The sequence below is a fragment of the Trachemys scripta genome, chromosome 4, assembly GCF_013100865.1.
Source record: "Trachemys scripta elegans isolate TJP31775 chromosome 4, CAS_Tse_1.0, whole genome shotgun sequence".
In the NCBI taxonomy this organism is placed as follows: Eukaryota; Metazoa; Chordata; order Testudines; family Emydidae; genus Trachemys; species Trachemys scripta.
Window position 1 is genome coordinate 28,464,711 of NC_048301.1, and position 71,589 is coordinate 28,536,299.

The following is a 71,589-nucleotide window of genomic DNA, read 5'->3' on the forward strand; positions in this document are numbered from 1 at the left end:
GGATCTAGACTGTTCTCAGTGGTACCAGACAACAGAACAAGGAGTAATGGTCTCAAGTTGCAGTGGGGGAGGTTTAGGTTGGATATTAGGAAAAACTTTTTCACTAGGAGGATGCTGAAGGGTTACCTAGGGAGGTGGTGGAATGTCCTTCCTTCGAGGTTTTTAAGGTCAGGCTTGACAAAGCCCTGGCTGGGATGATTTAGTTGGGGATTGAGCCTCCTTTGAGCAGGGGGTTGGACTAGATGACCTCCTGAGGTCCCTTCCAACCCTGATATTCTATGATTCTAAGAAGCAACAATCTGCTCTGGAACTTTAACAGATACGGGGGTTTTAGTTAAACAGCAAAACAACTGCAAAAACTTGGTTACTTTACTTTCTTTAAAGATACAGATTTAAAGAAAACGTCAGTATCCATTTATTTATTTGCTGCCAGGGTCAAGACCTTCTAGGAACAGCTGGTGGCCTGCTCCCAGACCAGCTTCAATGTTAGGCACCTAATGAGCCCAGCTGCACTGCCTTAGAACAGATGGAGTAACAACAGCCCCTGACTGGCTGCTGGTTTAGCAGACCTGCTTATAAGCTTGGTCCCCAGAGTCAAGCAGGAGCTTCTTAATATGTATCATGCCTCTTGCAGCCTTGCTCCAGTCTGCTTCCAGCCCCTGCTCTTGCTGTGTTCTAGCTGCTGCTCCTCTCCAGCCTCAGATATCTGGCTTCAATCCCCAGCTTTGCCTCTGGCTTATGACTCTGGTTCTTGCTCTGGCATTTGGCTTCTGTCCCTCCGGTACTGACCCTGGGCTTGTTCCTGGACTCTGCCCATCCTGGACTCAGCTCTAACCAGTAGGCTCAACTCTTATTTCAAACACTAGGGCTGATCGCCCATGTCCAGGTCAGCTACAGATTGAGAAGCCCTACACAAAGATGAGGGGCCCCACTGTTACATTCTGGAGTGCAACCCAGACTGGTGAAGAGTTGTCACCTTTTACCCTACTGCCTTTAAGGGCCTTAAAGCTTTGCTTCTGTAGCCTCTTCCTGTGACACCCAGAATCACCAACAAGCATGCTCTTTGTGTCTATGTATGGGCAGCCTTGGTCCAATGCTTTGGATCCAGGAGCCTACCTGCAATAGCACAGACTTCCACTAGTCTCCACCAGTCTTGGATAACAACTGGTACAATGACTCCACACTCTCCCCAATCCTGAATTTCCTCCAACATAGGTGTTCTGAAATGTCGAGCCTGTCTTGGAACAATCGGAGGATCGTTAACATTCCTTGTTCTTTTAAAGCCTGGTAAAGAAGTTTCCTGCTGGGGTTGTCTGCTAAGATGCAAATTATATCGTTCCTGGCCCCTCTGGTGTAATTGTATGCATCTTAAACATGGGATTGTCAATCTCCTTCCCCATGCTGATAGTGTGAAGTATGCTTCCACCTCTTATTATCTTGGTTGGGTTATTATTATTCCTACTTGGCTGGAAAACACATTTTAAGAATAACTTCAGTTTATGTCCATAACTTTGCATCAGTTGCTTGCTCCCACATTACACAATTATATTAATTACCTGTGAGTCAAGAGCTTTTCACTGACACCTTGCATCACACTTATAAGATACATTTGATGCCATTAAAGAATTGGGCCACACTTGAATTGGTTTAGCCAGCTGAAGTTCATTACCAGTTCTCTGGTTTGCTCTTGCCCTCAGACTATTCTTAATGTCACAACCACCTCCATCGCATGGACTCCACTCAGGCCAATTTTTCCTTTGTGATCCTGGTTGGGGCCATACAGAACTTGCAGGCACAGGTGTCCACACAACAGGCATGGAATGAGTCCCTACAAACCCTCACTGGAAATCCTGGCTCTGGCCTCCCAGAAGCCAAAGGCTCCCACAGCAAGGTTAGTGGTGATCGTGGTCTGTTCCAAGGTTTCCTAAACCAGTGCAAAAAGAACAGGAGTACTCGTGGCACCTTAGAGACTAACAAATTTATTAGAGCATAAGCTTTCGTGGACTACAGCCCCCTTCTTCGGATGCATATAGAGTGGAATAAATATTGAGGAGATATATATACACACATACAGAGAGCATAAACAGGTGGGAGTTGTCTTACCAACTCTGAGAGGCCAATTAAGTAAGAGAAAAAAACTTTTGAAGTGATAATCAAGATAGCCCAGTACAGACAGTTTGATAAGAAGTGTGAGAATACTTACAAGGAGAGATAGATTCAATGTCTGTAATGGCTCAGCCATTCCCAGTCCTTATTCAATCCTGAGTTGATTGTATCTAGTTTGCATATCAATTCCAGCTCAGCAGTCTCTCGTTGGAGTCTGTTTTTGAAGTTTTTCTGTTGTAATATAGCCACCCGCAGGTCTGTCATTGAATGACCAGACAGGTTAAAGTGTTCTCCCACTGGTTTTTGAGTATTATGATTTCTGATGTCAGATTTGTGTCCATTAATTCTTTTGCGTAGAGACTGTCCGGTTTGGCCAATGTACATGGCAGAGGGGCATTGCTGGCACATGATGGCATATATCACATTGGTAGATGTGCAGGTGAACAAGCCCCTGATGGTATGGCTGATGTGATTAGGTCCTATGATGATGTCACTTGAATAGATATGTGGACAGAGTTGGCATCGGGCTTTGTTACAAGGATAGGTTCCTGGGTCAGTGGTTTTGTTCAGTGATGTGTGGTTGCTGGTGAGTATTTGCTTTAGGTTGGGGGGGTTGTCTGTAAGCGAGGACAGGTCTGTCTCCCAAGATCTGTGAGAGTAAAGGATCATCTTTCAGGATAGGTTGTAGATCTCTGATGATGCGCTGGAGAGGTTTTAGTTGGGGGCTGAAGGTGACAGCTAGTGGTGTTCTGTTATTTTCTTTGTTGGGCCTGTCTTGTAGGAGGTGACTTCTGGGTACTCGTCTGGCTCTGTCAATCTGTTTTTTCACTTCAGCAGGTGGGTATTGTAGTTTTAAGAATGCTTGATAAAGATCTTTTAGGTGCTTGTCTCTATCTGAGGGATTGGAGCAAATGTGGTTATAACCGAAGAAGTGGGCTGTAGTCCACGAAAGCTTATGCTCTAATAAATTTGTTAGTCTCTAAGGTGCCACGAGTACTCCTGTTCTTTTTGCGGATATAGACTAACACGGCTGCTACTCTTAAACCAGTGCAGGCTCTTCTTCTTGCTATACCCCCCAATTGTTCCCCACAGATCGGGCCCAGATAGGGTTCATCATTAGTCTGCTCACTGGAGAGGCCTTAGCCTGGGCTTCCCCCATTTTGCAACAGTCCAGCCCCCTCCTGGGCCAGCTGGAGCAGTGCATTCAGGCCAAGTCAGTTATTTTCAATGACCCTCACCGCACCCAACTTGCTGAAGCTACACATATAAACTTAACAGGCTTTAACATCAGAAGGGGCCATCGCGATAATCTAGCCTGAGCTTCTGCACATTTCAGGCCACAGAACCTCACCCACCCACTCCTGTAATAGACCCCTAACCTCTGGCTGAGTTACTGAAGTGCTCGACTTATGGTTTAAAGACCTCAAGTTACAGAGAATCCATTTACACTAGTTTAAACCTGCAAGTGACCCAGGCCCCATGCTGCAGAGGAAGGTGAAAAATTCCTAGCATCTCTCTTTTGACTACACTGCAAACATTACAGCCAGGACATCAGTGAGCTGGTACGGTGCTGAATTCCATTGTCTCTCTGCTGACACCGAGTGGAATGAGGCCATGAAGTGTCCTCAGTTTTGGAGTGGGTTGAGTGATGATATAAAAGATGAACTGGCACGGGTCAAGCTACTGTCTTGTCTCAACAATCTGACTGACCTATGTATCAGAATTGACAACTGCCTTACCAAATGGCACCATGAGTGGCACAGCCCCTTGAGCCCTGATGATGCCCTGGCTTCTGACCCTCATCTGTGCACCTTCAACACAGAACCCATGCATGTGGACCAGGCCCGCCCATGCCTCTCAGAGGCTGAGAAGCACAGAGGCCAAACTTCTGGCCTGCGTCAATATTGTAGGGGCAGCAGACACTTCACCTGTAGATACACTGCAAAGGTCAGACCAGGTCCAGGGTCAGGAAATGCAAAGGGCTATTAAGAGTTAAACGACATTTCAGTGCATCGGAGAGGCTCTGTGCTATTCAAATGGTCTGGCGAGCGTGTCACAGTTCAAACATATCATTGCTCAAATGAGCTTGTAGATGCCCTAATCCTCAAAAATGAACTTGCCACATTTAAATTAGTCTGACACACATTAGTAATTTCTCTTTCCCAGTATATTCAACAACATTCTCTTTGTATTTGTGATAAGCTCATTGGGAAAATCCTTTCAGTAATTTGAATACCCAGGAAGATGACTTTTTTGTGGATGCCAAAACATCTGTTAAAGTTAATATGATGAACAGTGAAAAATATTATCCCACTCACCGTGATGAGGAGCTGTCTTGCTGGGTGGTTGAAATCCCATACGAAGGAAATGCTGCTGCATTATTTATTTTGCCTGATGAAGGAAAAATGAAGCAGGTGGAGGAGGCTCTGTTGAAAGAGACTGTGTCTAAATGGACAAAATCACTTCAACAAAGGTAACCTTGTAACTGCTGCTATATGCATATATGTCTTACTGTAGAATAGGGTAGGATCCCTCATCAAGACAAAGGATCACATTAAAGGTTGGATTGTCCAGCCCTGAGAAAGGGGCAGTGCATAGCCCACTATCTTAAGAGGGAAATCGAAATGCCTGTTGCCTCAGACACGCCCCCCTGCAGCACAATTCCTCCCAGAGAACCTATCTTGCACATGGAAGTAACTTGCTACACCACCTATTTTGTCTGGAACCTATTGTGGCCGTGGCAGAGCACTGTCCTTTCACCACCACTTCCAGTCCAACTGCTTCAGGGAACCAGGGAAAGCATCTCCAATGTAGCCACTGCAGCCCCTGGGAGCTCTGATGGGGGTACCCTAGGTTGACCATATTTCCCTATGCTGAATATGGGACACCTGGTAAAATTACTTGTATTCAAGTAAGTTCAACGGCAATCAGTCAAAACTATGCAGTACAAACATTCAAATTAACAAGTTGTCTGAGCCCCTGTCAAAAAGAAATACTCCATAGTTGCCGTCGTTTTTTATTTACCTTCTTATCTTTAAGGTTTTAGGGTTCACACAGGGAGGGGTAACACACACACCCCTACCCACACACACACACGGGGAGAGGTGACACACACACTCCGGTACAACTCTTTCACATGGGGGGCGGGGGGGTGTTGATCGACTGAACCAACTCTCCCTGCCCGGAGCTCTCCGCCCTCCATGCCTGGCTGGGCCGCTGGGACAGACCCGCCTCTCCTGGTACCTGGCACCTTATCTTCCCAGGGCAACATGTGGGGGGGGGGCACCCAGAGTTCCATGTCCCCCCTTCCAAATTTCTGCCAGGGTTCTCACCAAATGTGGCCAGCAGCAACCTTCTGGCACTGCAGGAAGGAAAGGACTGGGAGCTGCTTCCAGCCCCAGGGGAGGAGGAGATGGGGAAGGGATGACCTGGCATGTGTCTTTGCAGACTTCATCTCTTCTGCCCCTCCTCCCCTGTAGCTGGAAGCAGCTTCCATCCCTTCCTGCCTGCATAGTATTGAAAGGCAGCTAACACCTACAGGCTGCTGCTGGCCACCAACATAACCCAGCCGCCTCCGGCTATCGTGCAGACAGGAAGGGGTTAAGCTCTAAGGATGGATTGTGCACCAGGGCCCCAGGAACCTGACTGCAGGGGCTTCAGTGAACCTGGCCAGAGAGGTGGCTCAACAGGGGAGGATGCCTAGGGGATGGAGCAGCTCCACGCTCCCTGGGGACAGGACCTGGGACAGGGGGGCAGGTGAAGAGGGTGCTGTGAAGCCTGCAGGGTCAGGGCATGAACAGGCTGGATATCGCTTCCCCCTGCCACTCCAGAGCTTAGCTGAAGGTGGAGAGGCTGCCCCATGCCAGCGCTGTGTGGGACTTTGGCACATGCAGGGCTTGGCTCCTCCTGGCCAGTGCCTCAGGCTGGAGGGTCTTGGGCTTTCCCGGGGCACCAGCAGAGAGGCAGTGGGGGAAGAAAGGAGCCTGCTGGCCAGGCTGTTAGTGAGCTGAGTTCTCCGACCAGGGACTGGTTCTCCACACAGCGCTGGGAGCAAGACGTACTCCTCCGGGGTGGATATGGAGGAGCAGTGAGGCAAAGCAGGGAGAGGACAGCAAGACAGGGAGCATGTAAAGGGGCAATGGGTGGGCAGCAGAGGCAACACATAACCAGCCACCGCCTGGCACTTGCCCGCATGCACCAGCTACTGCAGCTCGCAGCATGCAGCCAGTGCTGGCTGGAAACAGGATGGGAGCGAGGCCCTGCTGGCTGGGGGCTGCGCCGACGGACCAGCAGGGGGAGCAGCTGGCCCCGCATGCTTCAGCTTTGCCCCACCACTAGTCCTGCACACCCACCCCCAGCCTTGCACCCCCAGCCCATTGTCGGCCACTGGACCCCCTCACCTCCTCACTGCTGGTTGGTGGGCGGCTGGCAAGCAGGGAACCAGTCAGCAGCAAGACCCACCAGTACTGATGGGAGGGAGACAGAAAATATGGGACAATTTGCTTGTTTTTAAGAAAAAGTCGGGACACCTGCAGGAGGGCTTAAATACGGAACTGTCCCGTTAAAAACAGGATGTCTGGTCCCTTTAGAGTACCCCTAATATGCCGTACAAGATACGGGAACCCTTGCTTCTCCTGGATTCCTCCGAGCAGCCATGTTAGAGGTAGGGACGATCCAACCTAAATAAAATAACACGGTTTAGTTTTCTCTATATATAGTCACCCTGTTGTTTTCTAAAACTTGCAGAGAGCCCATATGTAGCTAAACAAAAATAAAACTTTTTGACAACATTTTACCAGAGTTTTGTGTTTCTTTTTGAACAGAGAAATCGACCTGTATATTCCAGCATTCTCTGTATCTGGTACCTATGATGTGAAAGAGCTGTTTCAGAAAATGGGTGTGATCGATGTGTTCACTGACGAAGCTGATCTGTCTGGAATCACGGAGAAAGCTAAACTGAAGGTGTCAAAAGTAAGTTTGTAAAATAGAGATGGTGCTAAACTGCTTTGTCTACTCCTATGACTTATATTTTATCTTTGTAAATGACCAAATCCTGCTTCCAAAGACGTAATTGCAAAGAGACTCACTGCCAGCAACACAGAGAGGACAGGGCCACAAATTAGTGTATTTTCTAGAATTAAGCATTAATTTGCCTATTACAGTTAATACAGAGGTACTCTGAGCACACTTCATCTTCTAGGACATTGATGTAGAAGTAAATACCATCCAGGAGGTGTACAGAGAAAAGCATGCCACACACACAAGTACAATGTCAACTATTGCTAACATCAAATAATTCATGAGTAAAGACCTAAGACAGTGGTTTTCAAACAGGGACTACAAACAGGACTGCATTAAGGTGAACTAGGAATCTTTTAGCTCCTATCTGTAGCCTCCACACGGGGGAGGTACAGCACAGTACTTTGGTGCACACTGCTATTCACACCACAGTAGTTTGACCTGTGGGACAGTGTAGAGAAGCCCCAAGTGAGTTGCCCAAGGTCACAGAGGAGGTTTGTGGCACCATCCTGCCTCAGCACCCTTCCTGATACCTTTCCTCCCGTTGAGTAATACTTTGTTCCATGAGTAGCCACATGCACCCTGGATTGTGGTGCCACTCAGAGTAAGTAAGAGAAGCAAAATCTCACGCTGAGTCAGTATAAGGAAAAATTCCTTTGTGTTTCATTAAGGACAAGGAAGAAAGAATTCTTAGTGTATTTCAAAAGTCTCAAGTAAAAGGAACAAATTAACATTTGGACTATGAAATACCCATTCATACCACCCAATACAAAAAATATATTAGGCAAAACCACACAAATACCTGGCTCCTTTCCCTCCTATATCATTTGTCACCATTCTTCTTGTACTGTCTTCAGGTTTCTTCTGAAAACTAATTCTCTGCTGCATAATACTATTGATTATTTGTGAGTAGGGCTAGATAAACATTTTCAACAGAAACTTTTATCAAAAATATAGATTTGGAAACACTGAAACATTTTGCAAATTTGTATTAATTTTGCCAAACTATTCATTTTTGGGAAGGGAACGCTCATTTTGTTGACTTTTTTTTCTAAACCAAACCCTTTGGTTTGGGTTTTTGTTTGTAACAAGTTTTTGTTTCAAAATTTCCTTTATTTTTAAAGGAAAATATTCGGAATCATTTTTAAAGTGGCCAAAATCAGAAAAGAAACATTTTGATTTTCCTAAACAAAATGTTTTGTTCAACAAAAAATTATTATTTTCAACATTTTGATTTTGCTGAAAAATTTGAATATTTCTTTTTAGTCTAATCCAAAATTAAACTCTTTCAACATTTTGAATTTGCCAAAAAAACAAAATGTAAGAACATAATCACAGCCATACTAGATCAGACCAATGGTCCATTTAGGCCAGTATCCTGTCTTCCAACAGTGGCCAGTGCCAGGTACTTCAGAGGGAATGAACAGAAAGGCAGTCATCAAGTAATCCATCCCCCGTCATCCACTCCTAGCTTCTGGCAGTCAGAGGCTAGGGATGCCCAGAGCATAGGATTGCATCCCTGACCATTTTGTCTAGCAATCAGTGATGGACCTATTCTCCATGAACTTGTTTATTCTTCACCCAGCTCTGTTTGTGATGATGAGATAACTTTTCTGTTGTGTTCCAGAGACTAAGGGGACCCTCCCTTTGTGAGGTCAGAAAACAAGAGATGAGATTCATTCAGCTTCATCTGTAAAAAATAATTGGACCTAACCCTTCCAAATATACATAGACAAAACACCCATTGAAATCAGTCTTGTAGTTATTCTGATTTTGTTTCAATAGTTTATTTTCTTGAGATTTGGTTTAAAAGTTCATTCCCAGATGTTGCTCCATGTTCTATACTCATTGTGATCTTTGCTTCATTTTCTTGTAGGTTGTTCACAAGGCCCTGGTGGATGTTCATGAGAATGGTACCGAGGCTGCAGCAGTCACTGTGATGGAGATTACACTACTATCTGCTGTATTTCCTCCTCCTCCTACTATTAAATTCAACAGGCCCTTCCTGATGATGATTCTTGATAAACCCACCCGAAGCATCCTCTTTATGGGGAAAATCATAAACCCTACTGAAAAATAACTGTCCCGCCACTCTGCATGCCCCAGTGATTTGAATGAGTGATGTGCAAATTCTCATGAGCATGTGCATGTACAACAGACAACTTGGTGCTAGTGACCGTAACTGAATTGTAATTGACATAAATTCCATACAAATAAAACAGGACTGTGGTGTCTTCATGTCTACAGACAGCCTGGTATTGTGTACTGGACTTGTATTACTCTCCGAGCTCTGGTCAAGTGTAGGTAGTCTCTTGGTCTATCCAAGGCTGTGATCAAGTGTCTTGATGTTTTTGGTCTTTTGGCCTCAAGATGAAAACCTTGTCTTTGTTTCTGGGACCTTGAAGTGAAAAAATTCTCTAAGTGGGGGGAAATGGGACAGTGCGGTAAGAGCAGGGGAGATCACAGGAAAGTTGTTTGAAAGGGGTAAGAAAGGTTGGTGGAGACGTCAGAGGAAAAAGTGCTGCTTGGTCCCTTCTTCCACCCCATCCCCCTTTACAGAATAAAGCAGAACTGGGGCACTTCGCGGGATCGGAGAAGATTGAATTTATCCTTCTGTGGCCCCTACATGGTTCTCTCCTAGTCCCAAACTCTCCACCTCCAATCCAGATTTCCTCCCATCAGCTCCCACTACATCATGCCATCCTCCCACCAAAACAATTCAACAATTCATTCCATCCTCCCTTAGACACCACCTTGCCAGCCTAGGCCATCCCACTCCTGTGATCTCCACAGCTCCCTCTAGCCCAGCCCCCAGCTCAGGAACATCCACCGTACAGACCTGTCCCTTTCAGGCTGAGAACACCTCTTCTCCCTACCAAACCCCTCCCAAGATCACAGCAATGCCTCTCAGCTATGAAACCCTCTCCCACCACACGCTCCAGGGCTCAGAACACAAATATATGCAAATCCTGGGATAACTTTTCCCGGGGGTTGTAACTCTTCCCTTTCCAACCTGACAGCCACCACCAGGCTTAGAATGTCCTTTCCCCCACAGCTCATACATTCCCACATCAAATTCCCCTTCTTGGTGGACCTAGGGAAGCGGGAGCAGAGACTTCAAGGTGTCCTGTACTTTGAATAAGCCTCCCAGCAGCCTGGAATCCCTGATCTGTTCTCCTTCCTCACTACAAGCAGCTCATGTGCTGCAGGAAATCCACAGGCTGGAGATCGTTGGGAGCACAGCAGAGTCCCATAGACACTAATGTAAAATAGACCTAAAACAGACTGCATTGCTTGACCTTTGCCAGCTCTATTTCCCACTTGCTGACAGGGCCAGGAGACTCTAGGGGCAGGCAGCTAAGTGAACTGAAGCCTCACAGATTTGGGGCAGTTTCAGCCCCACCAGGAGTCCCTGTGACTGCAAGTGATATTGCTTCCTGCAATATGTCAGCCACTCCATCCACTGGGTCTCCACCATCAAGTGGACCAAGTCTAACACACAGTGAAGACACCATTACCATGAGGTAACCTTTTACCTAGTAATACAAAAGCCAAGCGATCCCAGTGTCACAGGCAGGTGATGAGATGCAGTCAGACTATTTCCAGTGCAGTTCCCCCTTAGTCTGTAATGAAAACAGCTGGAATGGTTTAAACAGGATATTGTATCTTACCAGTTATGAAAACATGATAATTAACTCAAGTAGACATTTGAATGCTGTGTATTATTGGCACTGCAGCTTCTCTTTTGAAACCCAGCGTTGGCACCTTCCTGATACTTCTTTATTGTCTGCTTTCCCGGGAACTGACTTCCTTGGTCCCATCCAAAGCCACTGTCTGCTTCCTGCAGATTCCCCTAAAGGCTACATAAACACAAGGCTTAGTTTATAAACACAGTCTCATTCCCAGCAAACCATACTAGGAGATCACTGTCTTACTGCATCTCCAAATTACCCAGCCTCCAAATGTGCAGCGAATATTGGATCTACAAGTCTCCACTCCACTGACACCACTGATTGATGGGGAAGGTGACTGTTCTCTTCCTCCAATACTGGCTAATGGAATATCCCATCTTGCCATTCAAATTGGTCTCCTAAGCCAGGCTTGTAAATTCAGAAACTGTGCCCTTGCAGAAAAAATGGAAGTACTGGAAGATTTCCAGGTGCACTACATACTAATAATGCTTCGCTTTTATATAGTGCTTTTCATTCATTGAGCACCAAAGTTTTTTCATTGTCTTTTATGTGCGAGAGATGTGTGTTTTCTCCTTATTCCTTATGTCCTTGCTTATAATAAGAGCCATAGATTCCTAGGCCAGAAAGGACCACTGTGATCAGCCAATCTGACCTCCTGTATAACACATGGCAGAGACCCTCTCCAAAATAATTCCTAGCACAGATACTTTAGAAAAGCCTCCAATCTTGATTTTAATATCGCCAATGATGGAGAATCCACAATGATCCTTGGTAAATTGTTCCAACAGATAATTACTCTCATCATTACAAAATTATGCCTTATTTCCAGTCTGAACTTGTCTAGCCTCAACTTCCAGCCATTGGATTGTGTCACACTTTTCTTTGCTAGACTAAAGAGCTGATTATCAAATATTGTTCCCCTTGTAGCTATTTATAAATTGCAACCAAATCACTTCTTGACCTTCTCTTTGTTAAGCAAAATTGATTGAGCTCTTTGAGTCCATTACTATAAGGCACGTGTTCTAATCCTGTCTAATGCTAATATCCTTCTTGAATTATGGACACCAGAACTGGATACAGCATTCCAGTTGCAGTTGCACCAGTACCTAATACAAAAATTAAATGACCACTCTAGTTCTACTTGAGATTCTTTTTATGAATCCATCTTTTTACATATATATGTAGCCCTTTTGTTCACAGCATCCCAGTGGGAGCTCAGGTTCAGCTGATGGTTCACCATGACCCCCAGATCTTTTTCAGAGTCACTGTCTCCCAGAACAGAGTCCTCCATCCTCTCGGTATGGCCTACTCTCCTTGTTCCTACACATTTACCTTTACATTTAGCTGTATTAAAATGAATATTGTTTGTTTCAACCCAGCTTACCTAGTGATCAAGATTACTCTCTATCTCTGAACTCTCCTCTTCATTATTCACCATTCCCCCAATTTTTGTGTCATCTCCAAACTTTATTAGTGATGATTTTATGTTTTCTTCCAGTCATTGATAAAAATGCTATCTAGCTTAGGGCCAAGAACCAATTCCCTACTGGACCCCCCCTAGAAACATGCTTGCTCTGTGATGATTCCCCATTTACAAATTACATTTTGAGACCTGTTAGTTAGCCAGTTTATAATCCAACCCCTAAAGCCCCTGCATTAATCTGGCCCTGACTACCAGGCTCACAATCCCCTTTTCTCCACAACTCTAACTCCTACCCCCATTCCCAGAACCTCCATCCTCAACTCACACTTGTTTCTGGATACAGAAAAGCAGGAGCAGAGGCAGCATGGAGGGACTGTAAATTAATGGGGATATCCCATCTCCTAGAACTGGAAGGGACCTTGAAAGGTCATTGAGTCCAGCCCCCTGCCTTCACTAGCAGGACCAATTTTTTTTTTTTTTTTTTTTGATTTTGCCTCAGATCCCTAAGTGGCCCCCTCAAGGATTGAACTCACAACCCTGGGTTTAGCAGGCCAATGCTCAAACCACTGAGCTATCCCTCCCCCGTGTGGCTGTAGGGAGCTCTTTACTCTGATAAAATGTCATAGAAGCCTGGAAATCCTCCTCTGTTTTCCTCCCTCATTGCTTGTAGTCCAGGTGCTGCAGGATCTCTAGGAGCTGGAGACTGCTAGAAGCATTGCAGAGAGCACCTAGATAAACGGCAACCTCACTTCTTCGGATTACCCACGAAAGCTTACGCCCAAATAAATCTGTTAGTCTTTAAGGTGCCACCAGACTCCTTGTTGTTTTTGTAGCTACAGACTAACACGGCTACCCCCTGATACTATGAAAAATGGGGCACCCTAACATTCATGGGGGTAGAAATACAGATAAGGGAAATTGGGCTGACTTTATGCATATGCATAATGTGTTAGATGTAGTTAGAACTACAGTATATAAAGGGTTTCCGGGTTGGGTAAAAGTGGGAATACTCTCAGGAAAAAACCTAGCAGGAACTATCCCTCTATGAAGGATTATTTGGTGACAGATCCATCGGACCCTAGAATATCTTTCAGGATGTGAGTCTGACTACAATTATAATTATTGCATAGGGTTTTGTAGGATTTCCATATCATGGATAATTGTAACTTTACTTATTGCTTTAATTAAATTTGTTGTACAGATAAGACTTTGTACTTGTGATTGTGTCTGTTGTCATTCTCCCTGACCTTTGTGTGTTCCTAGAACAGGGGTTCTCAAACTGGGGGTCGGGACCCCACCGGGAGTCATGAGGTTATTACATGGGGTGGTCGCAAGCTGTCAGCCTCCATCCCAAACCCCGCTTTGCCTCCAGCATTTATAATAGTATTAAATATATGAAAAAGTGTTTTTAATTTATGGGGGGGGGTCACACTCAGAGTCTTGCTATGTGAAAGGGGTCACAGTAGAAAAGTTTGAGAACCACTGTCCTAGAGCCTCCAAATATGAGAGAAGCACCAGAGGCAATTTCACTCTGTTGAACTTGAAACTGTAGCAACCAGAGCCAGACACATGGTGGTGTAATACAACATCTCTTAATTCTCTTTAAATATATTCTCTGTATGTATATATATATCTTCTTACTATATGTTCCAATCTATGCATCTGATGAAGTGGGCTGTAAACCATGAAAGCTTATGCTCAAATAAATTTGTTAGTCTCTAAGGTGCCACAAGTACTCCTGTTCTTTTTAAATATAATGAAATGCTACAGTATTGTGTAGAGCATCTCTCCCTTCCTTGGCACAGATGTCCCTCTTTTCTATTGGTGCACTAATCATGAAGTCTTTCCATACAGAGGTTTCCACAAGTTTGGAGGTGGGAGAGGGCAAGCAAACAGCACAGCTATCAGAACCCTCCATATGGCCCCCTGCTATCTTCTTCCATAGGTTTTGGCTCTATTCTCCACCATGTGGGCATTTGACCTTCCACTGTCCAGAAAAGCAGTTTCATCACTGTTTGCTCTGCATCCTTGCGAATAACTTCTATTTGATCTGTTTAATATTTAATAGTGGAAACTCTGCTTAACAATGTTAATGCAATATAAATAACAGGTGAGAAGCTGTGCAGATTAGATGCACCCAGCAGGATCCTTCTGATTGTACTGTAAGTACTGCCATATTTTATCCAAAGAGGCTTTGAACTCACATTAGCTGTCTGATATGCAATTTCTTTTATGGGATTTCAATCAAGTATAGGTGACTGTGTTCACTATATCTGTTACAATTTATTCTGTCAGTGGAGCCTCTCTGAAGACCCCAGTGATCCAGCAGAGACACTAGATACTCTAGTGAAAATGTTCTTTGAATGAAGGCATTTTAAAAAAAAATATTGGGAAACCTAGGGGCTAGAGTAATCTAGTGCTTTAAGATATGGCTGGCTACACCAAAATGTGTAGGATTTTCTAGAACGTGTTAGCCAATGTTTGAGTTGGTTGAAAGTAGGAGTTCCATCTGCAGAATATTCTGACATTGAAAAAAATCATTCTGAAACAGAACAAAAATTTAAATTTGAATTTTTCTTTGAAACAAAATTTTCCTCCCCCCAAAATTATTTTCAGTAAACTGAAATGTTTAATTTGGATAACATGTTTCAGTTTTGCCTTTTTTGGTATTAGTTTCTTTTATATTGTTTTTATATTATATTATTTTATTTTATAAAATATGAACATATAATAATACAAAATAACTTTAAGCGCATAAGAGAAAGGAAATATAAAATCCCTTGATTTATTTTCTAAATGAAACTTCATCAGAGTTGAGATAATCCCTTGGCATGTTTCTATTCTGCTGAATCTGCATTTAGTGGCAGAAAAATGTTCCATTAACAAAACAGGTAATTCTTTAGCATGTAGAGTTGTAGCCTGAGAGAGAGAGAGAGAGAGAGAGAGAAGCATAAAAAGCAAAAAGGGCAAATTTATAAGTTACTGACAAGTAGAGAACCGTTAGATTCCTTTATTGGATTTATTCCTGTAGATATGATTCTACAAAAAGCTCAGCACCATTTGTTATAACCTTTTGCTAAAGATCATCAAAATTATAGTACTGAAAGTCAGGGATGGGTGACTTAGTTTTGATGTTCCAGACAGGGCCTATAATGTTTGTTCAGCTTTAAACAGTGGACCCGATTCTTATTTGAATCCAGATTCTACTGCAACACAGGGAAATGTGAGAGCAAGGCAGGAGGGGAGGGGGGATGGAGCACCAAGGAGCCAGTTGCAGTTCCCTCATTTGATGCTGTCAAGCCTTAGCAGAAGTTAGAGCTGCAAAAGTGCAGCTCCAATTTGTGCACTGGCATAAGGTCCCTAATTTACCCTAGGGATGCAGTGGACGATCATCACAGTGGAGCTCCATTCTGCTAAAATCTCTCCCAGCCTACTCTCACCCGACTCCCTTTCATACGCTCCCATGCTACAAAACACCACTATTCTAGGATGTCCGAGTGGCACAAAGTGGAGGGTGCTAAGAAGAATCCAGCCCAGAGTCTCCTCCTACCACCTCTTCCTTTTTCCTTTCTCTGATTCCCAACACAGCCTGCACTCCCAACCCCAGAAACTCTACCATCAACCCCACTCTCTTTCCCCCCATAATCTCCCAATTGGCTGGAAGGAGGAGGACTTCCCATGAGGAGAGAGAGAAAAATAACCATTGGATCACAAATAGCACAGGGAAGATGGGAACATTTCCATGACTAATGACTATTCCATTCTCTTTTTTTAAAGGAATAGTTCCAAAGGAAAATGAAGTCCATCCTCTGTCTGTGTGTGTTACTTGCTGAGCTTCATGCTGTTGTCGAGCCTCATCACGTACCTGACCACCACAGTGACCAGGATGGTCAGACAGATATTAATCCCCCACAGCAGCTTACCCCAGTTGAAGGCAATGTCGTAACTGAAAACAGGTCCTTTCTCCAAGTAGCTCCTAGCAATGCTGACTTTGCATTTAGATTCTACAAGCAGATTAAATCAGAAGCAGCTGACAAGAACATTTTCTTCTCTCCTCTGAGCATCTCCACTGCCTTTGCAATGCTGACACTAGGTGCCAAGTCAACAACTCTGAGTCAAATTCACAAAGGACTCTCCTTTAACCTGACAGAGATTGAGGAGAGGGAGATACATGAAGGTTTTCATCATCTCATCCAGATGTTAAACCGTCCTGACAATGAGATCCAGCTGAATATGGGAAATGCCCTTTTTATAGATGATCAACTGAAACTACTAGAGAAGTTTTTGGAAGATGTCAAAACTCTGTATGAGTCTGAGGCTTTTCTAAGTAACTTCCAGAATTCTGCAGCGGCTGAGAAACAGATCAATGATTACATAGAGAATAAAACCCATGGGAAAATTGCCAACTTGGTGAAGGATCTTGATTCGCTCACTGTAATGGTTCTTGTCAACTATATTTTCTTTAAAGGTAAGATGTTCTACAGACGGGTACATGTAGCACATACAAGCTATGGAATTTTGATAGTGGTCTAAGACAAATAAACTGCTTTTTGGTCAACTGTTTATTAGGTCTATGAGATTACCCAATTTCAGACTGATGCCTTGTTAACTTTTTTAAGCATTTCCCCGAAAGTTATAGTCATCCTAATTGGAAATTTTGGTTATAATTAGGCACCTAAATCATGGGCACTAGAACCTTTGTAGAAGGGGGGCGGGAAGGCCAAAGTGGATTCCTGTGGCCCTTCTCCCCTAATCCCACACTCCCTCATGGCCCTAATCCCCTCCTCACATAGCACCCCCCGGGCCTCTGACACTTTCAATTCAGCTCCCTCGGACAGACCCATGTCTCGAGACTTAGACTGCGAGGAGTAAGTAGAAGAAATTTAGGTTACACGAAAAAGAAGCTGGATTTATTAACTAATCTGGAGCTCTATCAGATTGAGGGGCCTCAGTTTAACAGCACAGAAAGTTATAATACTTGGTCACTATTCTTTTCTCAAAGCTACAGATTTAAAGAAAACCACAGTATCAGTTCATTTCACTTGTTTGACTTTCATCAGGACTACTGTTAATCAGTATAAAATCTCATCCACCAGAGATGCTGCATGCTATTGAAATTTTCTGGCTAACCAGCCACAGGGCAAATGTCCCATTTTTCAAACGAGCTTGCAGTTGACAAACTTCAAATATAGAGTTGTTACATTTAAATTAGTCTGATATACGTTAGAAATTTCTCTTTCCCAGTATATTCAATGGCATTCTTTCTTTTTGTCATCAGCTCATTGGGAAAATCCTTTCAGTAATTTATTCACCAAGGAAGACGACTTTTTTGTGGATGCAAAAACATCTGTCAAAGTTAATATGATGAACAGTGACAAAACGTATAACACACACCATGATGAGGAGCTGTCTTGCTGGGTGGTTGAAATCCCATACAAAGGAAATGCTGCTGCGCTGTTTATTCTGCCTGATGAAGGGAAAATGGAGCAGGCGGAGAATGCCCTGTTGAAAGAAACTGTGTCTAAATGGACAAAATCACTTCAAGAAAGGTAACCATTTAACTGCTACTACGCCTATGTATGTTTGCTGTAAAATAGGCTAGAACTGGAAATGAAGACAAAACATTACATTCGGGGCTAGGCTGTGCCTGTAGGTACAGCCCTGGGTGCTGGGCCGCACATTGCACGCTGCCCTAAGGGAGAGCTCTGGAAGAATTAGTGCCTCAGACACACACCTCAGAAGCATAATGCCTCCCAGAATGCCTGTCTTGCTTCAGCTCTTTTGGCTAGAGAGCTGGCTGGAACATAGGGGTGCAAAGCCATTCCTCTGCCCTTTCAGCCCCCCTCTGTGATGGAATGCAGCAGTGTTCACACCCTACACACTATTGTAATAATCTTTGTACAAAACATGCCTTGTGAAGTATCTTTTGAAAACTAATGACTTTCTGTAAGTTATATCACTGTTAAATCTAGGTAGCAAGATTCTATGAAAAGTTATGAATTCCCCCTGAATGATGTTGGTAGGACACGTTCAAACCCACATAGCCCCTGTTAGGCGGGAGTGGTTAAGCAGGTCTATCTTGAATAAAGGAATGTGGTTTACCTCAATTTACATATAACTTGTACATAAAGTCCTTGAGACAGCAAGAGAGAGACAAGGCAAACCTGCATTTCAGCATACACATGGGAGAAGGAAGAGCACAGGGCCACCTTCAGCCCCCCAGACTCCCATGGCTTTCTTTACTGCTTAAATAAACTTGGCTGTGAGGGGTAAGCCTCAGAAGAATCCACTTCAAAGAGAGACTGGACTATAAAAGTGAGGGGCAAAAATCAGGGATTCTTTCTCTCTCCCTTTTCATCTCTCTCTCTTTCACCTAAGGAGACAAAACAAACCAGCCCTTTGGACTTTGGGGGCAGATCCTGACTTAAGTGTTTGGTCAGTGATGTTGCTGGGAAAATGTGGCAAGGATTTTACCTTGAATCAAGTCCAGTTTGTTAAGTTTAGTTACTAGAAAGCATTTTCTCTTTATTTCTCTTGTAACCATTTCTAACTTTCGTGCCTTATTCTTGTACTCACTTCAAATCTCTTTGTAGTTAAATAAAGTGGTTTCATCCTTTAATCAAAACTAACCCAGTGTTGCATTCAAACTGAATTATTTGGGTAACTCCATTTAGAGAGTAAACTGTTGGAGATTGTTCCCTTACAGCAGCAATAGACCTAATATATCTGAACTGTCCAGGAGGGGGGTGGACAGTGCAGAACACACATTTTTGGTGGTAAATGGAGGACTACAAGTATGCGGCACTCTGCAAGTAGTAACCTAGGCTGCTGGAAGCCAGAGTGTGTCTGGTGTGCTGCTGACAGGCTGCCAGAGTCAGAGTTGCTGGATCAGGGCTGTGGCTCTACAGAGACACTCCAAATGCGACCTGCATGCTGGCAGGCTGACTGTGAGAGACCCCAGTTGGAAGCTACAACAGCAAAGCATTGTGAGGCACCCAAGGTGGCAGGGCAGGGGTAACAGAACTCCTCACTGGTCTGAATTGCACCCCGGAATGTGATGCTCTCCCAGTCCAATTGCTTCAGGGAGCCAGGGGGAAGAATCTCCAACGTAACCCATGCAATCCCCTGGAAACTCTGATGGGAGTACCCCTGCTATGCCACACAAGGTGGGGAAATCCCTACTTCTCCTGCATTCACCTGAGCTGCTGTGTTAGAGGTAGGGACAATCCAGCCCTATATAAGATAATGCACTTTACTAGTCTCTATATTGGATCAACTAATCCAAACAATAGTTTTCTAAAACCAGCACAGTGGCCACATGTAGCTAAATAAAAATAAAACTCATGGAATTATAATTTTGCTGTCCATTTCATCCCCCACCTGTAAAATGGGACAATAATATTTACTTCCCAAACTGGGGCATTGTGAGGCAAATTCATTGGTAGCTGAGATCCTTGAGTGGTATACATTGCCCAGCTGCAAAGGTTTAAGTATCCACCCATTTGACAATAGTTTAGCAGAGTTTTGTGTTTCTTTTTGAACAGAAAAATCTACCTGTACATTCCAATATTCTCTGTATCTGGTACCTATGATGTCAAAGATCTGTTTGAGAAAATGGGTGTGATCGATGTGTTCACTGACAAAGCTGATCTCTCTGGAATTACTGGGCACTCTAACCTGAAGGTGTCTAAAGTAAGTTTGTAGAATACAGATGGTGCTAAGTGGATTTGTCTGTTATTTTCTTTTGAAATGACCCATTCCTGCTTCCAGTCAGGTTACTGGTAAGATGCTCAGCCAGCACGGACAGGTGAGACAGAGCTGCAGCATAAGGAGGACAGACCCACAGATTAGCACTTAGTCTTTCCTCAAATTAAGCATTAATTTGCTTACTATAATTAATACAAAGGCTCTCCGAGCTTACTTGACCTTTTGGAATGTCCTGTAGAAGTCAGTACTATCAGGGAGGGAAAAGGACAAAAGGACAGGGAAAAATGCAATTGTAACTATTGTTAACATAAAATAATTAATATGTAAAATGGTATGGCAAGAGTTTGCAAATAGGGAGGCTTATTCTATGATAGGTATTTATATGACCCCCATTACCGTAGTAGCTAAGTGTCTCATAATTTTTAATGTACAATACCCCTGTGAAGTAGGGATTTACACCTATTTCACAGATGAGAAATGAAGCACAAAGAGGCTGAGTGACTTGCTCCAGGGCACACAGGAGGTCTGTGGCAACATCCTTCCCAATACTCTTACACTTACTGAATACTGCCTTATACAGTGAGTCGGCAGATTCAGCATGGACTATGGTGTCACAGAGTAAGTATCAGAATTTCACCATGAATCAGTAGAAGGAAATAAGAAAAACAAGGTTGATGAGGTAATATCTTTTATCAAACCAACTTCTGCTGGTGGAGGAGGAAAGCTTTCAAGTTTGATGTAGCTCTGCCTCAGGTCTGGATAAGGTCCAGTCAAGGTTGGACAAATTCAAGGTGGGACAAATTAAGCATAAGGGTACACACATGCTGCAGGAGACCACTTAAAATGAAGTGAGTAATTAAGGGCTAGGAAGCAGCAGTGTGTGTTAGAAACTGTTGTAATGAAGCAGGTATACTATATATTGTAATAGACATGCATAGGACCCATGGATCCTGAAATTATTTAAAAAAAAAAAAAAAAAAAAAAGACAAGAACACCTTTTCCCCCGTGGGCAAACACAAAGGGATCACTCCATATCTGACCTCTCAGCCCTCATGCTCAAAGGAAACCTGCCCAACACCTTCAAAAGACAAGCCTGGGAAATTAAATTCATAAGTTTGCTGGATATAAGAACTATGGACTTACAGATGAATTGAGCAATAAAATCAATGTAACACTTTGAACACACCCTGCTGCTTGCTTCCCCTTAATTGCCCACTTCATTTTAAGTGGTCTGCTACAGCATATGTATGAATTTATGCTTAACAATCTCTCCCACCTTGTATTTAGCTGTGACACTCTGGTTACCTTCTCCAGACCTGACAAAGAGCTCTGTGGAGTTCAAAAGTTTGTCCCTTCTACCAGCAGAAGTTGGTCCAATAAATGCTATTTACCTCACCTACCTTAACAACAAGGAGTCTAGTGGTACCTTAGAGACTAACAGATTTATTTGGGCATAAGCTTTCATAGGCTAAAACCCATTTCATCAGATGCATGGAGTGAAAAATACGGTAAGCAGTATATATATTACAGCAACTGAAAAGATGGGAGTTGCCTTACTAAGTGGGGGCTCAGTGCTAACGAGGCCAGTTCAGTCAAGGTGGAAGTGGCCTATTCTCAACAGCTGACAGGAAGGGGTGAATATCAACAGAGGGAAAATTACTTTTTGTAGCGACCCAGCCATTCCCAGTCTTTATTCAGGCCTAATTTGATGGTGTCCACTTTGCAAATTAATTCCAGCTCTGCAGTTTCTCGTTGAAGTCTGTTTTTGAAGATTTTTGTTGAAGAATTGCCACTTTTAAGTCTGTTATTGAGTGTCCAGGGAGATTGAAGTGCTCTCCTACTGGTTTTTGAATGTTACAATACTTTATGTCTGATTTGTGTCCATTTATTCTTTTGCATAGAGACTGTCCGTAAAGACTCTCATCTTTTCATGTGCTGTAATATATATACTGCTTACAGTATTCTTCACTCCATGCATCTGATGAAGTGGGTTTTAGCCCACGAAAGCTTATGCCCAAATAAATCTGTTAGTCTCTAAGGTGCCACAAGGACTCCTCGTTGTTTTGCTGATATAGACTAACACAGCTACCACTCTGAAACCTTTCACCTGCCTTGTCTCTCTCATATCCTGGGATGAACAAAGCTACAACTGCAAACAATATAAGGAAATGTAATTTGAGTTGCATTAAGGAAAACAAAGTGAGTGTTAGTTCTTAGTGGAGCTCCAAAGAGTAAAAGAAATTGGTTCACATTTGCACTGTGAAATACCAATTCACTGTACCCAAGAGAAAAATGTATTAGGCAAAGGTACACCAGGGAGGTCACTTATCTAGCTCCTTTCCCTCCTATGCTGCTTGTCACCATTCATCTTGAATTGTCTTGTGTTTTCTGCTGCAAAGTAACTCTCTGATGCATAAAGGTACTAGAGTTTGTTTGTGATGATGAGACAATTCTTCTATAATGTTAAACAATTAATTAAGGGAGTCCCCCTCTTTGTGGATGAGCGAACAAGGGATTTGATACATGCAGTTTAATCTATTCATATTTTTGTGCCTGACCCTTCCAAAGATTCATAGGCAATCAAAGATAGTTTTGTCTGGGTTGGGAATGTAGGGTTGGGTTATGTTTTGTGTTGGCATCCTGTACTCATCCTGTTCTTCTTTCTTAACAGCTATGGTTTAAATATGAGCAAGTTCGTCTCCAGCTGTTGCTCCCTGTTTTATGCTCACACTGTGATCTTTACTTCATTTCCTTATAGGCTCTTCACAAGGCCGTGGTCGATGTTAATGAGAATGGTACCGAGGCTGCAGCAGTCACTGTCGTGGAAATTACATTAATGTCTCTTCCCATCCCTCATCCTCCTACCATTAAGTTCAACCGGCCTTTCCTGATGCTGATTATTGATAAAACCACCCACAGCATCCTCTTCATGGGGAAAATCATAAATCCTACAGAAAAATAATTGTCCGGTCACTGTACATGTCCCAGTGCTTCGAAGGAGTTGTTTTTAAATGCCCAGGAGTATGTGCACTTACCGCAGACCACTTGGTGCCAGTAACTGTAACTAAATTGCAATTGACATAAATTCCAAACAAATAAAACATGAGTGTGGTAACTCCTTGCCTACAAACAAACAGCCTGGTATTTCTGTGAATTGGGCATGTATTAGTAAACGTCTCAGGTAAATGTGAAAGAAAGTCCTTGTAACTAGGTGACCAGATAGCAAGGGTAAAAAATCGGAATGGGGTGCTGGTAATAGGTGCCTATATAAGAAAAAGTCCCCAAAATTGGTACAGTCCTTATAAAATCGGAACATCTGGTCACCCTACTTGTAGCTGATGTGGATAATAACTAGTGGGGGCTGCAGAGCACAGGATACCCTCCCCCCTAGCCTCCTACATTCCAGCCCCCTCTGTGCGTTAATCATATTTTCTAACTGACAAAAGGGACACTGAGGTGGAGGAGATCACACGGAGCTGGTTTGTAAGCGTAAGGGCGGTTGGTGGAGATGTCAGAAGTAAAACAAGCTGCTTGATCCTCTCTGCTGTCCCACCTTTTCCCCTTTTCAGAATGAAAAGCTGGGGCATTTCACAGCTAAACGGCAGGATGGAAGAAGACTGAATTTCTCTCTCTTTGATCCTGTCATGGTTCTCTCCTAGTCCCAAACACACTACCTCCAATTTAGTCTTCCCCCACTACATCGTGCCCACCTCCCTCACCAATTCACCAATTGATTCCATTGCCCCTTACACTCAACCTTGCCAGCCTGGGCCATCCCACACCTGGGATCTGCTCAGCTCTCTCTAACCAGCCCCAGCTCAGGAACTCCCACCGTTCCCACCTATACCTTTCAGACTGAAAACACCTCTTCTTCCTACCAAACCCTCACAAGCTCACAGCAACCCCTTTCTGCTCTGAAACCCTCTCCCAACTAACATCACCTGGTCAGAACACAAAAATATACAAAACCCATGGAGACCTTTTCCAGAGGTCATAGTCCTGCTCCCGCCAACCTAACAGCCACCACCAGGTTCACAATCCCCTTTTCTCCAGAACTCTAACTCCCACCCCCATGCCCAGAACCTCCGCCCTCAACTCACACTTGTTGCTGGATACAGAAAAACAGGAGCAGAGGCAGCAGGGAGTCCTTTACTCTGAATAAACTTCACAGAAGCCTGGAAGTCCTCTTCTGTCCTCCTCCCTCTATTGCTTGTAGCCCAGGTGCTACATGCAGGATCTCTAGGAGCTCTAAACTGCAAGAAGCATTACAGAGAGCAGCTAGATGAACTGCAGCCTAGATTCTAAGGCTGCTAGGTGAAATCCAGCCTCACAGAAATCCCTATGACAACAAGTGATACTGCTTCCTGCAGTACTTCAGTCATACAGCACAATATAGCTCACAGCTGTGGCGTTATTGGTGGAGTTTAGCTCCTTTAGCCATTCATGTCCAGCCACCCCGTCTGACAGATTGACTTTCACTTTTCCTCAGTGTTGTAATTCAGGCAACTCATAAGTCACCCAAACTCCCCTGCAACAGAGGATTCCAAAAGGCTTCTGTGAGATCTTTGTTTAAGATGCAAAGTGTCTCACTTGAGTTGTTCTGGACTAGACTCTTTACACTGGTATATGGCCACTAAGGTTAGGCTGTGATTAGAGGGGAGGAAGGGAGGCATATGTATTGTATCTTCTGGATCCGATGTTCCAGCCAGCCACACACACTCACTGTCTCAGCCCACTCCTCCTGGTAGTGGGCCAGCTGCTCCTCCTCCATCTACTGGGTTTCCACAATCAAGTGGACCAAGTCCGACACACAGTGAAGAGGCCATCTAACAGGATAACCTGTTATCTGGTAATGCAAAAACCAAGCGATCCCAGTATCACAGGTAGGTGATGAGATACAGTCAGAATATTTCCAGTGCAGTTGCCCCTTAGTCTATAGTCCTGATTTCAAAGCCTGCAAATTCTTACTTAAGGGGGAGGAGGGAAGAGGGAAATCATCCTTGTAATTTATTTATTTAGCTTATATTCCTATTAGTGCCACGTGATTTATCCCTTCTGAACAGTATAGAGGCTTTGATAATTGGGCAGCATGTGGTTGTTTTGATATAAAATCAAGAGGTCCAGTGTTAGAGGTTGAGTGTAAAGGAAACCGGTAATCCACCTTCCAATCATGCTAACAAAAGATTGACTCTTGTGTCTAACATGAACAGAAACCAAAAATCAAAGCCTGAAATCTACTCTCAGCCATGTGGGTCTCCAATCAGACATAAAGAGTCTCTCTTGGTAGAGTCCGTGGCCCATTTTTCACCTCTGGCACTGTGGACAACTCCAGTGCTGTGCTGCCATTCACTCTCCCACCATGGCCACACACTCTGGTCGGACTTAGTGCTAGTCCAAACAGCCGTGAACCTGAGGGTTTTTTGCAAATGTTAGTCTCTGTAAGAGATGCATTGGGTAGTGTAGCTGTTCCTAGGCACAGACACTACTCATTTCTATTGGTGCTCTGTGTTCCCTCTTAAATTCTGTGGAACCTCTTCCATGGCTCTCACAGAAGGAGAGATTGAACCTCCCAGAGCAGAAGTTCTTTGTGAAAGAGATCCCTGAAGAGGGATAGGGAGGGAGGGTGAGAAGGAGGAGTAAAAATAAACTATAGGGTATATCCCACTTCGACCATACTCAACACCCAGTGGTCTGTGGTGATACTGGACCATGCACTAAGGAAGTGGGAAAGGTGATTTGCAAATAAAGGAGAAACAGGGTCTGGCATCATGGGAACTGATATGGCATCTTCAAGCATCCCATCAAAACGCCTACTTAGAACCCCCTGGATGTCTGGGTGAGGTAGGGATTGACGTCAAGGTAGAAGGGGGTGGTAGCCTACACTAAAACCCCTGCTTCTCTTTCTCTGCAGATTCTGACAGGCAGCCAGGGCAGAGTACCAGTTGGCTGTTGGGGCCTGTAGTGCTTCCTTGAAGGAGCAAGTGTGTACAATCCAAGGGACTTAAGGGTCACCCTGGAGTCTTTTAGACCACGAAGCTTTGCATTGGTCTGTTCTGAAAAGAGCGAAGTTCCTTCGAAAGATAGGTCCGGAAGGATTTGCCAGACCTCCTGTGGGAGCCCCAAGAACTGTAGCCACGAACTCCTGTGCATGGCCGCTGCTGAAGCCATGGACCTGGCTGCTGAGTCAGATGCATCCAAAGCAGCTTGTAATGAGGCTGTTGTCACTGATTTTCCCTTGTACATGAGCGAGGATAACTCTTTCATGTCCCACATGTTAAAATCATACTACCCAGCAGCGCCCACTGGTTTGCAATTCTGAGTTGTAACCCCTCCCTCCCCCGGTAGAATAAACTTTCCTATCACACAAGTCTAATTTCTTTGAGTCTTTTGATCTTGAGGTTGCACCCTAATGACTCTGCCTTTCTCTCTCATTGGCAGTGGATACCATCAGGGATCCGGGGAGAGGGGGGGTGGTACAGGAACTCATAACCCTGGGCAGAAACAAAGTAATTTTGACCTGGGAAAAAGAGATGCAGGGTCTGCACAAAGACTTAACAGGTGCTGCTAAAACATGAAGTTACAGAAGTTACAGAACTTCACTAAAATTAGCTAAAGTTGAGTAAAACTGACTACAGTTAACTACAACTAACTATGGACAGAAAGAGGAAGAAGACCATTGAGAGAGCTTGCAAAAGCAAGGATAGTAGTTCCAGAGACCATCACAGACAGTAAGGAGGAACTGAGGGGTATGAGGTTGGCTGGGTGCTTTATACTGGCACTATCAGCGTGCAGCAGCAGAGGGCACTTGAGCTGCCTTGGCGGGTACCACTGCGGGGAAAATTTCCAGTGACTATACTCAGGGCGCGCGCATACCTAGAGTGGAATGCACTTGTGCAATCACCTGAAGAAGAAGAACTATAACAAATCCAAAGTACACAGACACAACCCCGCCTTTTCCCAGTTTTGTAATTCACAAATAAATAGTAGGTCACCTAGAGTCCTTGGTAACAACCCTTTAAAAGGCTTCAGCAGTGTCCTTGCATGAGATGCAAAATCTGGACTTCTTAAGGGTTTGTCTATGCTTGGGAGAAAGCTTGCCCCCATTATAGAGTTTTGCTATTAACTTCAATGAGGCCAGGATTTCAGCCCTTAAATTTTGAGTTATTCCTTGCCTGTTTTATCAACTTAGAATCCAAATAACAATGTTGACTATCCCACCTCGGAATTGCCATTGTTCCTCTTGATTCTCCACAAATTACCAGTACTTTCCCTTTCTTCTGCTTCTGGCATAGAACTGGAAATTCAGCAACACCAAGCCAGTCCTTTCATGGTCTTTTCTTCTAGGGTGACCAGATGTCCCGATTTTATAGGGACAGTCCCGATTTTGGGGTCTTTTTCTTATATAGGCTCCTATTACGCCCCACCCCCTGTCCCGATTTTTCACACTTGCTGTCTGGTCACCCTATTTTCTTCCCATGCGGTTCTCTCTGACAGAGCAGGTGTTTTTTCCAATCAACTGTCCACTGCTTCTCACATGACCTAGCTCAGCTATGGGGCTGTCCCATAAAATAGAGGAAAGAAGGCAATTAACTACAGTTCCTAAACATTAAGAATTGCTCTTCCCCCAGCACAGGGACTGTCATGAGATTCACCCAGGGGCTTGCACACCAATTGGAAAACTGCCCTGTTATAATGTTCACTGGAAATAAAATAAATATTGATCTCTGAAATTTAGTCAGGGGTTGGCTTTTAGAGAACTTCTGTATACTCTTCTCATTAGGGTTCTATGTTTTATTTTATTAATTTAAACAAATGTCTGCAAGCACAGGGACAAATACAGCCTGGAAAATAATGATAAGGAGGGAGAGGGAATGACATTTATCTCACTATCCTCAGTGATATCTGAATTCGAAACACAGCATCATACTGATAAGTGAAGTCTACTAAGCCTGAGACACATTTGTGTGTGTGCCAAGTATCAGGGGGTAGCCGTGTTAGTCTGTTTCTACAGAAACAACAAGGAGTCTGGTGGCACCTTAAAGACCAACAGATGCATCTGAAGAAGTGAGGTTTTTACCAACGAAAGCTTATGCCCAAATAAATCTGTTGGTCTTTAAAGTGCCACCAGACTCCTTGTTGTATTTGTGTGTGTGTAATTCTCAGTGGGATATTATATGAACCCATGCACATGTCAATTTGTAATTATTTGTCTGGGGTACACATATACACATGGCAGGAGGGATAGCTCAGTGGTTTGCGCATTAGCTTGCTAAACCCAGGATTGTGAGTTCAATCCTTGAGGGGGCCACTTAGGGATGTGGGGCAAAATCAGTAGTTGGTCCTGCTAGTGAAGGCAGGGGACTGGACTCAATGACCTTTTGGGGTCCCTTCCAGCTCTATGAGATAGGTATATCTCCATATACACAGGAAAGGAGTTTCAGCACCAAGATCCTCCTGCACTTCACTGAAGAGTGATGACTCTGAGGAAGAGTCTTTACATAGTGTTAGATACTTCATAAAGCATTGAAAGGATGGCTAGCATCAAATACTCTTAAGTATTTCAATTATGGTAATGACTAGAGCAGGGGTTCCCAAACTGTGGGCTGTGGGCCAAAGGCAGGCTGCAACACAGTCCCAGGTGGTCCGCTGGCAATGGTGGAGATGGGGGGCGTGTAGGGGCATTGCCCCACCAAACTGCATCTTTCCACTCCCATCCCGACCCTTGCCCTTCAGCGCAGCTCCAAGGCACATAGCCCTATCCACTTGCCCTGCCTTATAGAGCCTCCATGAAGAACGTGTGTGTAAGGGGTAGTTTACGGGGAGGGTCTGGAGACAGAGGGCTTTTGGGAAGGGGGAAGCTGGGGTTGGGGGAGTAGCAGAGGGGCATCTGGAAGGTTTCCTCCTCTCTTCCTCAGCATCTGGCTTGCAGGTGGCAGGGGGGCTGCTATTTTTCAGAGGGGAGTATCAGGGACCCCCTATGCACTGTGCTGTCCCCTCCATCTTGGTTGCTAGCAGTGGGGGGTGGGTGTGCTGTTTTGCAGTGGGAGGTTGGGGGACCCCTCTCCCCATGGCACTGACTTGTCCCTTCCCCCCTCATCTCCTCTGTCCATTCTAGAAGCCATACATACATCCCCCATTGCAGGCTGCGCACTGTGCCCTCTCCAGCCAGCCATCCCTCACTAGAGTGGCATTCACCCGCCTGCTGGAGAACTGGGCCCTGTGGGCTGAGCTGGCACTGTGGCAGTCCCAAGGCTGAGTGGAATCATAGAATCATAGAATATCAGGGTTGGAAGGGACCTCAGGAGGTCATCTAGTCCAAGCCCCTGCTCAAAGCAGGACCAATCCCCAACTAAATCATCCCAGCCAGGGTTTCATCAAGCCAGACCTTAAAAACCTCTAAGAAAGGAGATTCTACCACTTCCCTCGGTAACCCATTCCAGTGCTTCACCACCCTCCTAGTGAAAAAGTTTTCCCTAATATCCAACCTAAACCTCCCCCACTGCAACTTCAGACCGTTACTCCTTGTTCTGTCATCTGGTACCACTGAGAACAGTCTAGATCCATCCTCTTTGGAACCCTCTTTCAGGTAGTTGAAAGCAGCTATCAAATCCCCCCTCATTCTTCTCTTCTGCAGACTAAACAATCCGAGTTCCCTCAGCCTCTCCTCATAAGTATGTGCTCCAGCCCCCTAATCATTTTTGTTGCCCTCCGCTGGACTGTTAGCCTTCTTGGCACACTGTTGACTCATCTCCAGCTTCTCGTCCACTGTAATCCCCATGTCCTTTTCTGAAGAACTGCTGCCTAGCCACTCAGTCCCTAGTCTGTAGCAGTGCATGGGATTCTTCTGTCCTAAGTCCAGGACTCTGCACTTGTCCTTGTTGCACCTCATCAGATTTCTTTTGGCCCAATCCTCTAATTTATCTAGGTCTCTCTGTATCCTATCTACCACTCCTCCCAGTTTAGCGTCATCTGAAAACTTGCTGAGGGTACAGTCCACGCCATCCTCCAGATCATTAATGAAGATACTGAACAGAACCGGCCCCAGGACCGACCCTTGGGGCACTCCGCTTGATACCGACTGCCAACTAGACATGGAGCCATTGATCACTACCCGTTGAGCCCGACGATCTAGCCAGCTTTCTATCCACCTTATAGTCCATTCATCCAGGCCATACTTCTTTAACTTGGCAAGAATACTGTGGGAGACCGTATTAAATGCTTTGCTAAAGTCAAGAAATAACACATCCACTGCTTTCCCCTCATCCACAGAGCCAGTTATCTCCTCATAGAAGGCAATTAGGTTAGTCAGGCATGACTTGCCCTTGGTGAATCCATGCTGACTGTTCCTGATCACTTTCCTCTCCTCTAAGTGCATCAGAATTGATTCCTTGAGGACCTGCTCCATGATTTTTCCAGGGACTGAGGTGAGGCTGACTGGCCTGTAGTTCCCCGGATCCTCCTCCTTCCCTTTTTTGTACCATGCCTGCCACTGGTGACAGGCAATACCAAGGGATCTCTGCCTACCAGCACCCCTGGGGGGCTCAGAAACCAGGGAGACTTGCTTATAGTAAGGGGGGAGACATGGAGCTTTTGTTTGATTTGGAGGGTGAGGTCAGGGCTTTTGCCCCTGGCTCTTCAAGGGAAGGGGTGCTGGGCATCAATGGGGGTGTATTGCCTTTGGGGAGGAGGGGTGGCACCTGCCCTCAGGCCACAACACTGAAGGGCCAGGGTCAGGAGAGTGGAACGATGTGCGTGGGCACACACACACACACACACACACACACACACACACACAGAGTGAGTACTGGCCCCCTGCTGGTACATATAGTTTATATGTATGTAATAATTAAAATGAATAATTTTCCTCAAGAAGTGCCAATAGTGTTAATTGCAGCTGCACAGGTGGGCCTCAGGGAAAAAAGTTTAGGCCCCCTGGACTAGAGGACCAGTCAGTATCTGTGTAAAGGCACTGTAAAATAATAAAGGACCCAGTAGATACCTGTGGCAAGCACTGTATAAATAATAAAAGGGCCCAGTCAGTATTTGTGATAAGCACCGTACTATGTAATAAGGGACCCAGTCAATAAATGTGACAAGCAGTGTATCACACAATAGAGAACCCACTCGGTATTTGTTACATAACAGAGAACTCAGGTGATAATTATGATGGACACTTTATCACATAATCCTGGTATAAACAGGACTCTTGCATTCACCTTGAATACTGTGTCCTGGGTCTCTGTATTCTCCACAAGGTGTCAGAAACAGGATTGACTAAAGCTTCAACAGGTCACAAAGCACCCCTTTGAAAAGGCCAGACAGAAAAACACAAACAAGCCCTTTGGCCTAGCCAGAACTGCACAAAGCCTTCACAGAGCTAGCAGCAAAATAGGCAGAGAAGAGACCTAAAACCACAGAAGGGCCACAGAACTGCTACAGTGAGTCCAGGCTGCAACAAGGAGTGAGGACAGGAAAGTAAGGAACCCTGAAGCTCAGGTAAGGCCCCCAGAACACCAGTTTGCTCCCTTAAAAGGCCACACCATCTTACTCCAAAAAAAAAAAAAAGGCAGCAAAGAAATTAAACAGCCATTAGCACAGGGTGTGGAAGCTGAATCTCTCCCATCCCAAGAGAGTATCCTAGTCACTGACCCGCAGAGTCGTTCTCTTGTGCTCTCTCTTCCTGTTTTAATGACTATTTATTTATACACAGTGGCACAGCTTCAACAAGAGAGACTGAGAAAGCTTCATACCAGCATACCACATAGCCTAGTAGCTAGGGCATTTACCTAGGAGATAGGAAACCCAAGTTTCAATTCTATAGCCCCATCAGACAGCGTGGGAATTGAACTCAGGTCTCCCCTAACCTTGGTGAGTGCCCTAGCCCCTGGGATAAAAACTATAAGGAAGGAAACAGCACCTCCTTCTCTGGCACTTCTGGTAAAAAACAGCATGGGTGCTGAACTCCAAGAGAGTGTCATGGCTGAGAATCCGAAATAGAGACAGGTGCCTCCCTCCAGCTTGGATTTAGGCTCCTAACTCCCCATGAGGGGGGTCTTAGGCCACACTGTCTCCTCAGCATTTCTGACTGGCTTGCTGATTTTTGTGAACCCTTTCTTTGAGGTACCTAAGTCTCCCCATGCATTGCAGAGGGAGCCTGGGTGCCTAATTCAGGGTTGTGAATTCCACTAGGTGGAAGGGCACTAGTGCGAACTGCCGAGCCACTGGCCAGAGCTTTGTAGGCATCATGGCAGAGGTGAGCTTGTGGGAGGAATTTGAAAGAGGACAATGTTTTATTTGGGAACGGTAAGGGTGTCAGAGCTTGCACTCCCCTGGCATGTCTCTTGTTGATAATACAGCTCCTTTGTTTGGAGAGGGGAAGCAAAGGGGGAACAGAGAAATTGAAAACCCCCAGAACAACATGGCTTTCCTTCAACCAGACTAGTGAAAGAACCAATGGAGATCAAAATAAAAATATTACCCCAGGAATATGTTTAAAGCCCCTCATTCAAGACTGTAGCAGCAAAAAATCACTGAACACTCCCTGCCATCTTACAGTTCGCAGAAGGGAATAAGTGAGACCAATCACACGCCGGAACAAATAAGACAATGTGCACCTTTGTGACACAGGAAGACTTATTAACCTACCAGATAAGAAAAAAGGGGAAATGTATCAAGCATAAATTAGCATATATTTTGGGTATTTTCCAAGCGCTCTCTTCTTCTATGCAAAGTAGTATTGTCAAGAATCAAAGAGGCTATTTGAATCTGGAGAGGGAGGTGAATTTACCTGCTGCTTCACTCTCTTCCAGTAATAACACAAAGCAATCCTTTGAAGAGCTTTTTGTCCCTAAGCCAGATACAGGGGAGTGAATCAAATCCAACTGCAGAGCCATCTGTAATAAGGTTTTCAAAGTGAATCTAAAGAAACATTTTCAGAATTAATTGAACAAAAGGTTGGGGCTTTTATCCAACCGCTGCTTAGAGATGACGGGTATTTCCATTACTGTTTGTTTAGTAGAGGAGATTCCGTGAACGGGCAAGGTGGAGGGGGTTGGTTTGGTTTGGGTTGGGTTTTTTTAAATTATGCTTAGGCATTCAAAAAGCACTGGGACAGGTTTTCGGTTGGCATAAATCTGTTGTCCCACTATAGAAGTCAGTTGGGCAGTACTGATTCACCCCAGCTGAGGGTCAGGCCTATTCCAGCTACACCTCCATGAAAGATTAAATAAGGCTGATCAGGTGTTGGCTGAAAACCCTAAAAGTGCAGCCAGGAGCAAACAAAAGGCAGAGACAACTTATCCAAAATGACACATCAGAGGTTTCAGTTTTCCTCTGTCCCCTCCAAATTACAGTACAGCAGGGGCTAAAAAGCACTTGTCCTGGAAGAGGGCAGGCTCAAGCCAAAGCCCTGGGGGAGGAGGGCCAAATGGCCACAGCAGGAAGTAAGCTACTCATCGCTCTGGGAACAGAGAGGCAGTTGCTGAGGGGTCAGCAGACAGAGACTCATGTTGTACAATCAAGGTTTTGTTGTTGACTCCATTGGGAGCAGAGTTTGGCCGACTCTGATTATTTTAGAAAAGCTCACCCCTTTGAGTCCTCACTTTGCACACCATCCTGCACAGCTATTCTCATTAAAGTCACTGGGGCTAGAGTAAAGGGAGTAAAGTCCCCATGTTCTCAATTACTTTCCGTCAGTCTGATGCCATTTTAACAACTTAGTGGGAAAGAAAGCTTGAAAGACAGCAGAACTCTCAGCAGCCAGGAAAGAAGATACATTTTCTTCTATTTTTGTCCGTTTTTCACATATTTTAACACAGAAAATTAACTAAAACATTCCATTCACAAATCAACATAGCAGGGGATAGAAATTCAGATGGGGCCAGATCCTATGTCTGCCGAGGTCAGTTGCAGAGTTCCCATTACATTTTTCCTCTTATTTGAACTGAACTAAAAGTTCCATTCCTGTGCCCAGCAAAGCTCAAGGTGCAGCACAATGGGAAAAACTTTTGGCAGACTCAACCGTAGTGACAACCTTGCTGACTAAGCAAGAAGCAGCATCAGTCTCACAGCTGTGACTTACCAGGTACACCAGGGAGACTCTACCCAATGTTAGGGAGAGAGTGAAGCCCAGAAAAATGTTTGATACTTTAGGTTTGTAGAACAACTGACCGGTTATAATAGATATTTGATATAGTTAAATTGGCTCTACTTATAACTTGATTCACTGGGTAATTTCCAAACTGCTTATGCAACCATGAACATATTTCTCCTTGCAACACAAGGCTAAATAGAGCTCTCTGCAGATTAGACAAAGCCCAACAGCAGAGACAATAACAAAGCCCTCCCAAACACCTGTTTGACATTTCATCTCAGAGATACTGTAGGAGGTACTTCTTGCACTCCATAGGACATTGTCAGCACAATAATGTCCTAGATTATTGTTAAATGGCCTTGGGAGTAATTAGTTAAATATTGAAAAGGATAATGAAATGTGAAGGGGGGAAGTAGGGAAGAAAGGCTGTCAGTTTCTAGTGCTCTCCTAGAGAATCAAGCCTTCAATTTCTCTAATTTAGAATTATCTCTTGATTTTAAAAAAAAGGTTTTATTTTTTTGGCCTCCAGCCACACTGTTTTACAGGAAATTCATGCACAAATTCAAAGGAAATGCCTTTGCTTGCATTGTCAATTTCCTAAAGATGAGATAATCATATATTATGGTTTTGCAATAAAAACTCAGGGGGTTCCAGCAATGAGTGACAGATGCATAGTCTTTGATGTTATGGGCTTGATCCAAAGCCCACAGATTTCAATTAAAATATCCCCATGAATACCATAGATAGCCAGCCATCCTTCAGAACTTCACAGACATAACAATGTATTACTTCTCAGATGGAAAAGACATACGATTAGTAAGTCACCAGGACCAGATGGTGTTCACACAAGAGTTCTGAAGACACTCAAATATGAAATTGTAGCACTATTAACTTTGGTATGTAGCATTATTGCTACTGTTACTGAATAAAGAAACATTGGGACCTGAAATTTTGAGTCTGGAACCTGCCTGAGTCTAATTTTTCTGCTTTTGTGTTGTATTGTTTTTCAGTAACTTTCAATCAACTATTGCCATTTTAAGATATTAGCAACATTAAAATTTTCAGTGTCACAGCTTCTTTGAGGTTCTCATTATTCTAAAGCAATAAATTAATACTACTATAAATGAACTGTAGAGTCTGCTGATAAGAAATTTTGTACAGCAAACAAGAATAAAACATTCTCAGTGACAATTTTCGTTAAACTTTGAACAGATCAATATGAACATAGATAAACACAATTTGTTGGGGAAGGGTCAACATAGCTTTTCTAAAGGGAACTCATGCCTCACCAGAATTCTTTGAGGGGTCAATGAACATATGGGTAAGGGTGATCCAGTGGATATAGTGTACTTGAACTTTCAGAAAGCCTCTGACAAGGTCCCACACCAAAGGCTCTAAGCAAAGTAAGCAATCATGGAATAAGAGGGAAGATCCTCTCATGGATTGGTAACTGGTTAAAAGGCAGGAAACAAAGGGTAGGAATAAATGGTCAGTTTTCAGAATAGTGTGAGGTAAATAGCAGGGTTCCCCAAAAGATCTGTACTGGGACCTGTGCTCTTCAACATAGTCATAAATTAACTAGACAAAGGGGTAAGCAGTGAGATGGCAAAGTTTATAGATGATACAAAATTACTCAAGATAGTTAAGTCCAAAGCAGACTGCAAAGAGTTACAAAGGGATCTCACAAAATTGGTCGACTGGGCAACAAAACAGCAGATGAAGTTCAGCGTTTATAAGTGCAAAGTAACGCACATTAGAAAACATAATCCCAATTATACTTACAAAATGATGGGATCTAAATTAGGTGTTACCACTTCTGATGGGGTGTACGCTCTACACTGGCCCTGTAAGAGCTGAAAAATGAGCCAGGTGAGCTCAATCAGCTAATTAGACTGCAAACGGAGGAGTTTTAGGCTGGAGGCAGCGATTCAGAGAGATCACCACCTGTGCGGGACTGGACGGGGTCTTCAAAAGACAGGAAATTGAAAGCAGAGGGGACTGCAGGGAAGAAAGGCTGCAGTCACTCCCTGGGAGACAGCAGGGCCGCCCAGAGGAGGGGGGCAAGTGGGGCAATTTGCCCCGGGCCTGAATCCTCTGGGTGGCCCTGGGAGACGGGAGGGGTGTTTGAGGAGCCACAGAGATGAGTTGCCTAAAGTTACTCCCTGGGAGGAGGAAGTGAAGAGACTGGCAAACCCAGAAGAGTGGGGCAGGTTCAGGAGATATGGAAGCAGCTCAGAGAAAGGCAGCAAAGTGCAGGGACCTGACCGTAACTACTATGTAGAGGATCCTTGAACCAGAACCTGGAGTAGAGGGTGGGCCTGGGTTCCCCGTCAGCCACTCTGGGAGTGGCACTGTGAGGTAGTAAAGCAGAAGATGGCCTGGGACTGTGGGAGAGTAGGGACGCTGAAACATATTTCTCCCGGAAGTGGAAACCACAGTAGTAACCTGGCTGAGTTATGAAAAGGATGCAGCAGTTTCTGGAGTGAAAGTGGGGCTGCAGAGGAGAAACTGATGGGGTGTACCTGCTGGAAGGGGTGTCATCTTGACCAAGCTAATCCCCAGAACCACCAGAAGGTGGTGCCATGCAGAAGTGAGTAGAGCAACCCATCCTACCACTCAAGAATTAAATCTTGGAGTCATTGTGGACAGTTCATAGAATCATAGAATATCAGGGTTGGAAGGGACCTCAGGAGGTCATCTAGTCCAATCCCCTGCTCAAAGCAGGACCAACCCCAACTAAATCATCCCAGCCAGGGCTTTGTCAAGTCGGGCCTTAAAAACCTCTAAGGATGGAGGTTCCACCACCTCCCTAGGTAACCCATTCCAGTGCTTCACCACCCTCCTAGTGAAATAGTTTTCCCTAATATCCAGCCTAGACCTCCCCCACTACAACTTGAGACCATTGCTCCTTGTTCTGTCATCTGCCACCACTGAGAACAACCTAGCTCCATTCTCTTTGGAACCCCCCTTCAGGTAGTTGAAGTCTTCTATCAAATCCCCCCTCACTCTTTTTTTCTGCAGACTAAATAAGCCCAGTTCCCTCAGCCTCTCCTCATGTGCCCCAACCCCCTAATCATTTTCATTGCCCTCTGCTGCACTCTCTCCAATTTGTCAACATCCTTTCTGTAGTGTGGGGGCCCAAAACTAGAAGCAATACGCCAGATGTGGCCTCACCAGTGCAGAATAGAGAGGAATAATCACTTCCCTCGATCTGCTGGCAATGCTCCTACTAGTGCAGCCCAATATGCTGTTAGCCTTCTTGGCAACAAGGGCACATTGTTGACTCATATCCAGCTTCTCATCCACTGTAATCCCCAGATCCTTTTCTGGAGAACTGCCACTTTGTCTGTCGGTCCTCAGTGTGTAGCAGTGCATGGGATTCTTCCATCCTAAGTGCAGGATGCTGCACTTGTCCTTGTTAAACCTCATCAGATTTCTTTTGGCCCAGTCCTCCAATTTGTCTAGGTCACTCTAGGCCCTATGCCTATCCTTCAACGTATCTACTTCTCCCCCCAACTTAGTGTCATCTGTGAACTTGCTGAGGGTGTAATCCATCCCATCATCCAGATCTTTAATGAAGATGTTGAACAAAACCAGCCCCAGGACAGACCCCTGGGGTATTCCACTTGATATCCACTGCCAACTAGACATCGAGCCATGGATCACTACTAATTGAGCCCAATGATCTAGCCAGCTTTCTATCCACCTTATAGTACATACATCCAATCCATACTTTTTTAACTTGCTGGCAAGAATACTGTGGGAGACTGTATCAAAAGCTTTGCTAAAGTCAAAGTATATCATGTCCACCGCTTTCCCCATATCCACAGAGCCAGTTATCTCATCATAGAAGGCAATCAGGTTGGTCAGGCATGCCTTGCCCTTGGTGAATTCATGCTGACTATTCCTGATCACCTTCCTCTCCTCCAAGTGCTTCAAAATAGATTCCTTGAGGACCTGCTCCATGATTTTTCCGGGGACTGAAGTGAGGCTGACCAGTCTGTGGTACCCTGGATTCTCCTTCTTCCCTTTTTTAAAGATGGGCACTATATTTGCCTTTTTTCCAGTCATCCAGGACCCCCCCCCCCCCCTTGCCCCCACTTTTCTAAGAAAGTGGCCAATGGCTCTGCAATCACATCCGCCAACTCCCTCAGCACCCTCCAATGCATTAGATCCAGGCCCATGGATTTGTGCATGTCCAGCTTTTCTAAATAGTCCTTAACCTGTTCTTTCACCACTGAGGGCTGCTCACCTCCTCCCCATACTATGTTGCCCAGTACAGCAGTCTGGGAACTGACCTTGTCTGTGAAGACTGAGGCAAAAAAAGCATTGAGTACTTCCGCTTTTTCCACATCATCTGTCACTAGGTTGCCTCCCCCATTCAGCAAAGGTCCCATACTTTCCCTGACTTTCTTCTTGTTTCTCACATACCCGTAGAAACCCTTCTTGTTACCCTTCACAGCCCTTGCTAGCTGCAACTCCAATTGTGCTTTGGCTTTCTGGATTACACACCTGCATGCTCAAGCAATATTTTTATACTCCTTCCTAGACATCTGTCCAAGTTTCCACTTCTTGTAAGCTTCCTTTTTGTATTTAAGTTCATTGAAGATTTCTCTGTTAAGCCAACCTGGTCGCCTGCCATATTTGCTATTCTTTCTGCACATCGGGATGGTTTGTTCCTGTGCCCTCAATAAGGCTTCTTTAAAATACATCCAGCTCTCCTGGGCTCCTTTCCCCCTCATATTAGCCTCCCAGGAGATCCTGCCCATCAGTTCCCTGAGGGAGTCAAAGTCTGCTTTTCTGAAGTCCAAGGACCATAGTCTGCTGCTCTCCTTTCTTCCTTTTGTCAGGATCCTAAACTCGACCATCTCATGCCCAGGTTGCCACCCACTTCTACTTCCCCTACCAATTCTTCCCTGTTTATGAGCAGCAGGTCAAGAGAAACACGGCCCCTAGTTGGTTCCTCCAGCACTTGCACGAGGAAGTTGTCCCCAACACTCTCCAAAAACTTCCTGGATAGTCCGTGCACTGCTGAATTGCTCTCCCAGCAGATGTCAGTTCTCCGAAAACATCTGGTCAGTGTGAAGTTGCAGTCAAAAAACCTAACAGAATGTTAGAAACCATTAGGAAAGGGATGGATAATAAGACAGTAAGTATCATAACATCACTATATAAATCCATGGTATGCACACACCTTCAATACTGTGTACAATTTTGGGAGCCCCATCTCAAAAAAAAGATATAGTAAAATTGGAAAAGGTACAGAGAAGGGCAACATAAAAGATTTGGGAAGTATTATTTACCCCTTCACATAGCATAAGAACCCGGGGTCACTTGATGAAATTGATAGGCAACAGGTTTAAAACAAACATAAAGAAGTACTTCTTAAAACAACACAAGTCAACCTGTGGAACTTGTTGCCAAGGGATGTTGTAAATGTCAAAAGTATAACTGGATTCAAAAAAGAATTAGATAAGTTCATGGAGGATGGGTCTTTCAATGGCTAGCAGCCAAAATCCTTAGGGTTGCAACCCCATGCTCTGAGTGTCTCTAAGCCTCTAACTGCCAGATTCTAGGACTGGATGACAGGGGATGGATCACTCGATAATTGCCCTGTTCTGTTAATTCCCTCTGAATCATTGGCATTGCCAGAATCAGAGTCAGGAATCAAGCCAAGGGTCAGAATCAGTCAATAGACGGGGTGGGGCACAGAAACAGGGAACCATATCCCTAATCTGGACTCCAATGGACTGTGCATGTGCTTAAAGCTAGACACATGCTTAAGTGCTTTGTTGGACTGAAGCCTTAAACCTACAGCCCTCTCTTCCACAACAGCACAGAGGGCCGGCTGGTGACTCCTGCTTCTCCCATCATCCACTTTCCTAGTGGCTCTCAGTCACCCAGTTGACCCAGAGCCTCACTTCAACCATAAATGTTCTCTGGGATACCAGGCTCCTCCATCTTTGCTAGGTTAGCCCATTTGCACCAGAGAGGGCCACCAAGCTCATTTACTCCACTCCTCAGCCCATCTAGCCTCTGCTACTTTCCCCACAGGTAGGTCCCCAGACCAACAGAGAGACAATGTGGAGTCCAGAGTAAGGGGGAGGGGGCAAAGAAGGAACAAGTCTGAAGAAACAACCCCCCCCCATAGAAATTCATAGAATATCAGGGTTGGAGGGGACCTCAGGAGGCCATCTAGTCCAACCCCCTGCTCAAAGCAGGACCAATCCCCAGACAGCTTTTTTACCCTAGTTCCCTAAGTGGCCCCCTCAAGGGCTGAACTCACAACTCTGGGTTTAGCAGGCCAATGCTCAAACCACTGAGCTATCCCTCCCCATGTTGGAGGGAGGAGATCTACACATGTGTGAATCTGGGGACATGAGCTAAACTGGGCCTGATTCTCCCATTTGTACCTTGTGCAGTCACCGACACCTGTATAAGCGTCAGACATTATCGGCTCAGAACGGTAGCACTGTGTCCAGGTGCCAATGACTACACTGGGTGACAGGGAGGGGTAAATCAGGTCCACTGTGCAGTAATGACAGGTAAACACTGACTACAGAATGGCAAACAACACACATCTGTGATTAACTTGGTTTTCCCATCCTCATCAGTAACCAGCCTGTAAATAACTTGAGAGCTGGAATCCATCATTAGCAGACAGTGCTCTGCCAGTTCTGAATGAAAATCACGGTATTTGTAATAAAAAGGAGATCACAAAAATACACTGGCAAACCTATTGTTTTATTTAAACTATTGTCATTTTATAAGTTAAACAGACTGCTGGTATCCACTGTCTGGCCTGATTCTATCCTTGATTCCTACGTGAGATTATAAAAGAACTAGAACATACTTGAACATTGCATTTACCAGCCTGTGTTCTAATCATTTTTATTCAACATAGCAAACACAGTGGAATTTGCCAGTCACTATAGCAACCTATAGTCACTACAAACATAAATGATGCCTTTTTATTTAATTTTTTTTGGGTGGGGGGGTGAGGGGAAGGTCCCGGTTACTTGCTTTGTCAATGGGAATGTAGATAAGTAATAGGTGTTTAGTTTTATATGCATTACATACACAGTGTAAGAGCTAATAAAAGTTTTCAGGCATGGAAACAAGGAATCTGAACTATTAAGAAGAGATCTGCTGGCAGTACTTAGTTACCTGAGGTTTGCCATTAGGCCCCAAGCCAGTACTATACACATGTAATTTTACTCACTTGAAACCAATGGGATTATTGAAATGAGTAAAGTTTCTCATGCATGTAAGTAGTTGCAAGCCTGGGGCTTTAGTGTTCCTCACTGTAGCATAAACAGAAGTGAGGTGGAAACCTATGTCCAATGTGCACAAACCCACATTTAGGGCATGCACACACAGCAAAATTGGGTGCACCGTAAAACTAACATCATCACTGTTTGCTCTGTGCAATCAGTAAAGTACTAACCTTTAGCAGACCTGGTTAATCTTTACTGGAGGACACTGTGCTTTCATAATGCTTTTTAGCAGCCTAAATAGCAAAGCAAAGTGCAGCACAGCCTGGTGAACACCACAGGATTCTTGGAACCTGCGGTAAGTAATCATTTTACCATGGGGACTTCAAATGTGTATTACCAATGTTGCATGCAATTTATGTTATGCCATTTGATTCACATGGTGGTGCCTTTTGTTCTGTTTGGTATAAGGAAATGTGTCGTAAGCAACCATTCTAGGGTGCAATAACCATGATGATATTTAAAATGCACGTAGCACGTTACCTGATCAGAGCACTGTAAAAGCACTAATCGACTAATCTTCACAGCAGGTGGGTAAGCAGTTATATAGTGACAGTAATTTAACAGGGATTTAGCACAAAAATGTCCTTTGCAGGCAGTGCTGATCTCTATGAGTGAGCACACTGAAGTCAGGGAAAAGCTGCTATTGATTTTTATGAGGGCAGAAATTAATCTCGTGTCTTGGGGAGGGGGAGTGCTCAACGAATGGAGCATTCAGGAACTAGGGAATCTGCTTATTTTATTTTTCCTTGCTTAGAAATTGCTATCTTATAACCAGAATGAAGGATGGGAAGCAGCACCATCTGGTGAATAAGATTATGTATTTGATGGAGGTGTTTCTCCTTTGTGCCTTAGCATATTACTAGTATAGCAGTTTTCACCTTGTGTAGTTTGAACTGGGAGTTCTGGAAAGCTTGTAAAGTATGCAGGACATGTCCTCTACAATGTAGGACTTTTTAAGTAGCCAGTACTTAAACTATCCTACAGAAGATTGTATTCAGGGATGTCTTTTTCCGAATCACAGAAATAGTGTCTCTAGCACAGGTAAGTTAGTGGTATCCAGACAGGGAACAAGTTCCACCAGAGGCAGGGCATTTACCCCAGCCCTCCTCTCAGTTTGCTGGTGGGATTTTAATAAGGTGGCTCCAGCTAGTCCCAGGGTTTTCTCCATCACGCCACTGGGGAAGCAAGAGCTGCCATTCTCAGCTGTAAAATCAGCATGACAGGACAAATGCTGACTTATGTCAGTCAAACATGATTACCAAGTCCATTAAAAGCAAACTGCCCTAAGCACCTCTGAGTCTCAGCATGTTCTTGTGTCATTTGCCTGTTTCAACAGAAAGTTCTGCATGGCAGGAATCACATCTCCTACAACCCTCAGCACTTTGTCAATGCTTAACACAGAACAAGAGGGAAACTGAGGCAGAGGGGTGAAGTGATTTCTCTAAGGCTACACAGCAAGTCAGTGCAGACCTGGGACTAGAACTCAGGCACACCTGACTTCGAATCCTGTGTTTATATCCAGTCTAGATTAGACTGAGATCTGCTGATGAAAAGCACTATAAAATAGTGAAATATTATTCTAATTTTGTGCAGGTTGCATTGTATTTGCATTTTAAGAAATTGTAAGGAATTGTCTTTGGTAACAGAAACCCTGAATCATAAAGTAAGTGTAGGATATTGTAGTCTGTGCTTTATAACACATTCTGATTTAAATAGCATCTCTTGATAATTATAATTATCTGATCTCCTGGCAAACTGTGAAAGGCAAATACAGCAACCACAGCAAATTTGAAGTCCAAAGCAATGGCTCCCAGTCTTACTGAGGGGGAAAATACTCTGAAAGCTTGCAGGGCAAAGATTCTATTAAAAAGACTATTTCATTAGATAGTCCCTTAATCCATGGAGCTTTAAAATCATATTCCTGAATGCATTAAGTGGCTTGCTTCTCATACTGTATTTGCCTTAAATAAAATCCCTTTTCAATCAGTATATATCCTTGGAACTATCCTTCTTTTATGGGACAAAAAGTCAGATTTTAAATGACTGCAGAGGTGTTAATTGCCCACTTTATCTTGAATGATCTCTTGCAACATGTGTTAACTCTTTATGCTTAATAATCTATTACACCTTGGATTTAGTTGTGACATTCTGATCACCTTTTGCAAACCTGAAGACAAGTTCTATGTAGCTCAAAAGCTTGTCCATTTTGTCAACCAAAAGTTGGTCCAGTAAAAGATATTACCTCACCCACCTTATGTCTCTCAGATTTTAAATTATTTTTTTAAAATTGAAAATCAATAGCCACCTTTGTCCCCACCTCTGTTCTTGGCTCAGCTCAATGACAGACTAATAGAGACAGTGTATCTTAGTGCAGAATTAGGCCCATCATATTGAAAAACTAAATTATAGTCCAAAAACTTAATTATATTTAAATTTCTCTTTCTACTCCTAAAGATCAGTCCAGGTTTCCAAACTGAAGGACTTTGGAAGGAATGCCAAACCCTACATTTTAAAATAATTGTAAAATTAAATGAGCATAAACATTTTTGACGAGCCCTAAAACAGAAATGGCAGGGTGACCTGGGTCTTCTGTTTAAGTGCCCCAGGGTATTTCTAGCATAGTTAAGAACACACATTCTGCTATTATACTTATCCAATGCTTTAGCACAAGACCCTGATCCTGCAAGGTACTAAATGCCCCATTTCATCCACTGAAATTAATGGAATTGAGCACTTTGCACCATCAGGTCCTTAAAATATATTATGAATGCTTGAAAAATACCCTAATTTGTAATTCTTTGGGCCTCAATTTTGTCATGCACTCCAATCAGACACAGGGTTCACGCCTCATGAGAGTTCATTGCAGAGGTCAGGCCCCCACTTGCCTTGTCCTCTACAATTCTGATATAGACAGCCTGGGTCTCTACTGTGTTACACCAGTTTCATTCAGGTAGAATTTCACTGACTAGAATGGAGCCACACTAGCCTGAAGCTAGAGTAACCAGTGTTGGCATCTCTCATGATTTTATTGTGAGTCTTGCAATATTTGGTATGTTTCTTAAAGTCCAAGCTCCTGGAGTCAAGTGAAGGTATGAGATTAATCTGTGCATGGGAGGTTAGGTTAGATATTAGGAAACACTTTTAACTATTGGGATAGCTAACCTCTGGAACAGGCTTCCAAGGAAGGTTGTGGAATCCCCATCACTGGAGGTTTTTAAGAACAGGTTGGACAAACACCTGTCAGGGATGGTCTAGATTTACTTAGTCCTTCCTCAGTGCAGAGGGCTGGACTTGATGACCTCTCAAGGTCCCTTCTGGGCCTACATTTCTATGAATATGTGAGAATCTCAGATTTCAATTAAAAAAAAAAGTAAATCTGTAGCCCAGAATCAGGCCCATATTATATTAGATTCTGACAGTGAATTGAAAATTGAAATGCAATGTGATTAACTCTATGAAAGTTAATCAGTCAGCCACAAAAACAACCAAGCCAAGGGAAAAAAAACTATTATAGTTATGTAGCGCAAGACAAACTAATCAAAAATTTAAAACAATATACACTAAAACAATACAGAAAATTGGAATTCATATTGAAATACAGCTGTAATTGAAACATCTTGTCTGAGCCACTAAAATTACTTCTTGAACAGGGACATTCAAACTCAATATGTATCTCACATTCCAAGTAAATATGAATTGGCTAATAAATCTGTCCATATAAAATTCCAACAATATTGTATGTTTAGTGTTAGGCACTAAAAGAGATGAGAGCGAAGAATAGTGGTGGCTTTGATGTGAAATGAAATATTCATCGATATTGATGATAACTAGATACATTGTGACTAGAGCTGAGTAAATAGTTCACAATGAATAATTTATCCAAATGTATCCAAAGTTTAGGCTTGCAGAGAACCTGTGAGCAGATTAGGCTTAGCTCTTGTTCATGTGTTATGAGAGTTGATTTCTTTTCAAATGGTTTATTCACATTGTCTGGAGAGCGTTAGCGCCAAATATTCAAATTAGGAGCTTTGTAAAACTAGTCAGATAAGTCATGAGGTATTGTTTCTGTGTCCTGACTGGATGAGAACACAAGAATAGCCATTTTAAATAATATGTATGTGAATTTTAAATTTGATTGCTATGAACACTTGCAGATGTTCTGCTTTTCTGCAATATTTGCAAACAGAAGTCTGCTTTTTACAAATATTCATACTTCTAAAACCCAAGGGATCAAATATTTGCAGAAAGACAATAAAAAGATACAGACACAAAGTGAAGCATATTCCTTTAAAAATTAGAGTGATTATTCACTGAAAATATTTTGTAATATTTGCCCAGTCCCAATTGCAATCTTTGTGCAATGTAACATCATGGCAAGTGGATTTTAATGGGATAAAATAAATCTGCTCCCTCCAGAGATAGCCAAGAGACAGCAGTGAGCAAATACCCTTGATAATACTCTTTGGAGTTTTGTCCCTGCTGGGATGCAAGGCCACTGTTGGTGCAGGGACCTTCAATTTACACCTTCCTGAGTGAAATTTAGTGAATTTCCCTGTATTTGCCCCATATTTCTCAAACCAATTCACAACCCTCGTGCCATTTGTTTGGCCCAGCTGCAGGTAAATTCATGTTTAGAAAGGAGTTCAGCTCTGATACTCACATCCAGCTTAAGATTCCAAACTCACTTGATGATGGGTTTATACAGTCGTTAGCAGACAAAATAATGTACTTCCTGCAACCAGAAGGAAATAAGGCAAACCGAAATGGGTTGACTTCTATGGGTCTGATCTTAAACCCACTGAAGTCAACAGAAAATAATGTCATTGTCTTCAATGAGTTTTGGATTATGTTCACCCGTATTATTCTGGGACATCTGCCCTCTTAGGTACAAAATACCAGGGCATCTTCCTGCCCTTCCTACCACAAACACCCTGGGTACTACCTGCCCATCCCACCAATGGGAGATGGCACAACCCCCACGAACTTCTGCTCCTGGGGTTGCCACGGCTACTGACCTCACCAAGCAGGGCACAGCATCCGCTGAATCCACCCTGCTGCCACCTTGTGGTCAATCCCACAGACAGTACCTACATGGTGGTAACTGGCCACTCCCGGACCCAAGCTCTTCCTGTCCTGCTTGCAGCTCCCAAGCCAACCCATCCCTGCAGCTCCCAGACACTCTGGAGCCAGAGCTACCTCTGTGCAGGCACCCGTGCCCCCTGACTCCCCCACCATAGCCCCTAGGGCCTGAGGGAGCCCGCAGGGGTGTGACTGACAACAATGGGACTTTTAATGTCCTGAGAAAACTTACGGATTTCCTGAGACAGCTACCTAAAAAAAAGGGATGCCCCCAGGAAAACCAGGACAGTTGGCAACCCTAGTTCTCAGCTCTAGAGTATGTTGGGAACTGGAATATTATTCTTGACCAAGAGAGTACCTGCTGAACTTAAAGAGGCCTGTAAAAGGAAAATAACTTTCTAAAATGTTCCTGAGTGTGAAATTTTTTTTTTGTAGTGTTGAAAAAATGAACCATTCCAGTGGGTTTACTGGTTTCTGAAGGGAAGAACATTGTTTCACATTCTTTCTAGATGGGTTTTTTCACTGATGTATCTCACTGTTACACAGAGTGTAAGAGTTTTTGGGTTTGCTATAAAAAGCCAGGCATCTTCTGTTGAAATGCAGCATCTTGTAAACCTGACAATAATTAGGGTATTTAAAAGCAGTGATGGAGGAACCAGCTCAGAGGCAATAAGAACCAGTCCAGATGTGTCTCCTCAACTTGTATTCAGCTTTAGACAGTGATTCCTGCCTGCCTAACTCTTCCCCTTTTCTTGACTCACAAGATTTCTGGCTCTCCTAACCCAGTGGCCCTCCTGTTGTGAACAATCTTAGAGCCTTAGTGTCAAAAGCAATCTCCAGCACTGTAGTATTTTGGCTCACAAGAGGTGCCATACTTTAAACAGTCACATGTGTCCATACGAGTAAAGTAACATCCACTGCATAGTCTCCCCTCTGTGTCCTTTGACCTAAATTAAATACACAGCACCTTCAATGACCTACCCTTGCTTTTTCGGCAATAACACTGGATGGTCATGGGGATGAGGGAGGTGGAGCAGAGGAGGAGCATGTAGGAGAATTGCAGGGAGGCTAAGGACACCATTAAGAACAGAGTTGGGCCACACAAAAATTTTATCACTGAAGAGTTAATCACAGGATCACCTATTATATGGGGATGAGAGAGTAATTTTCACTACTAGGTTTATTTATTTATTTTACACTTACTAACCAATTTGTTTTTGCCACACACAGTAGTTCCACTGGAAGATGAAGCCCGTCCTCTATCTGTGTTTGTTACTTGCTGGGCTTCATGCTGTTGCCCATTGCGATCACCTGCCTGGCCACCACAATGGACATGACCATCATAAAGATACAGTTCATGAGGAACACCATGAGGAACACCATCATGTAGGTGACTGCCTCAAACTAGCTCCCAGCAATGCTGATTTTGCATTTAGACTCTACAAGCAGATTACCTCAGAAGCCCCTAAGAAGAACATTTTCTTCTCTCCTGTTAGCATCTCCACTGCCTTTGCAATGCTGGCCCTTGGTGCTAAATCAGCCACTCTGACTCAGATTCTGGAAGGACTCGCCTTTAATCTGACAGAACTTCAGGAGAAGGAGATACATGATGGTTTCCATAATCTCATCCACATTCTAAACCGTCCTGACAGTGAGCTCCAACTTGATATGGGAAACGCCTTGTTTCTGAAAGAAAAACTGAAAACACTAGAGAAGTTTTTAGAGGACATCAAAAACCTGTATGAAGCAGAAGCTTTTAGTATCAACTTCAAGAATACTGCAGAGGCTCAGAAACAGATCAATGATTATGTAGAGAAGAAAACACATGGGAAAATAGTTGAATTAGTCAAGGACCTTGATCCGGAGACTGCAATGATTTTGGTTAGCTATATCTTCTTTAAAGGTAAGTAGACATATACGGACAGATGTCTGTTTAATATGTTTTAGATGGCTGAGTATGATCGGTCTTAGAATCTAAGACAAGAAAACTACCGTTCTTTTTTATAATCTATGGGGAACTGTACAGATTGTTAATCTTGTAAATTGACCTATCTTGACAGTTATCAAGTCATTCCATTATGATTTTAAATAAGTGTTGTTGCTGTAGAAAGAAATGGGTGGAAACCAAATGCCCACATCCCTGTTCACTTAGCTGTGAAAAGCAGCTGCAGGCTCATTCTGCTATGAGAGGAAACATGAACTGCACCCTGTAGCACAAGGCACACAGCAAACTTGCATCATCACTGAATTTTGAGGCAAAGGGAGGCCCTTTTCTCCCATGGGTACAGCATTCATCTGGAACTAGAGTTTTCTTTAGAGAGAGTTAGTAATAAGTACAATGTTGCACCCCTCACCTACTCCATTTTTGCTTGTAAGCATTAAGGGATGAGTGAACTACCTGATCCTTCTTATCGGTCTCTTTCAAAGGTTGCATGATTCAAGGGTGGCCAATCTACTGCAGACAAATATTTTTCAGACATGTTTTGTGCCTTGTTAGCACTACCATTGATGCTGCTACAATATGCCATTGTACAATGAAACTAGTCAGTGTAAGCAGAGTAAAGTGAGTTTTAATGCCCGTTATGGGCCTGATCCAAAGCCCACTGAAGTCAATAGGAGTCTTTCCATTGAACTCAATGAGTTTTGGATCAGGCCCTCTGACCACAACACAGCTAAAGTGAGCTTCATATATAAAGTGTTGCACTTACCTTACAGTGAAACTACGGCTGTCTCCACAACAGAATGTGAGCCTGTGACATCTGAATTCAAATCCATATTATTCAAGTGGGTTCAAAAGAAAGTAAACGAGGTCCCAAGTCTAGAGTAGAAATGGGCCAGTTAAAACACAATTGGTCTTCCCAACAGCACATAAATTGGCCCCAATTAATCATAAACCCACACAAATAGAGTAATTTTTCTTTCTTCAAAACTATAGTTTTAAAAACATTTAACCATTCATTCAAAGTTATATGTCTGGGCAATACAGCGATGCCCCTATATTATTCTAATAAAGGAAGAAAAATAGTCTTGTGATTAGAGCCCAGGATTAGAAGTCTGAGTCCAGTTCCCATGTTTTTTAACCTCTCTGTGCCTCCCTGACTATGAAATAGGGATAATAATACTTCCCTATCTCAGTGGGGCATTGTTAGGGCCCTAACAAATTCACAACCAAGAAAAATGCGTCACGGACCGTTAAATCTGGTCTCCCCCTGTGAAATATGGTCTTTTGTGTGCTTTTACCCTCTACTATACAGATTTCACGGGAGAGACCAGCATTTCTCAAACTGGGGGTCCTGACCCAAAAGGGAGTTGCAGGGGGGTTGCTAGGTTATTTTAGTGGGGTAATGGTATTGCCATCCTTACTTCTGCACTGCTGCCAGAACTGGGCAGCTGGAGAGTGGTGGCTGTTGGCTGGGCGCCAAACTCTAAAGGCAGTGCCCCACCAGCAGCAGTGCAAAAGTAAAGGTGACAATACCATACCATGCCACCCTTACTTCTGCGCTGCTACCTTCAGAGCTGGGCGGCCGGAGAGTGGCGGCTGCTGACTGAGGGCCCAGCTCTGCAGGCAGTAGCGCAGAAGTAAGGGTGGCAATACCATACCAGGCCATCCTTACTTCTGTGCTGCTGCTGGTAGTGGCTCTGCCTTCAGAGCTGGGCAGCTGGAGCACCAGCAGCAGCAGCGCAGAAGCAAGGGTAGCAGAGTACCGCAACCCTCCCTACAATAACCCTGCAACCCCGCCCCCCAGCTCCTTTTTGGGTTGAGACCCCTACAATTACATCACTGTGAAATTTCAGATTTAAATCGCTGAAATCATGAAATTTACAATTTTAAAAACCCTATAACCATGAAATTGACCAAAATGGACTGTGAATTTGGTAGGGCCCTAGGCATTGTAAGGCTTATTGTAATTCCTTAATGTTTCTGGGGTGTTCCACTATGATTAGGTATTTCTATGGCCTACGAATAAATACATGTTGCAAAACAAATAATCCGTTATAAATAAAAATTAGCTTTTGAATTACATACACACATATCCTTACATGGTTCACCTGGACTGTATGTGTAATTCCTCTTTTCCAGAATATTCAACTGCATTCTCTTTCTTTCTGTTAGGCAAGTGGGAAAAGCCTTTTATGCCAAAGGACACTAAAGAAAGAGACTTCTTTGTGGATGAGGAAACAATCGTTAAAGTTCCTATGATGCACAAAATGGGCAGGTTTAACCTCCATTTCGATAGGGAGCTGTCTTGCACAGTGGTCCAACTTTATTACAATGGAAGTGCTACAGCATTTTTTATTCTGCCTAATAAAGGAAAAATGAAGCAGGTAGAAGATGCTCTGTGGAAAGAAACTGTGTCCAGATGGTCAAATTCACTCCATCCAAGGTAATCTTTTGGCAGTCAAGTATCATTTCAAAGTATTATGGAGTCGCCAATTCAAGTATGGGGGCACGGCACATCTGAAGTGCTGATGTACTTTGAAAAGTAAAACTGTGAAAATGACACTGTGGGGTTCCATGTTTATATCTCTCAGTGACTCCAAATCAGACCTGCTCAGTTTAACAATTTTTTCTCCTAATTGCCAACCCTGCAACTCACCCTGAGCTTTCAGAGTCAAGCTGGGTTCTTATTTCGCTCAGGCATTCCCATCAATAAAGATCCTGCAATTGGAATATATTTAATCATTCTTGCAGTGATTCATGGGCTGGAACAGAATCCAGCTTTCTCTCCCAGAGTTGCATCGGTTCTGCAGGGCTGTTGGGAATAAAAAGTAGTAAAAGTGTGTTTGAGTCACTAATGTAATCAGTTTGGTTGATCAAGAAGATGCAATTTCCACAGTCACTTTTCAGGACAGAATTGCATTTTGAAGTATCTTGACAAATTGCCAGTGGTATTAACACCTTTCATAAACCAGAATCACAACTAACAGAGAATTCAATCACATGGTTGTGTAGACCGCAAGAACCTCATTCTCTGAAACAAGTTAAGAAAATTGTGACAAACTCTTTCACCTAGAAGAGAAAAGGGAAATGACAGGCACAAAATGTATTACTTATTCATTTTCTAAATCTAGTATCTACAATACTAGAAATACTTGTTATAGACTTGTACACACATTACAAGGATCATTGAATTCCATGATCAACAAGAGTTATGGTTATTTGTGGATTTCCTGATTTTCTAGGATTTTATTTTTCAAGCTACACCTCCACCCCGATATAACGCTACCCGATATCACACAAATTCAGATATAATGCGGTAAAGCTGTGCTCCGGGGGGGGGGGGGGGCGCACTCCGGCGGATCAAAGCAAGTTCGATATAATGCGGTTTCACCTATAACGCAGTAAGATTGTTTGGCTCCCAAGGACAGCGTTATATCGAGGTAGAGGTGTATAATGTTCTGATGAAATTCTGCTAGCTCCCACTGCTGGAATCAACACCAGCTACAACTTTCCACTGCTGAAACTTGCTGGTGTGAGAAGAGATGCTAGAACCGTTAGAGAAACTGCATCAGTCAAGTCAGCCTACTTTCTGAGTTCCGCACTGATTCACTGTTAATAATCAGGAGAAGCCTATTTGCACCCATGGCTCACTACATCTGCCTGAACTCACTTTTAACAAAGTCTTGTGTTTGCAGTTCTGTAAAGCATTTGGTGCGGCATCTAATAAAATCGTACTAGATAAATGAGTTCACATTGGTTCGAATATGGGCATGGGTTGAAGGAGTGTAATCAAAATGTGCTGATAAAGAGCAATATGGGCCTCATCCAAAGCCTAGTGAAGTTAATTGGAATCTCTCAATAGGTCAGTGGGCTTTGGATCATGTCCAAAGTCAAGCTGGGCCAGGAGTCCATTGAGGCAGAGATCAGTGTTAGTCCTGGTCATATTTAACAAGTCGGTTCACGATTGGGAAGAGGGTGGAAGAAACATGCTAATTTGGTTTGCTGGTGCTAATTAGCTAGATCAGGGGTAGGCAACCTATAGCACGCGAGCTGATTTTCAGTGGCACTCACACTGCCCGGGTCCTGGCCACCGGTCCGGGGGGCTTTGCATTTTAATTTAATTTTAAATGAAGCTTCTTAAACATTTTAAAAACCTTATTTACTTTACATACAACAATAGTTTAGTTATATATTATAGACTTATAGAAAGAGACCTTCTAAAAATGTTAAAAGGTATGACTGGCACGCGAAACCTTAAATTAGGGTGAATAAATGAAGACTCGGCGCAGCACTTCTGAAAGGTTGCCCACCCCTGAGCTAGATGATACTAAAGGGGGAGGTGTTGCAGAAGTTACTGAGGATACTGAAATATAAAGCGTCACGGAGGAGTTAGACATATCGGGCAGTAAATTTGATAGCAGCTGGCAATGTGATACTGACAAAAAAAAAGTTACTGCAATTCTCAGCTCCATACTCTGGAGCATCTTGGGCTAAATTCATCATTGGTGTAAGTCCACTGAAGAGCAACAAAAAATATGAGATACTACATGAACTAAATGGCCAATTTTAGACCTGGTGTAATACGATCTCCTGAGGTCCCTTCCAACCCTGATATTCTATGATTCTATGATCACCAAAGGCAGAGGTGTTACATCAGAGATGAGTTCGACCCATTTGAAAGCCCTGGAAATCGGAGGGACAGCTAGTACTGTATACAAAGGAGTGTGCCTACTCCCTGGGGTTTTCCTGTAACAGTCACAGAAACTAAATAGCTTGTACACTGTATTCTGACCTAAGTGAAATATTTTAGCGTCTTGTTGTGTTTCTTCTTCTAACAGCTCAGCAAACCTGTACATTCCAAAATTTTCGATCTCTGCTACCTATGATTTAAAGGACCATCTCATCAAAATGGGCGTTACTGATGTGTTCACCAAACAAGCTGATCTGTCTGGAATCACTGGGGACCCTGAGCTGCAGGTTTCAAGAGTAAGTTTGCAAAAGTGGGGGTTCTCTTTTCCTTTTCAAAATGCCGTGTTAAAATGTACCTTGCTTAGCAGAGTGTCACCATGTCTGATTGTCAGTCATAATGGGATGGATCCATCCCTGGCTTAACTCTGCTCAGATCAGGGGGTTTATAGCAGGGATGAATTCTAAACAGAAGCTGCCAAAGGTACTTGGAAGATGCTGCCCAGCCTCCTGCCCCAGGAAAGTAGGACTGAAGTGCAGGCTGGCCACCCCAATGAGTCTGGAGGAGGTGCAGGCAGGGGGTAGGAAACTAAATGGCATCCCATTCCCCACAAGATGGCAATTCAAGGTGGGGATATCATGAAGGGGTGGGTCGTAGAGAAAGAAGAGAAGATCTCAGGGTTAAGGGATACACTTCAGATAAGCATAGATGTTTTTGGACTAATTTCTGGAATTTAACTGGATGTCATTTATAGTAGTTGTTTAGCTGTGTTTGCCCAAATACCTTCAGTTGTTTCCTTTCCCCCACGTGTAAAGAGACTAATAAAAGCAATTTAGATGCTTCTCCCATATTTATTGGTCTTAGAGGGCACAAGAAGTACTTATGCCTTGTGCGGGTCCTCTGCACACAGGTGAATTTCAGCCATAATCCCTCAGAAACCAGTTCTCCATCCCTTCCAGAGATCTTGGAGATCTGTGATTGAGACTATTCTTTGTAGATGGAAACAAAAATCTTCTTCATAGAGGGGCGGATCAAACAGATCCATCATGTCCAGTTTTGGGCACCACACTCTAAGAAACGTGGACAAACTGGAGCCCAGAGGAGAGCAACGACAATGAAAAGAAGTATAGAAAACCTGACCTATGAGGAAAGGTTGAAAGTATTGGATGTGTTTAGTCTAGAGAAGACAGAGGGGGGGACATGATGATAGTCTTCAAATATGAAAAAAGTGTTATAACTATAAGGAGGTATAGACCTATAACTAAAAATTTTCGTTGATCAATTGTTTTTCATGTCTACCAAGGGTAGACCAAGAAATAATCAGCATAGTTTGCAGGAAGGGAGATTTAGGTTAGATATTAGGAAAAACTTTCTAACTATAAAGACAGTTAAGGACTGGAACAGGTTACCTAAGAAGGTGGAGGAAAACCCATCATTGGTGGCTTTTAAGAACAGGTTAATGAACATATGTCAGGCATGGTCTAGGTATACTTAATCCTGCCTCAGCACAGAGGGGTGGACTAGACGACCTCTTGGGGTCTCTTCCCGCCCTGAATTTCTATGATTCGATTAACTTGTTTCTCAGAGATGTGGCAATTGCTAGAATAAGAAAACGTCCTCTCTTTCTGTAGTGTCTGTTCAGTCCTGTCCATCTGCCCACTCTTCCCCAGGAGACTTTCTAAACAGCTCTAGAAGCCATCAGATTAATCTTTACTTACAAGCTACTGTTCTCTGCCCAAAACTGCAATGTGTGCTTTATCTCCCACAGGTTGTCCATAAGGCCGTGCTGAACATTGATGAGAGAGGCACAGAGGCAGCAGCAGCCACTGCCATTGAAATAATGCCGATGTCTGTTCCTCTAAACGTTGAATTCAACTCTCCCTTCCTGGTGATGATTTTTGATAGAACTACCAACAGCACACTCTTCGTTGGAAAGATAAATAACCCTGCTGAACCTTAAGTGCTATCACTTCAGACGGCTATTACTAAATAAAGAAGCTTTGCCACCTGAATTGACTGGTTAGAAGTATTCCTTGCTTTCTTCGTGAATACGTTCGCTCAACATCAGAACCAATAGCAACTGGTACTGAAAGAGATAAATTGGGTTTATGCAGCATAGTTATCTGATGTGGGCAGGAAAAGTATTTTTTAATTAGGCCCGCAAACAAAAAACATTTCTGACAGATGAGAATTAAGAGACTTAAGTAAGATTTCCAGATTCTCCAGCACACAGCCATGATGATTTGCATCACAATAGAAGCTTCTTGTTTAATTTTTGGCTGTCAGCTAATGTGCTTTGAATGAAATGATGAACAATTTTGCTAACAGAGCAGAACTGGTGTCATTCTCTCATAGCTGGAGATGTAGCACTGTTCTGGGAAGTAAAGGGAGCCGGAGGTTGGGAAAGGAAGGAGAGACGATAAGGGGAGATAGGAGGCTAGCCTTTTACTAGGGTCACCATTGGGGATGGGCAAACCTATTTTTAAAAGTACATAAGAAACTTTTCCTTCCCACCTTAAGCTTTTTCCCATTAACAGAATTGAATGGGTACCAAATCTTGCTTTAGGGTCTGAAATGAGCATGCAGCTCCACATGGAACTGGAAGTGCTAATAATAAACCATAAAAATGGTGGTTGCCACAAGATGTTGTAAATTCAGCAAGCTTGGATAGTTTGGGTGTGTATTTGAACTTCGACTCTGTTAAGGGTGCGCCCATCTCATGAGTCAGTCCAGGGGTATAGCTGCTTGAGCACGGGCTGTATTTTGGCTGGTAATTATGCAGGCACTGGGGAGTCCTCACCTTCCACTGGCAGACCTGTAGAAAATCTATATCTGGAGATACAGCACGGTTCAGCTGTTTCAATCACTCCTTTTAAAGGAATGAATATACACAATGGGCCAGAGCCTCATAACCAGATATGCACTGCCGGATTCCACCTTACTTCCAAGGCACAACTTAATGCGGATTTAGGGCTGCTCTAAGTTGTAGTGGCTGTTTAATAACCTCTAAAGGGCTGCTCTGGAAACCAAATATCAGACAGGTGTAGCAGCCACACTCACTTCCTTTCTCCCACCATAACCCCGACAACAGGGTTGTCTCCAAGGGTGTAGAGTAGGAATCATGCTGGCAATTCCACACCCTGAGGGATCACCCCACACTGGAGGAACACCCACTTTGCAAGGCAGTCTCAATAAGGGCAAGGATATAAAGCGTGAGTTTGTAGAGGAGGGAAACATGAAGATGACATCAATCTGGAGCATAGATTCCAAGGCCAGAAGAAACCATTTTGATCATCTACAATGACCTCATGTTTAACTCAGGCCACAGAACTTCCCCAGAATGATTCCTAGAGCAGATCTTTTAGAAAAACATCCAATCTTGATTTTAAAATAGCCAGTGATGGAGAATCCACCACCACCCTTGGTAAATTGTTCTGATGGTTAATTACTCTCTTTGTTAAAAATTTGACTTATTTCCCATCTGAATTTGTCTAGCATCAACTTTTCAAGCCATTAGACCGTGTTATATCTTTCTCTGCTAAACCAAAGAGTGTTCCCCATGGAGATACTTATAGACTGTAATCAACTCACTGCCTAAGTTCTCTTTATTAAGCTAAATAGGTTGAGCACATTGAATCTATCAGTATGAGGCCTGTTTTCTAATCTTTTAAACATTATCGTGGCTCTTCTCAGAACCCTCTCCAATTTATCAACATCCTTCTTGAATTGTGGGCACCAGATCCAGACACAGTATTCCAGCCGCAGTTGCACCAGTGCCAAATTTAGATGTAAACTAACCTTTCTACTCCTAGCTGAGATTCCTCTGTTTATGGATGTGAAACAGAGAGTAAAAACACAGCCTCCACTTTCCCAGTTCATAGGAACAGGAAAATGTGTTTGTAAACCTAAGCAAATTGGACTTCAAGAAACATTTCAGCTTTAAGTTTCCAACAGGAAAGCTAACTGAGAAACAGCTGTTAAATGTCACTTTTCCAGGTTGACACTGTTTCTCTAACTATAGGTGTGTAACCTACGGATAGACAAAAAATATGAACATCCCTAACTAGGATTCCTGCCAGCAACACCTACAATGAATGCACATATGCTATGCAGTCTTGTTGGCCCTTCTCGCACTCACGCCCATCTGTTTGAATGGCACCCTGGCTAGGCTCATTTGCATTAGTGCATACATAGCAACCATTTGTAAAGCAGCCCACGTGATGCTGCAAGCGCTGTATCTTTTTGAAAGGAACCTCTACTGTATAGCACTGACATTACCAGTCTCTTCCTGTTTCATCACACCTATTGCTAAAAACCTGGCCACCAGAAAAGACAACAGACAGAGACACAGGACTTATTTGCTCACTTACACAGGTGCACCTCAGTTGGGCCAGATCTTCAGCCAGGTAGTTCAGCAGAGCCCCATTGCCTTCAATGGAGCTACATCAATTTGCACCAGCTGAGAATCTGGCTCAGTGGATTTCAGTGGAGCGACTTTTTGTTTACTCCAGGAGATGTGAGAAGAAAATCAGGCCCAAAGCTTCCAGCCACTTGTGGCTGTGCATAAGACTGTTATCTCCCTTGTAAGCCATTTTGCTGGACCAGAGGAAGCAATGAATATAGTAAAATATAATAGGAGAAAGGATTTCCCCACACAATTTCCAGGAGGGATTTGAAGGACGAGAGGATCTTGACTTTACATATTATTTGCTGCAGAATTTTTTAATCCATATGTTTTGGGGTAGCCTTTTCTCTTTCATCCAATAATTTTAAGCCCAATTCAAGGGTGGGATCCAGAACTTCTTGAGCATTTAATGGGCTTTCTTGCATACTCCAGGAGAATGAATCTAGATTTCTATATGGATGGGAACAGGTGATTGTTGTAAAAGATACAGCAAGGAAAAAAAATATATTTTTTTATATATATATATATAAACATTCTAGCAAACCCTATCTGTATGCATGTAAAAGTGGGGTCAGGGGGCTGAGGTGTGTGAGGAACAGTCCATGAAGGGAATAGGCCCCTGTGAGTAGGGCTTGGGATGTATAAACTTTCAATTTTCTTTATGTTAGATGGATTTACACGAACAAGGCCAAAAGAAGCTTTCTGCCTCTAGGTTAAAAGCTACTTAGAGTAAAATGGTACCCTTCAGCTAGTTAAACCACAAGGAGTTAGTTCCCAGCTCCTGGTTGGGAGAGGGATGAAGTGATGGTTGCAGGGAAGATGTGATTTCTTATTTTAGAAATGCTGAGAGGATGTATGGGAATGGAAATGTGTGAGATGTGCAAGTGTGGATGAGGGATAATGACTTTTCATTGGGCTATTAAGTATAGCCATGAACGTGTCAAGGCCTAACAGACTTGGTGCTATCTGCACCATCCAACTGTTATTTCAGAGAAAGGGCTGAGACCACTTCCATGAGGTTATCTTCTGTTTATCCCACTCTTTTTATATTTTTGGAGCACACATTGCTTGCAGTGATGGCTATCGTAAAAACCTTCAGTTCAAGGAGGACTTTCCAAACTGACCTAGGGTAAAGCTTGCCCAACCTCAACCAGGACTGGACCATGTTGTTGGGATCCAAGACACATGATGCCCTGATTTGCTCAGAAGACCTCCACTTGGCCCTCTTTCTAAATTAACCCCTTGGTGCCTCACAAAGTTTTCAGAGGCATTGGAAGGAGAGGCTAATTTGTGGCTTCCAAACTTTTACACCAGAGAACAAAATGATAAAGGGGGAATGCCACCACATCAGCCAATTTCCTGCCAATGTCAAGATCGCGGAGTCCTGAGAATGAGGTTGCCAGACTTGTTCCCGGGAGTGTTCAACCCCCGCTCTGCCCCAGGCCCTGTCCCCACTCCATCCCTTCCCCCAAACCCCCACCCCGTCCTGCCTCTTCCCGCCCTTGCTCCACTCCTGCCGCACCTCTTCCACCCCGTTCTGCCCCCTTTCCCACCTCTTCCTGCCCCCACTCCTTCCCCTTACCCCCAGTGCTTCCTGAACGCAGCTGAACAGCTGATCGCAGCGGGGGGAAGGCAATTGGAGGGATGGGGAGGAGCTGATTGGCGGGGCCTGCTGGCGGGTGGGAGGGCTGCAGGGCAGGAGTTGATCTACAGGGCTGCCAGTGGGTACTGAGCACCCACTATTTTTTTTCTGTGGGTGCTCCAGCCCCAGAGCACCCACAGAGTCGGCAACTATAGTTCCTGCTTTATTGACAGCTCACTGTTATTTTCCACCGCATTCTTCATGAGAGCCAAGATTGAAGTGCACACAGGCACCACAGTTAGCAGAAAAGAGCAATAGACCTCTCTCTCACTGCCTATGTCCATACTGTGCTGCACAATCTCTCTCTCTTTTCTTTGTTCCCCACCCTTTACTCTTTCTCTCCCATCATCTCTCGCTGCGACATCACAGATCAGACTTCTTCATTACATCTGTTCTTTGCATTTCCTCTCTGCGCCAGTTCTTTTCACAGCCTCCCACTCTCACTCCCGCATTATAACACTTCTTTCCTCCCACCCATAAGAAGCCATTTGTGCAGAAGGTGGACGCTCTCGCCTTTGCTGCTGCACAGCCTACAGCAGTCATCACACTTGTACACACACATCATACATACATGTACACGTACACACACATAGTGTGCTTGGTCCCAGGCTACAAAGAATCAGACACAGGCTCTTTTCTTCCCTGCCTCGCTTTAAATCACAGCATGATTACCCACAGCTGGGAAACGGAAATGCCAACTAGGCCTGAAGTCCTACATCTCCTCCCAATTGTTTCAGTTCAGTAGCAATGGCCAAAGGGATTTGCAATAACAAAAGGGACATTTCCTACATCTGTAGTATTATAGGGGTAGCTGAGAGAAGGGAGCAGTGAATAGCTGCACCAGCTAAGGAGTAGATCCAGGGTGGAATTTTGTCTCAGACAGGCACAATTCCTGCCCTGCTCACCCTTTGTTTCAGGGACAGGAGTAAGTTACTTGCCCCTTTCTGGGGTGCAGTTTAGTCTCCACAAGAACCCAGCCAGCTAAGCTAGGCAGTGAGTCGGGGCAGAGCCAAGCCTCCTTCCACTCCCCATCCCCATTTACAGGGAAGAATTTAAAGTGACCGATCCCAGCTCTCACCTCCAGAGCCAAACACAATCTGAGGAGCCCTTGCTCAGCCCAGCAGGAAGGTGGGGATGGGCAGCAATTTACTCTCCTCTATGCCCAGGGAAGACCCAGGGACTTTGTGCTTTCCTGCTCTGTATTAGTGAGGTCAAAACTTTTTGCACATTACAGTAAGTGGTGTTCTACAAAGAGAATGTGTTTGTAGTAGGGAGGAGGGCAGCTTTGCCATAGCCCTGAGTGCTTGTGGGCAGTGAGGCTTTGTGGCTAGAACACCGCACTGGGACTCAGGAGTTATGGGTTCTGTTCCTGGCTCTGCCATTGGCTTGCTGGGTAACCTTGTGCAAGTCACAGCCCCTCTCTGTGCCTCAGTTTAATGTAAAATGGGGATGATACAGATCTGCTTTGTAAAGCTCTTTGAGAGGTGCTCTTTATTATTGTTACAGCAAACAGAATGTGCCTCTTCTGGTGATTAAAGGGGGTGCCTGGTACTATTTAACTGATGCACAAATATGGCTAGGAACACGCTTTCTTGCTGTCAAACATCTCTAATAATTGCCGCGGTCATAAATGTTCAGGGATGTTTAACCTGGCTCCCTTAAGCAAGCTGGTTTGGAGTAAATAAAAACCTACCCGGATTTTTCATTCCAAACCTCAGCAGAACCCAAAGTGAATTGTTTATGAGGTTCAAGACAGTTTAGTTAATGCTTTCAACTTTCAGCTTCTTGTCTCTCTGCTGTTCCTGGCTCCAGCCAACAGCAGAAGTGCTGTAATGCCAAAGAAGAATAGCAACGAGAGAGAAGTTAAGCGGCAAGTAAGCAACAAACTCTTTATTGGCTTGATTCTCTAGAGGGAGAGGATTAAGAAGGCTGCATCTGATTCAGCATCTGACTGAGGCCTCCTCTACATCTAAAACTTAGGTCGACCTAACTATGTTGCTCAGTAGTGTAAAAATCCACACCCCTGAGAGACCAAAGTGGTAGTAATAGTTAAGCCAACCTAATCCCCAGTATAGACACTGCTAGGTCGACAGAAGAATTCCTCTGTTGACCGACCTACTGCCTCTCGAGAGGATGGATGAACTACAGTGATGAAAAACCACTTCTGTTGTTGTAGCAACTGTACACTACAGTGGCACAGCTGCAGCTATACTGTAGACATAGCCTGAGGGTTGTCTACGCTTGAAATGCTACAGCGGCAGCGCTGCAGCTACAATGCTGTAGTGTGTCAGTGTAGACAATACCTATGCCAACGGGAGTGGTTCTCCTGTCAATGTTGGCAATCCACCTCTCTGAGAGGCAGTAGCTAGGTCAGCAAAAGAAATCTTCCATCAACTAGCACTGTCTACACCAGGTTGGCTATGTTGCTCAGGGGTGTGGATTTTTCACACCGCTGAGTGACATAGCCGGGTCAACCTAACTTCTTAGTGTAGACCAGCCTGAGTGAAGTGAGGTCCCACACTCAACTTGAGGACATTTCTCTGTTTGTCTATCAACCACCTATGTAATAGTCCATAGCTCAAAGAATCAGTGAATGGCAGCCATTAATGCCTTCCAGTATAACAACATCCCTCATCTCTGCCCATGGTCCCAATGTAGTTTAAAATGTCTGTAACGCTGTCTGGAATGGTTCCTGACAGTGAGTGTCAACCTCAGGCCAGATTGTCAAAAAGTAGGGAAGACCCCAAACTGGTGAATGTTCTATGATTAGATTTCATCAACCTAGTAACAATGTGAACTCCTGAAGCACTATAACAGTCTGACCACGGAGTCACAAACAGTCCCCTGGGGAACTCCACTATACCCTGCTACCCAGGCAAGCTGGGCTTAGTGCTAGTTGGTGGCCATACATTAAAGATCACAAAAGATTCAGGTTACTGACAGCCCCAAGAGACCAGTCACTTACCTTAGATTAGTTTGTACCTCGTATCTCACACCACTGACAATGCTTGTAACCAATCCTATAGTAAACTAACCAAGGATTTATTAACTAGGAAAAAGAAATGAGAGAGTTATTTACAAGTTAAAGCAAGCACTATAGATATAGATACAGATATAGATAGATATATACACACACACACATATACAAATGAGTTACAGTCTGTGGTTCCAAAAGGTGACAGAGTTGTAGAAATCTGTCACCACTGAATGTCTTTTAGTGCTAAACTAGGTTGACCCTGGGGATCTCTTCTTCTGTTTCTGAGCTCCAGCCCTGTGAGCGTCCAAATAGCAAAGAGAGAGAAAAATGGTCATGTCAGCTATTTTTATTTCCTCCTTCCAGAAAGCAAGATGATGGGATGAGCTTTCTTGCACGTAGAACCTTCATGGGTGTGAGAGGGCCATTAACCAAGTCTTTCTATCATGATCGTCCACAATGGCCCATTTAATTTTGATAGTCCTTGATGGGCAAGAACACCACTCCTCCTATCTGGGTTCACAGGTTCAGAGCAGGCAATTTTACAGTTATGAGGCTATGTCTACACTGTGCATCGTACAGTGGCACAGCTGTGCTGTTATAGCCATGCCGTTGTGAGGTAAGCAGCGTAGCTGCTCTTTGTCGGCAGGAGCAAGCTCGCCTGCCAACAAAATAAAACCACCCCCAACAAGGGGTAGCAACTTTGTCGGTGGGAGAGTGTCCCTCACTGGCAAATCACTGTCTACACCAGCAATTTTCATCGGTAAAACTTTTGTTGGCTGGGTTGTTGTTTTTTTCACATCCCGACCAACAAAAGTTTTACCAACAAAAGTGCAGTGTAGACATAGCCTAAAGCAAAACTTACATGTCACCTTATAGCATGGGACATTGCAAGTGAGATTAATGCATGCAGCAACTTACAGGCATTTTATAGCATCTAAACACTAAACACATTCTTAAAAATCTAACACCTATCTTGAACAGGTGAGCTGGTCTAGTTTCCAGCTATGAGTTTGTCAGTGCTCAGCTGATGCCTATAGACTAGGCAAGAGCTGGCACCTGGACTGCCAGTGTCACAGTCCACTATCTGTCAGACAAAAAGAAAGGACCATACGAATGGTGCACGGGAAAGAGGATATAGGGGTGCACACAGAGCCCCTGTCATGTGGGGAGGAGAATGGGGGAACCTGATATGGAGGGCGGGGCATAGGGAACAAACAGAGATCCTGGCATGGAGGAAAAGTGGGTGGAATAGGGACACACAGACCCCCTAGCAGGGGGAAATGGGGGACCCTCATATGGGATGAACAGGGGAAATGGGAGGTACACAGAGCTCCTGCTATGCAAGTGAGAATAGGGGACAATGGGGGACGGGGACACTGAGGACACAAAAAGATCCTGGCCTGTGGATGAGTGGGGAATGGGAAGCATACAGAGCCCCTGCCATGAATTGCAGAGGGAAGAATAAAGGATGTGCTGGTATTCTGGGCAGCTTTTCACAGAGAATATATACTCCCCCTTTTAGAACATGCTTCATTGCATCCCTCCATTCCCCCCACAAACCTCCCACGTGTCACTTTTGTTGACCTGTAAGACACTGGCTGATCGCTGGGTGTTTAGGGCCTTGGGGACTGGTCATTCCCCTAAGGGTGAAGGGGCAGAGGGCAGGACACTGCTATGGCAGGAAGGTTTCAGGCTGACGTAGGGGAGCTCGGGGAAGGCAGAGCTAGGCTGATACTGGTGGACAAGCTCCTCTTCCCCCATTCAGAACCCTTCCCAGGCCTGCCCTCTTGATGAGCCCCATTTCCTTGCTGCCTGCTGCTGGATCCCAGCTAGTCCTTGCAACCAGGAGTCAGGAGGGGAGAGGCCTCAGAGACTGGGGGCAGGAAGGAACCAGCACTGGTTCATAGAGTAGAGACACCTGGCCCAGCAGATCCAGCACCGGAAGAGGAGGTGGCTGGCAAACATGAGTCTCTCTACGTGGCAGAAGGATGGGGAATTTAGAGGGAGATCTCATTTGACAGAAAGGCTGCTGGTATTCATTTTCAAGGCCCTTCACAGTCGATCCCCACCCTAGCTATCCTCCCTCATTCGCTAGCAAGCTACCAACACTTGCCTCCAATCGGGCAATGGCGCCAGCCTCCACTACCCACGGGGCGGCCACCTGTTCAGCTTTGCCCGGGATCGCCCCTTTTTGAGGTGGCTACCCTGGGAAATCTGTAAGGGAGCTCAGGACACACTGCCAGCTGCTAAGTTTTATCAATTTAAGATCATCTCAGATGTCCCGTTTTTTTGTACCTCAGATGTGGCAGCCTGAACTGCCCATTGGTTAAATTTTCAATCAGACACCGTTATGCTTTCTCTATGCTGCCCCACATGCTTGGGAGGAACTCTCTGTAAACATCAACAAAGTTGCCTCATTGTCCAACATCAAATCCCTCCTCAAAACTCTCCTTTACCACGATAGCTACAAAAAATACTTGACAATGATTGGGCTGCAGGCGCACTGAGACCACTGCCTACCGTGCTGACCGATATTGTCTCATTGCTTCCTTATACTCCCCCATGTGTCTGTCTCTTGTCCTATGCTTAAGCTGTAAGCTCCTTGGGTCAGGTCTTGCCGTTCCATGTTTGTACAGCACCTAGCACAATGCAGTCCTGGTCCATGACTGGAGCTCCAAGGCACTACGGTAATACAAAAAAATAAGAGTAATAGCAAAGCACAAGAAAGCGGAACCAAGGTTAGAGGTAAAGTTCCTGCTGGGAGTAAGGAAGAAGAGGAAAGCAGGGAAAAAAGCAGAGAACCTTCTGCGTGAGTATTCTGAGGGTTCTCTCTCCATTTTGTTAAGGTGGACAGAAAGCAACTATTAAGGTGAAAATATGCTGAACACACGATCCAGACAAGGCCTCCAAGGACAAATCTTTCTGGCCCTAGTGACAATAGAGTTCCTTCTAAGTGGATATTATGCATTTGCAGTGGAGGCCTTCTTGGAGACATGTGGCTTTGTAGCACCTCTTCCTCCTCTGCTCAGTCTGGGAAGGAGTGTTCTCCTAGAATTGGAGGCATAAGAGGGATTGAATAGTTATTTAGTCTCCTGGAGTCCAGTACAGGATTGCTCTCTGCACTCCAGCACTTTCTAGTAATTTGCCTAAACCAGGCCTCCATTTCTGCTGAGTCGGGCTTCTGGGAGATTTCAGAAATACAGAACTATGAAGTGACAGGGAGTTGTTTCTTTACCTTGTCAGGTCACCTCTGACATGCCAATACTCTCAAACTCAGTCACTAGATGTTTTGCAACTTGACCAAAAAGAACATTAAAAACCCCACGTCCATTAGAAACAGGATTTCATCATTATTTATTCAGCTTTATCTTTGGTAAATGAGCCCTTTGCTTGAACTCAGCAGGGCTCAGCTTACCACTATATAATATGACATGGGATTATTTCATTGAGAATATATTAAGAAAAAACTAACACGTCAAGTAGATTGTCCTCTTCACAGTGTGCAATGACTATTTAAAGGTATATTTAAACAAAAACACTTTTAAAAATCTTAAATTAGTGTAACTACTTGGAATCAGATCAGACAAAACCCCTTTGTCTGGTCATTTATAGCTTTGCTTCTTAAGGTTTGTCCATGACAACTTTTGTTAAAATCTAGAAATGTTAATTTTTTTTTTCATAATCTAGAAATACAATCCCCCCAACATTTTGAATTTAATTGAATCCTTCTCATGTATTGAAGATAGGTCATATTTTTCAAAGTGCTGTTTGCTGGACCGTATACAACTGTGTGCGTGTTACTGGTAATACCATGTCAGCAAGGTTGTGGGTGAAGGCTGTTAATGAAGCAAGCCAAAAGATACTTTTACATAATACCTGGACTCTGATCTAGTTCTATTCATTATTTTATATTTGATGGTCCTTACTCGTTTGGCTATTTATTCTTCTACACAGGCTACGAATAAAGAAGCCATCATCTGTTACATGATGAAACTGTGAGATAATCAGAGTGCCAGGGTATTCAAATAGTTGGAAAAAGGATTGAAGCACCGAGCTTTCAACATGAGTGAGGTGCCCACTGAATTAAAGTGCCATGCTTGATAATTACACTGTCACAAATAAAAGACTAACAATACTTAGCACTCACAATTTAAATATTTAGATCTCAAAGCACTTCCCAAAGCTGGGCAAATAGAAGTGCCCATACAAATGTAAGGATTAATTTTTGTATTTTCTTGGTCAAAAAATGTAGTGGTCATAAACTAGTACTAGGAAAATAATATCCCTCTAGAAGAATATTTTTATAGTAGAAACCAACTCAACCAGAATTGTAGTAAACAGCAAATGTGATCCTAGTACACGTTATCATCATATGGGCCACATCCAGAAAAACCTGGCTGACTCAGAAGTGTCTCAATATCCGTTGTGCATAACATGTACATATTTTTCCATTAAATATAATCCTCTCTGGTCAAAAAGAAAAACTTCCTAATGGTGGTTAGGCCTTACTGAACAATAAGTTCAGGAAGCTAGGTGGCACCAGGGATCGTGGACGGATTTTTAACTGATTGGGTCCTGGGCTGAAATCTTACCTAAAGTCACCAATAGGAAGGAGTTTGGTGGTCACATTCTAATAGTAGTTTCAAATGGACATTTATCCTCAGCACCAAAGGACTATGGGCTAGATTGTGCCTATATGACAGGCTGCACTGAAGGAATCCTTGATGCCTAAGGGTACGTCTACACTCAAAGAAAAACCCCAACCCGCAACAGCAAGTCTCAGAGCTTGGGTCAAGTGACTCAGGCTTGCAAGGCTCACACTATATGGCTAAAAATAGCAGCATAGGTGTTCTTCCTTGGTTAGGGTGACCATATTTCCCAAAGAGAAAATGGGACACCCTCAGCCACTCACCCTAGGTGCCCCCACCGCCATTGCTGTTGCCGGTCGCTGGTACCCTCTCCCACCCCCGCGTGAGGCTGTTGCTCACTCCTGCACCCCAAGCCCCTCATCCCCAGCCCTGCTCCAGATCCCACACTCCCAGCTGGAGCCTTCACTCCCTCCAGCACCCCACCCCCTGCCCCAGCCCGGTGAAAGTGAGTGAGGATGGGGAAGAGCGAGCGACGGAGGGAGAGGGGATGGAGTGAGCGGAGGAGGGGCCCTTGGAGAAGGGGCGGGGCAGGAGTGGGGCCTCAGGGTAGGGGCAGGGCAAGGCTGTTCAGTTTTGTGCAGTTAGAAAGTTGGCAACCCTGGGGCTGGCATCTTCACTCAGCCACACCGCACTGCACTATTTGACAAAAGTAGGCATTTGTCCTGTTTGCTCTTGCCAACTGATCAAGTCAGCAAGAGCAAATGGGACAAATGCCTCCTTTTGGAAAAATTCGGGACAGGGTTTAAAAAAGGGACTGTCCTGGCCAGAAGGGACGTACGGTCATCCTATGCTTGGGCTGGAGCCCAGACTCTAAAATCCATCCCCCTTGCCAGATGTCTTTTTCTTATGCTTTGGCAATGCTTGTGTAACTTATGCAAATAAAGTTTCATTGAAATCAATCACTCCTCATTGAGGCATGATTCCATCCCTTAGCGACTTCCCATCCTTGCTGCTATTTGCTGTTGGTCCTGCCCAGCTCCAGCTGACACATCTGCGGACAGACCCAAGGCTCTGCTCTCCCCCCCACACCCTCCTTTGCTTGCTCAGGAAAGGAAATTGTGGGCATGGATGCCTGTTCTGACCCAAGGCTTGGAGAGGCTATACTGTGGGGGAGAGGGGAATCTTGCTTACCTTTATGCACTCTGTAGGCTGGGCAGGATCTGTTTTGGCAATCTCTGTTTATAGAAGAGGAATATCAATTAGATCAGGGTCAATGATATTCCTAATATTTTTAAACTTATATTGGTTTATCATTCATAGCCTCAAACAGCAGATAAACACCATTATCCCCATTTTACAGCTGTAACAGCTGAGGCACAGAGAGGTTAACTGATGGGAATATAACCCAGATCACTTAACTCCCAATCCTTTGCTCTACACCCAAGGCCACACCTCCTCCTCTTTTCCTTTTTGCCAAAACTCCTTTTCATATTAATTAGGTCAATTATTTCTGGGACCTTTTTCCTCTTTCATAAAACTCCTCTTGCTTCCCGGATCAGATTCTAATCTCTCCTATGAATGCTGAGTTCAAAGCGGGCCTACCCGGTGCATTTCCTTTCAGTTCTGCAGCTCCTTTCCCTGCCCACACCAAAAAATCAGACTTTTGTTGCATGGTTTAGGATGAAAAAATATTACATAATATTATTGTAAATAAATACACAGAATAGAAAACAAGTCTATTAATAATTGGCGCCATGATACCCTCTACAGATATTAGCTGTATAAGAAAATGCTTCGGTAGTGAGTATCTTTGTTTTCCATTCTCTCGGAGTGAGTTTAAGATAACCCTGTTGTTTACTTTGCAGCCCTCACATTGACCTTGCATTCCTCTTTTTTTCTATTTGTTTAATGTGAATCCAGGAGATAAAACTTCTCTTAGCAAAGACTCCACGGTACAGATTGTTTTTCATTTCAACAGAACGGTTGTATTCAAGAAGAGCAATCTGCTCCTTAATGTGCACTTAGGGCCAAGTTTTCAGCCAGCCCCCAACATATTGCAAGCTCATAAGTTTGCCCGAGTAAATCAGCATCACAATGCAAACTAGCATGTACCTGCATAAGGCATAATGTTGCAAATGCAATCTGCTGTTAGTGCAGCTATTTAATAGAGACTGGATGAAAAATATTCTTCATTTTTAAATGGGGAAATGCCCCAATACAGCTGTTGTGCAATAGCTTTTCTGCACTAGTACCCTGTGTGGACATTCTTATTCTGCACTAAGAGTGTATTTGTGCTCTTCAGCTTTAATCCACTTCCAAAATGTATTAAGCATCCCAATGAAGACAAAGCCTTAAGGAAATACATTATTAAATCTCCAATTTCTGACTCAGACATTGTCTCAACTAGGAGGGTTTGCCAGTGCAGTTATACTGGTATAGCTATAGCCTAACCAGCAAAAAATGCTCATCTGGACGCGGTTAGATCAGTATAAAAGTGCTTATACCAGTATAGCTTATGCTGGTTTCCCCAATCATGTGTACACTAATGGTTTTACTAGTATAGCTATGCCAATAAAAATAAATTAATAAATGATGCCCATAACCAATACAAGCTATGCTGGTAAAAAACAACAACTTCATTGCAGTCCAAGTCCTAATCCAGATTTAAACTCCTGTAAAAAGGGCATGTAGAAATCTTGAATTCTAGACAGGTGTGTGCTTCAAATGGTGCATACACCTAACCTTTTGCATAGGGTGAATTTCACCCTTAACTTGGAGCCATTTAAGAGAAGCAATGAAGCCCCTTAATTTTCAGCTCTCTCTCTCTTCCCTCAGTTTGGATCCAAATGTGAATCTGTCACATAGAAATTTGGTTTTCTCAGATTTATTGTCACAAATGCTTTACAATCCTATGGGCTACATTAGCAAAGTCTCATGCAACAGTAGGGTTACCATATGTCCGGATTTCCCCGGACATGTCCGGCTTTTTGGTCCTCGAATCCCCGTCTGGGGGGAATTTTCAAAAAGCCGGACATGTCCGGGGAAATAGGGAGGCATAAGCCAGGGTCCACCCGACCCCAGCACAACCCGCTGCGTCCGCAGCGCAGCCCAGCCGCCCCGGCTACATTGTAGCGAGCTTGGGTTGGGGGAGAGGGAAGGCGCAGCTGCAGAAGGCGGTGGAGGGGCCGCTGCTGCCCCCGCAGGCCGGGCGGACTGTGCGCCCCAGCTGAGCCCGCAGGACCACGGAGAGGCCGGGCCCAGCCAGCTGCTCGGGCTTCCCTCACGGGCGGGGACCCTCCGGCCACTGGGGGACCCTTCTTGTGGCCCCGGCACCACGGGAGCTGTTTCCAGCGGGGAATGTGCTCGGCGGCGACAGGAAGGAGGCTGTGGCGCGGGGTGTGGAGTGCAGCGTGTGCCGGAGCTGCAGGGACCCGCGCCGCCCCGGTCACCGCTGAGAGACCGAAGCCTCCGCCATGCAAAGGCTGCCGGAGGAGCGGGGGAGCAGGGCAGACGGGGGGCACAGAGGCTGCAGGGTGAGGAGGAGCAGGGCAGGCAGGGGCATAGAGGCTGCAGGGGCAGAGGGGCGCAGGGGCAGGGCAGGCGGGGGGGCGCAGAGGCTGCAGGGGTGGGGGTGCAGGGCGAGTGGGGAGCAGGGGTCACAGAGGCTGCAGGGCAACGGGGGTGCAGAGGCTGCAGGGCGAGTGGGGAGCAGGGAAGCACTTAGCAACCCCCAACCAAGATCAGAGCAGGAGGGAGGAGGGGGAATGCAGGGTGCTCAGAGGAGGGGGCAGAGTTGGGGCAGGGACTTTGGGAAAGGGGTTGGAATGGGGGCGGGGTTGGGGCGGGGCGGGGGTGGGGAAGGGGTGGGGTTGGGGCAGGGCCAGGGCCCCCGTGGAGTGTCCTCTTTTTTCAGTGTTGAAATATGGTAACCCTATGCAACAGCTGGGTGGTGAGCAAAAGATGTGCTGTGTAAAATGCATCTGCACCAGTAAAACCCAACAGTTGATTCTGTAAATCAGGTAACTGTCCATACTGCTGCACTGTGCAATGCAGTTTATACAGTGCTAAGGCAAGGTTTGCAGTGCAGCATGTGCATTTTGCATGTCTCATCTGTTGCACCAGCATGTGACCATTTGGCCAAAAATGCACAATCGTGAATGCTAAGTTACAGAAAATGCTATTTTTGCCAAAGTAATGAAGCCACATCCACATCAGGGGCTTGGCTATATGAGGAAGTTGCACATGTGTAAGCTAAAGTGTGAATTTTAATTGATATAGTTGGACAGGTATAATTCGGGTGCAGTTCAATCTAACCTGAAAAAAAACCCCACTCATTCCAGAATTAGTGTCCTAGTGTAATTATGGCTTGTCTACCTGAGGAAAACTTACTGACATAACTACAACAGTATAATTATATTTAAGGGTGTCTACACAGGGAGTTTTACTGGTGCTACAACTTGGGGAGTTATATAATTATACTGGTGTAATTATACTGGAATAATTGGGGAAACTTTCACAGTCCTTAGCAGACTCTCTTATTTGTAACCCCTTTTTAATTGTACTGGTCTGTATTTTATAGGTTTCTTTCTCCAGAGGAAAATTTGGCTCTCTATTTTATCTGCTTTTTTATCAGTCCATCTGGTGCATACCCAAGAACAGGGGTTCTCAACCTTTTTCTTTCTGAGGCCTCCCCCAACATGCTATAAAAACTTCATGGCCCACCTGTGCCACAACAACTAGGTTTTTTGCATACAAAAGTCAGGGCCAGTGTTGGGGTAGCAAGCAGTGCAATTGCTTGGGGCTCCATGCCACAGGGGCCCCTGTGAAGCTACGTTGCTTAGGTAGGGTTACCATTCGTCCGGATTCCCCCGGACATGTCCGGCTTTTTAAGCTAAAAATAGCGTCCAGGGGGAATTTGTAAATGTCCGGACTTCCCCCCCATGAAGAGCACG

The 71,589-nt window shown here is 44.3% G+C and overlaps 3 protein-coding genes across 5 annotated transcripts in view; all 3 read left to right on the forward strand.

Annotated features, from left to right (window-relative positions):
• The window catches only part of LOC117876958 (alpha-1-antichymotrypsin-like), a 13,389-nt gene extending 4,014 nt beyond the window's left edge, over positions 1-9,375 (forward strand). Inside the window, exons 3-5 of the mRNA XM_034769583.1 lie at positions 4,309-4,579; positions 6,930-7,077; positions 9,002-9,375. Coding sequence (XP_034625474.1) covers positions 4,309-4,579; positions 6,930-7,077; positions 9,002-9,205 — 623 coding nt within the window. The 3' untranslated portion in view covers positions 9,206-9,375. The remainder of the gene's footprint in view (positions 1-4,308; positions 4,580-6,929; positions 7,078-9,001) is intronic.
• A 4,870-nt stretch (positions 9,376-14,245) lies between these two features.
• LOC117877013 (alpha-1-antitrypsin-like) lies at positions 14,246-23,081 on the forward strand. The gene is made up of 5 exons (XM_034769696.1): positions 14,246-14,402; positions 16,018-16,708; positions 17,519-17,789; positions 19,785-19,932; positions 22,706-23,081. Exons 2-5 carry the CDS (start codon positions 16,036-16,038, stop codon positions 22,907-22,909), a joined length of 1,296 nt encoding a protein of 431 aa, XP_034625587.1. The 5' UTR covers positions 14,246-14,402; positions 16,018-16,035; the 3' UTR covers positions 22,910-23,081.
• Positions 23,082-31,420: 8,339 nt separating this feature from the next.
• LOC117876831 (alpha-1-antitrypsin-like) lies at positions 31,421-55,036 on the forward strand. 3 transcript variants are annotated; one of them, XM_034769276.1, is made up of 6 exons: positions 41,544-41,611; positions 42,910-42,979; positions 47,626-48,298; positions 50,510-50,780; positions 53,176-53,323; positions 54,793-55,036. In XM_034769276.1, the coding sequence occupies exons 3-6, from the start codon at positions 47,641-47,643 to the stop codon at positions 54,982-54,984; spliced, it is 1,269 nt and encodes a 422-aa protein (XP_034625167.1). In that variant the 5' UTR covers positions 41,544-41,611; positions 42,910-42,979; positions 47,626-47,640; the 3' UTR covers positions 54,985-55,036. The 3 variants fall into 3 exon arrangements, with proteins under 3 accessions (XP_034625168.1, XP_034625166.1, XP_034625167.1); XM_034769277.1 differs by lacking the exons at positions 41,544-41,611; positions 42,910-42,979 and adding an exon at positions 31,421-31,443; XM_034769275.1 differs by lacking the exon at positions 42,910-42,979 and having other exon boundaries at positions 41,453-41,611.
• The last annotated feature ends 16,553 nt before the right edge of the window (positions 55,037-71,589 follow it).

Coding starts and splice junctions, on each gene's coding strand:
- LOC117877013 (XM_034769696.1), top strand. CDS start 16,036: ATGAAGTCCATCCTCTGTCTGTGTGTGTTACTTGCTGAGCTTCATGCT. Junction 17,790..19,784: donor ACAAAATCACTTCAAGAAAG/GTAACCATTTAA, acceptor CTTTTTGAACAG/AAAAATCTACCTGTACATTC. Junction 19,933..22,705: donor CTAACCTGAAGGTGTCTAAA/GTAAGTTTGTAG, acceptor ATTTCCTTATAG/GCTCTTCACAAGGCCGTGGT.
- LOC117876831 (XM_034769277.1), top strand. CDS start 47,641: ATGAAGCCCGTCCTCTATCTGTGTTTGTTACTTGCTGGGCTTCATGCT. Junction 48,299..50,509: donor TAGCTATATCTTCTTTAAAG/GTAAGTAGACAT, acceptor TCTTTCTGTTAG/GCAAGTGGGAAAAGCCTTTT. Junction 53,324..54,792: donor CTGAGCTGCAGGTTTCAAGA/GTAAGTTTGCAA, acceptor TATCTCCCACAG/GTTGTCCATAAGGCCGTGCT.